Source organism: Chroicocephalus ridibundus, chromosome 1, assembly GCF_963924245.1.
Source record: "Chroicocephalus ridibundus chromosome 1, bChrRid1.1, whole genome shotgun sequence".
Lineage (NCBI taxonomy): Eukaryota > Metazoa > Chordata > Aves > Charadriiformes > Laridae > Chroicocephalus > Chroicocephalus ridibundus.
Genome location: NC_086284.1, coordinates 77,032,403 through 77,104,491, shown reverse-complemented (window position 1 = coordinate 77,104,491; position 72,089 = coordinate 77,032,403). Strand labels below are relative to the sequence as shown.

Sequence of the window (72,089 nt, the reverse complement as noted above, 5' to 3'; positions counted from 1 at the left end):
CAGAACGCTGGAGGAACCCTCACCTGATGTCATTTTAAAATGCTCTGCAAATACACTAAATAAGAGGGGGGTTTCTACACAAAATGAAAACTTATACAATCCCTTAAAAAAGCCAAACCTTAAACATGTGAAAGCTTATGAAAAATTAGATGATGTGAAAAACACTTTAAATCAAAGCAGCAGGTAAAGCTTGAAATAAAGTTATCTTCAGTTAAAATCTCTATGTACCACATTGACTGTAATGCTTCATTTCCTGTAGACTGTAAGTAAATCAAAGCCTACTTTGGGTTTCCATATCTGTCTAAGATCTCATCTCCAAGAATGTATTATTTTGGCATTTCCCACATTGGAATTACCTCTGGTCCAAATTTAGGTAATAGAGTATGATAACATATTAACAAGTAATAAGCATGAAATTTTTATCCATTTTAAAATGTATTACTGAGAAAGAAAACAAACACATAAAAAAGCCAGCATTTCAAAAGTAATCAGCAATGAAACCGAGAAAACAAAAGACTTAGGTCACAGGAGAAAAATGAAAGGAAAGAAAAGTATAGCTAATTGGTGGCACTTTTGCAGAGAAAGAATGTAAGAAAAACTGCATACCTATTCAGGAAAAGTAAAACAGATGTGTGAAGTGTCTGACTGAGCTATTGTTTTAACTTTGTAATCTAAAATAGCTGACTTGATTTCATTTTAACAAGGGATTAGTTTAGCAGACAGTTTGGATTAGCAGCAACATATATAAATAAACATGCTACTCTTAAAACTTAAATACTCATCTTACAAGATGCAGGACAACAAGAATCAGAAAAATGCTAGTCTTGAACTTTCAGATTATAGAGCCAAAGCACATGTCCATTCCACAGAGACAAGGAATTAGCAAGAGCCCTCACACTGAACAGTGTAATACAAGAAATATTTGTGATTATGATTTCACTGAGAAGCAACTCCAGCCCTGCTCTATGCCTGAATTGCAGAGGATTACAAAATATTTTACACCTATGCTATTTTAAGCAAAAGAAGGATAAGCTCATACTTTGCTATTGATATGAGAAGGAACCTGACACAAGTCAGAAATCATGGGTTGGGTATTTTGTAAAAAAAAAGATGCATGTTGCTTTGGCCATAGTAGTGGGGGGGAAAACTCTCTCTGTAACTAAAGAAAACCCTGTTCTAATGTGCTTTTCACACAGCAGCAGAGATGAGGATTAACAGATCAGAGGAAGGGAGGTGTCTGGGCTGGTAACCAGAAAGAGGATGAGTCTGGGAGAGAACCAGTCTTCCTCCCCTGTCGGCAGACAGCTGTCTTTCAGTGAGCAGTCTCAGAGCCTGCGCTAACTTTTAAGTCATAAACATTCGCAGACATTTGGGGTTTTATACAGGATCTTGTATAGACCCTTCCAGCACTGCCAGGACGGATGTGATTCTAATGTCATGGTGTTTTCTGTAGTAGTCATTTTGCTACCATCTGTTAGAGGCCAACGCTAATATGGGTCCTCCATTTTTTTAGGCCCCTTAAGTCAGTAAAGCCTTAAGACGGCTACTGATTTCAGTGCACTTTGGCTCTTGCCATCAGGGTGAAGACCTGCACTTGGATACACAGAATTACAGAGACTATTCACCTACAGGAGAAGGGCAGGGTGCTCCATAAGTAGCAACTACCTCAGTTGTTCCAGGAGTTTTCAGTTCAGTCCCTAAATTTCTGCATGCACTGTCTATAAGGATAGCCATTCTGGAACGGTCTTCCTTGGAAAAGAGTACAGCAAGGAGGAAGGGGATGTGCTGTTCTCCACTTCCATGACAAATAGGCTGAACCCATCAGGCTTTAGTTACAGCAAGAGAAGTTTAAGCTAGACATTAAAATCTGTTCTAATGCCACAGACACAGAAATGTTGTGAAGACTTCGTAAGTGGAGGTCTGTAAAATGAGTTAGGCAGACATCTGTGCGGAATGGCTTAGGAAGGCAGAACCTGGGCTATATCTGAGGTTCCTTCTGTTTTTCATGGGGGAACATTCATCTGATTGAGTACTGACAAACATATTGGCTACTCACCGTCAGGTATATGGCAGGCAGAGCCTAACGTGTGTTAAATCCAGAGAATTTACAAGAAGAGTTCCAATTCAAACCAAGAATCTTTAGCAAGAAGCTGCATCTGTCTGGCAATGCAGCTACAAAGGAGAGTTTCTGAGAGAAAGATCTTACAGGTGCAGGAAAGCAGGCTACCGAAGAAATCAGAGAATGTCAGACCAGAGACACATGTATCTCTTAGCAAGATAACTTGCAGGTAGATGCAGAAGGGAGCAAAGAAGAAAGCAAGAATGATAATACAACAGAAGCAGCAACAGATGTCATTTGGGGGGCTGTCTCCTGTAAAGACGGAAAAAACTAATGACACCAGAAAGGAATAAGCAGGGGAAAAAACAACCTAAAACCAAACCAAAACAAAAAAACACAAAACAACAAAAAAAAACCCAAGCGAAAAAAACAACCCAAAACCATAAAGACTCTAGTGATAGGTAGGAATGTATAAATTTAATTTTTCAAAGACCAGTTGGGATTAACTCATCTGACACACTTTTTTTTTCTAGATCTATCACCAGTCATGACAGTTGTGTCCTTCCCCAACACAGACCATAGTTTCATGGAGCCCCAGAATCTTCTCAGGGGGCTGGTGCAGAGAGAATATGAAGTAGGGTAACAAGGTCTGGCTTCAGCATTTTGGAAAAAGAAAATAGGGGAAATACGTTGAGGCAGGCCTTTGGCCTTAGTAGTAACGCCCATCTCATCTTATGTTGAATAAAAGTCAGTGTGTGAATCCTCTTGCCTCAAGGAGAACCGACCTGGCAGAGAGAAGAGAGTACAGAGAAATGTATCAAGAACATAGTTATTTCATGGCGAATATAAGCTCAGGCCACAGCTGTGCCCTCCAGAAGACATTCACAGGAGGTTTAGAAGTGAATTAATTTGGGAGCATCCTGCTTAGTACTGGAACTCCTAAACAAAGGGATGCTCCATGGCAGGATGGTGTATATCCCTGAAGAGGAGAGAGCAGATGGTGCTCTCTACAGAAGAGCCTCTCTCCTCTTTGGGAGCAAGAAGAACACAGAAAGCTTCATCACAGAAACATCTGCTTCTGACAAAAGAGGGCAAGGAAACTCACTGTCTACACACTAGTTCATCCTCCCAAAGAAGGAGTCTGCCGCCTACGGAGTGATTACAGGGAAGAGCTGCAAGTGGATTGAGTTTTGAAGCCAGGCAGTGTGTTGCCCACTAGCCCAGTAAATTGTTAGTAACAGGACACAGGCTTCACACTAATTCTGTAAGTTCTCAAGACTTCAGGCTTCATCTGGACTTGTCTTCACCCACCTGAAGCTTTGTTTTAGCTGCATCAACAATCATCTGATGACAATGTGGCTATTGCCCAATTTGTTCTTTATTTGCTAAACCTCTGTTTAGATTTTCATAGTTGTTTGAGGTGACTATATTTTTAGTTAAATATAGTGGGGTAGTTATTATTGGTAGAAAAATATCTATGAACCTAGGATAATGATGCAGTGGAAAAGAATGTAGGCATGAGATGGTAACAAAAGAGACATGGGAGAGGATACTAGAGACCCTTGAGCCATTAATTTATCAGTGGTCGATTACCAATGTTTAACTGCGGTTCTTAACCAGTGGCAGCTCAGGCAATCACATGGCCAAGAACCTTCTTACCTCAGAGCCACAATGGAGAGGTGCTGACCAGAACAACTGGCCCTCCTGCAGCTACTCAGCTCTCCTCCTACACCACAATCACCAGCAGAGTGAGAAAAGCACATTCATGATGTTGTGTAAGACTCAGGTATCTCAAGTAAGTGCCTTAAGTCAATGTGACCCGAAAGTATCATAAGAGCATTTTTTTAGAGCTCCCAGGCCATTCATTTGTCATGACTGAGGCTATCCTGGGGAAAAGGTAGTGGTTTGGTTTCAGTGTTTTCCAAAATTACTGTTTCGTTGGGAAATTGCCAGATGCCAGACCATCTCTTCGTGGTTGGGCTTTTTGAATATTTTCTTCCTGTAGTGACAGCTCACTGCTTTCACTTTTGGAACAAATCCTATAGCCCAAAAAAAGGGGGTCGGGGAAAGGTCTGTCTGTTTGCTACAAGAAGGAGAAGCAGAAGACCCACCAGTAAATTAGAGTTGTCTGTTTGCCTATCAGGTTCTTGCAGATGTGAAATTCACCCAACGCAAGAGGACTCAGGAGCACCACATAGCTGGAGAAGGCAGGGACTGAAAGTGACCCAGGCAAAGGCAAGTTTACGAAATCAAAATCTGAAGCAGATTCTGTGTGCTTAAGACCTTTGTTTCAGTTAAGAGCAAGAGGACTTTATCAGCACATCTAGGTCAAGCTTCCCTTGCACCCTAGGTCTACCCCAAAATCTCATCAACCTGGCACTTACTCAAGCACGGCTGCCCTTCCACTCACATACCACATGTGGTGGAAGGGCATCCTTCAGGGGACAGAAGGATACGCCCGTCCTTGAGCTGGGAATCTTCACAATCGCATTCACATGTATCTGACAGTACGATGAGAGTGGCGTTGAAGATCTGGCCTGTGACTCAGATTTGACCTTTTCTTCTGTGGCACAGCCTTAAGTAGCGCAACCTAAAAGTGGCAAATAAAAACACGGAGCAGGGAGCGAGGCAATAATCGCATGTGGCGCCTGCCTACCTGCAGCCCTGCCAGCACCTGGCAAGGCAGAAAGCAGAGGAAAAGCAAGTTTTGACTACTCCAGTACATTTTGCCTGAATAAAGACTGTGAGATGTGTCCTAACACTATTTTAATTAAAATGCAATATCAATTTGATTTGAACCACCACCTTTGATACCAAGCTCAGCAACTTTACGTAGTAGGCTTGAGTGGAGATAAAAAATTAATGTGTTAAATAATTTAGGCATCAGAGAGAGTCCCATGACCATAATATAAACATATTGATGTTGGCAAGAAAACATTTATTATTAATTTTACATAAGAGCTACAAAGTTCCAGGTGCATTTCACAATCCATGCCAAACTTTGTTGACATGCAGAGTTTCATGGTAATTAGAACTTATTTATTTGTATCAATTTACATTTATGTTAAGGAAAACAATAAATATATGGAAGAAGGAGGATTGTTCTATGTTTTCTATGTATATATGGCCTGAACAAGCACTCTTAATAAGTTTTTGGTGCTGCTGCAATAAATAAGTAGGTGTTTACAAGAATACAAAAGGTATTAACTAACTAACTTTTGGAATTGTCATGGCAATGCCTCAGATTTCCTATAAAATCCTGAATAAATACTACTAACTGACTATAATGTTATTTTATTCTTTGTTTGTCTTCCTTACCTAGAATGACGACCCTCATCTACAGAGTATGTATATGGGTATATAGATATATATACACACTGTAAGTGCACAGCCACATATGCGTGATATAGAATATACATATCTACATTCAGAAGGCTATATATGCATATAAGATAAACAAAAGTGTCGCAAACACCAAATCTGCACGAAGGAATTTGCATATTTTTGTTGCTGTTAATAATCACTTGGCGAAGGGTTGTTCTCGCAGTTTCTTCCCAGTATGCATCTATGAGCGGATTCTCATTTTCTGAATACTGCAACTTTGAATGAAGAAATCCCTTTTCCTACTCTCATTTAAATTCAAACACAGATATTACAGTAAGTCACTGTGTTTGCTCTCTTCGTGATCTGGGCCCAAATTTCCAAAGAAATATTTTCGTGCCAAAATTTTTAGACCCCTAAATTTGGAGAGAAAAACAGCGTCGTTATATTTGTTTTTTCTTATTCAGCATTTTCCTCTTCTGAAATAGCGGTAATGGAGGCAGAACAGACTGGCCAGCACTGAGCCCCAGCTCTGGCAGCTGCACAGCGCTGAGCAAAGCGGCTCGGAGGAGGGAGCAAGGCAGTTAGTTCTTAGGTGGCATCAAGCCTTTGGGACCGGCTCCAGCGAGAGGAGCAGGCTGAGACTGCAAGGAGCCACAGCTGGACCTCCTTGAGCTCGGGTACTGCCTTAATGGCGCTGCCTTGCCACCATCATCGAGGCTGCTGTAAACTCCAGCGGGGACCTGGGAGGGAAGAGCGAGAGGTTTGACTGGAGCCTCCAGCGTGGCACGGGAGAGCCGGCCGACCATGTTATGCAGCTTGTGTATAATAAAACATATCTCATGCCTTTTTAGATCATCAGCTGCAGTATTAAAACAGGCACCTTGCTGAGAAAATAAATACAAAAAACATGACTAGAGGAGGCAACTGAGAGCAAACTGAGAGCAAAATCAGAACTATTCCTTCTTTTTTCTCCTTTTTTTTAACTAATGTAATTAAAGACTTCCTCAGCATGGACACAAAGGGAGTATTTAATGTGAACTTTAAAAAAATAAAAAGATTTAAAGGTTTAATATACCTCCAGGAAAAAAAAAAAAAAGGCAGTTAAAAGATTTCCTTAAAAAAAAAATAAAGATCCACAAATGGCTGGTGAAACTCCATAAAGCAGCTGGAACTTGTTAATAGTCACACTCTCCTGTGACCTGAGATGCAGGAATCTAACCATGAATTTTTTACAGATATCCTTTAAAACAAGTGCTGGCTGATATCACTGTGGCCTGCTGGACTAAAACTTTCTGAAGATACTGTGGCACCTAGAGGAAATCAACTCTCCTAACATTTAGACTTCAGTAAAAAAAACTCTTTTTTTCCATTTCTTTTTCTTAAAAAGGAAAAAAAAGAGAAACACTTAATCAGTAGCAGTGACTCGGTATTAAAAACCAACACTATTCTTTTCCCTCTGCTCTGCACATATGGTTCCTCTGAGAGACCAGAGTTAATGAATAATAATAGTAATTTCTTCACTAGCCATTGCTAACTTTGATACCACGTGAAAAAGATTAAATGTGAGAGAGCAGTTTTCTGTGGAGGTGGGCCCAACAAACCTTCTGGATCTAAACAGCAAGAATTTTGCAGGGAGTAGATAAACAGAGTCTAAATGTCTCTGTCTTTATCACAGCCCCAACCAAACCCACAGCAGAAAACATGCTCAGAGTCATGCTCCCAGGCGCTGATATCAAAATCTAGACTCAGATTTTGGTCACATCTTACTGGGAAAAACTGAAAGTTCTATTAAACCAAGAGTTCCTCTAAACACTGTTAACACTCATAATTCAGATCTGTGCAGGAATAAAGGCCATGTTTTCCTGCAGGATTTTGCCCCCATGCATCAAGGATGAAGGCCCTACTGTGGACCATCTGGAGACCTGTCTAATCTTCCCTTACAGCTCCCCGCTTCCTTCCGCAGGAAGAAATGGTGCATGCCATTCCAAGCAAGCCCATCAGCATGCCAACGCAACACCAGCTGGCTTCAGCCAGGGTCCTAGTGGCTTTCTTGCCATGGCACAACGTATTTAGCAGGGCTTACTGTATAAGCTGGAGGACATCATCAGTTCCATGAAACCACCTGGCTCCTGGATGAGAGCACGTCCACCTTGAGGTGCAGGTGAGGTGGATGCAAAACTGTTTGCAGTGGTCAGTGCCCCAGCCCCCATGGTGATGCCAGCACAAGATTTGAAGACACTATGCCTAAACTGGAGAATCCTTGTTAGGAAAAGTCATGGGGTGGGATTTAATAAGTTGTCACTAAAGCAAATTCAGGGGTGGGCCCTTGTTTTCAAAAACCCCCAAAACATATTAAAATTCGAGGATCAGCAAAGGAAATATTTGCTGCCTGAGCCATTACCTACTTGCTGGAGGTAAGCTCAAATTCTCATCATCCGCCTTCAAAACACAGCAGGATCAATGTGCTGTGTGAGCCAGGACACTGGAATAACTGAGTCCTTTTGTCCACTTAATCGTGGTAGGGAAACCTATTTTGTTTTCCTGTGCCTCTGCTCCTTTATTAAAGAGATCTGGTAGGAGGGGTCGTGGCTTTAAGCGTTTCTCCTCCCACATTTTTTTCTGTCTTGTTCCGGGTTTGTACAAGGCCCAGCAAGTATTAGAGCCTGAGCACGGCTGTAATAATAGAGCCCTTGGGAAAGGTGGCACTTCCATGGCTGCAGGTGTCGAAATGCTCACCCTGAGATCTCCGTCTCATTAGCTCTGCTTGCCAGCCTCCTTATTATTGGAAAGGTTATTACAACACTGTGCCTATGTGAAAGAAGTCAGGCTCTGATTTGGACGTATATCAGCCTCCCAGAAGCACCACTGCATTTGGCACAGCCCAGCTGTCAGCCTTAGCAAAAAGGGCAAGAACTAGAAAGATACGAAGACCGACTCTACTGGGCCTTGCAAAAGGTCATTCAAGGTCAAATCAGGGTGGTAATATGGGGAAGCTCGCTCTGCTGGACCTCGTCCCGTGCCCATTCTGCAAGGAAAACTGCAGTCTTTAGGGCCGCCACTTTCCTTCACAACCACTAAATTCAGACAAACATTTTTTTAAAAAACAATCTCAGAAAAAGTTAAACTAACAAACTCTAAATAGGGAAAGGTGTTAAATTATGTGTGGCCTCATTCTTGTGCTCTCCCTGACAAACAAAAAGTGGCCAAAAGAGAATTACAAGCTATGAAGCTGTTAAACTTTCCTTGGTCTCTTTATTTCAGATTCCTTATGAAGGAGTTGATAGACTGGATATGTCGGCGTGCTGTATGATATAGGCCACAAGGAGAAGGGAGAAGAGTGATTCTCTTCTCTCTACACACACGCGGACACACAAACACATGTGTACACACATTGCCATCGAAATGAATGGGCCCATTCATAGGAAACAAGTTCTGTTGGTTTATTAGGCTTGGAACGAAGTCACACCATCTCAACCTGCCAGAGTTAAGTTGCACATACTAGAAAAATGTCTCACCTGCAGTACCTGTCAGCCTATTTCATATTAACGTAAGCACTACGATTTCTACTGTCCATGGACCAAATCCTGAAGGCTTTACACAGCCCTGAAAATGGGTGGAATGAGCTTTTCTGCCTCGTATCGCAGTCGCTGGGACTCACCACCTCCTTAGGAGTCAGGCGGTGTTTCCCGCAGGAATGACTGCCGGCGGGAGGAGGGACATTCCTTGAGGTTCCCCTTTCAGAGACTTCTCAGAATCCCTCTCTCTGGGTGGGTTGGCATCTCCTCTGCCAACGGGAGCAAATGGCCTATCTCCCACAGGGTCTTAGCCGATCAATCATAGGTGGAGGGCAAGTTGCCTCTAGGTTGTTTTCTGGCCCTCACTAGCCCTTCCCGCTGTGGTCTTCAGTGCTACTCGGCAACAGAGGTGCTGGGAATAATCCTCTGTCTGCATCCAGCTGTCTGTGCACTGCAACAAGAGCCTCACAGTGCCCTGCCAAGCTCCTCGGCCTTTGAAGGCACAGCCCCAAATACCACACGTTCCATTCCAAGGCAGAATGTAACGACAGCTATAATTAAAACTGTTATTAATGCAAACACATGAAGTCACAATAATAACTAAACTGTCCAACGGTGTCTGAGGTGGTGTCTTGCTTCCTCTGGAAGATCAGACCTCCTCCTGTCAGAAGGCAGGGAAGCTCCTTCTCCTGGCTAGTTCATAACCTGGAGACCTATTGTCTAAACACGCTGGGTTTGTTCCTGTCTCACACGCTCCTTTTCACCCGTCTACTGGACAGAAGCTCTTTGGCACTAGCACACAGCTGATTAAGCCAACACTGCACTCCAAACTGCTTACATTCAAGCGTACCTAATTCTGGCCTGTTTCTGTCAAGGCAGGCGTATTAGGCAAGAAAAGATCTTTGATGTCTATCATCAGCCTTTACCTGTATCTCCCAACAAAATTAATTCGGACGAGTCAGAATAATAGTAAGTACACAGACTTCATAGAGAGCTGTTTTGGACTTATTTTTCCTCCTAATCAATATAAATAATCTATGTGTACTTTGCTCCAGCGAGTTTTTTTTCCTCTGAACCATCAATACAACACTTTCCCACACCTTGATCTTTATTTCTGGCATATGCAGAAAAACTGAAGAGTCTCTTCAATACGACTGTTCATTTAAGGTCAAAATAACTCTCCTCTTTCCTTTAGAATTTTTTTCCTCAAAGAACCCCTATCGACCTCCATGACTACTTTTCACATACTTTTTGATAACAACTTAGGAAACATGATTCTTGAAGCAGGATTTCCTGCACTGGCAGTAGTTTTCGCCTTACGTTGATAATAGTGATGAGGAATATGCTGTTCTTGCCTCTGTCGTTTTAATCTTAGTTACTTTGTGTAGGGTCTCATCCAAGGTAGTCAATCTGAAATTCACAGTCCTTAGCTCACCTCAGAAGAAAAAGTTTATTTTTATTAGCGTAACATGCTAATGTTGGACTTCGCCACTTCTGTCAAATGCCTTAAAGAGTGTGTCTGCATCTCCAAATTTCTTCCAGGTTCAGATTCAATTTACAAATCATCCATTTGTAGTTGAAAAAAAGTAAGCTGTGAATTCTCTGGGGTGTTTGCAAGGCCATTTTCAGTAACAGCAATAAGTGGTTTGCAGTCAATTTCAGCTAATAAAATAGTAATAGCTAAGGCCTCCCACAACTAAGACACGAAGTCTTTTACAACCATGCCAAAGCCTCCTTCTCTATCTGAGCTTATTAACACTCATTTCCTGTTAGCATCTACTATGCATAAAACACTGGTATCTAGCTGTGACCACTCTCCTGCAAGAAGATTGCACCAAAATCCTTCTTAGAGGCACACGTGGACAATATAGTTTTGTGCATAATATCCTCTCAAATTAATTCCTTTTACTTCTTAGACTTTTGATTAAGGTCAGGCAATGTCATTGTATAGGAGCATTCTCTATTTATTTATTCAGGTGGCAGTATAAGGTACAATTGTCCTAATGTAATCCATCATTCCAAGAAATCTACTATTTCTTTGTCAACTGCAGTGGTCTCACTGTTACCTATGTGTCTTGCCAAATAACCTTCTCTCTCAGGTGTGTTATTTATACTACAGAAAATTTACATTTTACTGGCGTCACACGAACCCAGCAGCTCTGGTTCTGTTCCAGGATGCTCAGAGATTCCAGTCATTCTCTTCTGACATTTCAGTTTCCTTCACCATTTTTTCCAGATTAAAATATCATCTGCAGTGCCCCAATTCCTTCTGTACTATCAAATTTTTTTTGTATTTCCTGATCATACAAATAGAGTGTTGAGCACAACCTAAATGGAAGCCTGAAAAAACAGGGTTTTCTCAATAAGACATGGAAAATGCACACAACATGTGCCGTGTTTTTCCAAAGATGTTCCCCAGAACCCTGCTGATATATCCAGTGTATAAAAATATCTAGTATTAAACAACTTCCCTGAAAATGATCCCCTAACAACTACTGTGATTTTTTTCTTTTTTTGTATTTATTCAGTTCTTCTGGTCTATCCAAATGCAAAACATTCTGTCCCTCTTTTCTTCTCTAGAGATGAACAAAGAATGTACCCACAGTTTTCTCCTGCACATTTTGTGATTCTTGGGGTAATAAACTCACCCAGCTCCTCTTTCAGCCTCTTCCTTAAGAGGAATGGAATTTTAATAGGAAGAGAGACCAGAGGGAGGCTCACTCTCTCATCTGATGTGTGTTCTGCTCAGAGACAGCTTGTTCCCTAGCTGGTGTCTTCTAATGCTTCCTCAGGTATACTGTCCTCCTGTTCTGTCCCATGAGCACATCATCCTGATGAACAAATGCTCAACACATTATTTGTTCCTTAACGGATGTTCTTTTCCATAAAGTTACTACAGACTGTAAATGTCGACTTTATTTACCCTCATGTTAACTTTAGTTGCCATTAGCTTACCCCTATAAGCCTCCCCTGACTCTCCATTATCTGCTTCTTGTCAGGAGGATAACATTACTTCAATCAACACACCATCATGTGCACCAGTATCCAATTTAAAATGAATAAATGTCTTACTTGCTTTCAGGGTGATAGTCCATTCATCTTCTGATGAATTGCTCTTATGAAGAATCCCCAAGAGCAAATGGCGCTGTCATTGATCTGCTGTATGCTGCTTCTTACAAACTATTTCACTGTGATGTAATCTAGTGCATACCTTTTTCCAGTCTATGGCTTGCGCTATTTTCCACGCCATCTGCAGGCCCAGATGCTGCTCTTGTAGGACTCCAATTATAACTTCCTCAAGCATCTTTCTTTGCACTATTTTGGATTCTCCATTATGTCCTCCTTTTCCTTCTGAACTGGTGAACTGGTTAGTTTGACAAACTCTGACTGCTTTGTAAAGAGTTAATTCTTGATGTTCCAACGATTTGTTCCAGATCCCAGTCATCCTCTGTAATCAGGCTCTTGCTCCATTAAATTGCAAAATTTTCTCTTCAGCCACAGAGACTTTGACTGTTATGGATTTCACCTTCTTTTTTAATACATTCTCCTTTCTAGAAAAAACCCTTATATTTCATTATTTCAGAGTAAAACACTCCTGAACACTTTCACAGTTAATTTTGACTGCCTAAGTAACTAGAAACCAAAGAAACCTGTCAGGACTTCAGTACCACCTATTGTCAGACAGACCTTTTATCTTCTAACTGTCTTCCCTTTTGTAAGCAGATAAGGAGTACGGAATCGTTCACATCTTCCACTGTTATCTTCCACACACCCAGAGTTTTCTCTGCAGTGAATTTCTTTCGTTAGTTCATTCTTCCACTCGGGGTACTTTCCTCCTTCCTTTTTATTCCCAGCACCATCAGTTACCTCCTGCGCTTAATTTGTGTACAAGACACTGACTCGGTATCCCGCCCATTTCCCATCGCAGTGGATGGCTACACCAGCTCCATGGTCCTCAGCCAGACTGACCATCTGAGACCCTTAGCCTTTACAGGCAGGAGATCCAATCCCATGCCCTGTGGCTTGTCAGCACAGTGGTTCACAAGTGCCACTGACAAGGCTGACACCTTGTAGGAGTTTCTAAGGCACAGAGGTTGCTTTGCTGCCTCAGGGGATTATAGAGCCTGAAGCCATATTAACAGTTGAACTGATTTCTCTCTCAGATACTAAAGTTTCTCAAGTCACTGAATTTGTCTCCTGTCCAAAGCTCCTTTCCCAAATAGGGAAGCACTCCTTCTTGAAGGTCTGTTTTCCTACAGTGGAAGATGTTTCTCTTCTCCTTTCTAATCCCTCAGAAGAACTAGGAGTAGAGCAACTCCTCTCATCTTTTCCTAGGTGTGCAAGCCACGTAGCACAAGTTCAGTAAATCTAACAGTTCTTGGAAGGACTGGACCCATTACACGTGCAGGGTGCAGATGGTCTGCACACATCCAGTAAGTCTGCTGCTCTCAAGATGCACAGGACTTAGCACATCTGGTCCAAGATCAGCGGTACAGTAATAAATAAAAAAGGCAAATAAACTCACACCTTTGATATAAAAGAGAAGCAGGCAAATACCACAACAGATACATCGAAGTGGGAAAATATCATTTCCCTCTGCTTGTCCTTGACTACATCTTTATCATACGTCCCATGGAAATCCCAGGCTTGCTGCTTCTAAGACTATCGCACCCATGCTCAGTATGACAGATCTCTGAACATGATGAGGAAGGCTTAAACTACACTCTAGGCCCAAGCAGGTTGTCAAACATCTGAAAATCCATTATAAATAAAGGCAGTCTTCGAATTCCGTGTGGTTAGCATTGCCAAAAGACAGAAGGGCATCATCTGGAAAACCTAACAAAATGTAGCTTTAAGCAGAGCCAGGAGAAAGGGAAAAAAAAAAGGAAAATTACTCAAAGTCACCTCTTATCTTACTTTTTTTGCTGAAAGGCAGAGTTTGAATGTGTTGTACACCTCAGTGGTATGCCAAGTGACAATGAAAGAACTTCCATGTGAACATCATACATAGGCATATCTGCAAATTCGTAAAAGGTCTTGAGGTTACTGCAAGACCTGACCCAATGAGTAATGTTGCAAATTGTTGTCCCTTTGTCTCACAACCACATAAACAAAGCTGTCTCTATATAATGTCTGAGTTCCTGCCAAGAGGTAGGATGTACTCTCAGATTTTGCTAAGGCACTTATCAAGCCAAAGTCAGCTTTGTTAGCCAGACCATGACAATAACACCTTTATAGAAAGAACCAATGAATTAATAACATCTTAATCATTTTTTCTAGGTTCTCATGACACCTGGTTTTGACTAAAATCCTTACAATCCAGCAGCAACATGCTATAGAACAGTGCAAGAATTTATAGAAAAGTTTTCGTCTTCTGTGTTCACACTTCATATGCTTTTTAAATAACTGCTACTACAGTTTTGCTCTCCCCACTGTGTAAATTCAGTAGGATTTACACATAAGGGCTGGTCTATCATCTGTTTATGGAATATTAAATCCTTGCAGGGGAATAAACTATCTGACATGGCCAAACTTTCCTTCTCCAAATTCCATGTTCTCATAATCCCTGCAGAGCTGCAGATTCCAAGAGAAGTGCTGCTATTACGGACCAATGCGAGGCCAACCTTCACTCAGATTCAAGGCTCTGGAAGCACTTTTCTTAATCCAAAACAAGAAGTCAGATTAAATTTTTCCTCCCAACCCTGAGCAAATCCATCACTTTAAACCCTCACAGCTTAAAAATATTAATGTTTTTTCCCTTTTGAATTTGGCGAGATTCTCCTGAGTCAGTGAGAAAGCTGATTGTTTCAAGTTGGACCTGCATAGGTCATTGCGTCCTTAACAAAACCAAAGAGAGTCGTTTTACTGACATCATTCAACTTACATTGTGGTTACACTGGCTGAAGATACAGCCATATATTTAGCACCATTTCAAGTCATAAATACTTGCAATTTTTATTTTTTTTAACTTGAAAAGTTTACTGGCTGGTCACACGTGCACAATTGCAAAATGACTGAACAAATCTTCCAACTGTCAGTTTTCATTTCAAAACATATTTGTCATTAAACTGAGATGACACATGATCATTTTTACTGCCAATGGACCATTTTAAAGAAAATGTGACTGAGTGAAAATAGGATTACTACAAAGATTTTCTAACCTACTATAAGCAGTTCAATTACAAGGACAATTTGTGTTCCTTTCTTGATTATCAGGAAAGCTTCTGAAAAGTTTGGAGCTAAAGGCTAGAGACATCAAAAAGGAAGCTTAGAGTTTTGTCAGTTGTTTTCACTCTGAAAGATTTTCTCAGAGTTTGGCTTTAAAAGAATTTTTGAAAGAGTAGACGTCAAGCTACGTGGCATGGAAAGCTCTGTATATACTCCGGTAAGGGAAGGGAAAGAGGGGCCTATCAATCACATTGTTTCCATTATTATTACTAGCTTTAGAGGAGAATGACAGTTGTTTAGCAATTTTATAAATCACGACACTGTATCATCTGATCCTTCTCTTTCCATAATACAATATCATCAACAACACAGTGTTTGGGTCCATTCTTCTAAAAATACCTAAAGGTTTCAAATTATTGCTGACTGTCAAAGTTGGTAATTACAATATATAGACCACACTGACTAGGCAAAAGTCCTGTGATTAAACTCTTGTACAGAGATAACTGCCTGTGCAGCACAGGCCTTAGCTCACTGAACAACCCTCCCTCAGATGAGCCTGAATTCATGGGGCTGGTTACGATCAACACCAAGCACTTTCCCTATCCTTGCTGCTTTTCTTACAGGAAACAGGATACTGTGTCTCCCTATAGCTCTCACTCAAGAAAGGATTTAAAGGATTGAGGGTTCCTAAGAAATTTCTAATTAAATACAATAGATTAGGAGGTCTATGGCATTACAGCTTCATTTGGCCATCCATCAACATTTATTTCGTAACCCTAAGCACGTTACCTTGACCAGCAATGTGAAATGTGAATGAACTAGAACACTGACAAGGTTGAGCCCCAAGAGAGAGGGCAAAGGAGATAGAAAAAGAGAAGGGATGGTAGGAAAAAAAGCTTACTGAAAAGAAATCTGAAAGAAGAAATAGAATTACTCTTTCTAATGTTGGCAAATAAGATAAATGGACATCAGCATTGCAAGTTTTATTATCTTTAAGGTTTGGAAAGCAGAATTTCTATCAGGAAGGAAAAGCTGCCTCTTTCGCTCCCAGATCAGGACATGTTAAAATTCAAAATATATGACATACTAAGGAAAGATTATCAGCTTTCCAGTATGGAAACAATGCCTGAAAAATTAGTGTCTGTTCTGCCCTCAAGGTATTTTTTCTGAACATCACAATCAGAAATGATAGCTTCAGGAAGGGAAGTAAAGTCAGTCCTAATGAGGCTGAGGCCACAGGCCACCCTGTGTGCCAGAATGAGAGAGAAGCATATGGCAGACCTGAAGACCACAGGTGGATTTTTGCTTCCATTGACTAAATTGCCTCTTCTCGAGTCACGTCACATTCATACCCCAGTCAGTAGAGAGTAAAAATCCAGACCTAAAGCAGGATGCAAGGTAACAGGTTTTGGTAGCAAACATGTCGATGGCCTGCAGCTGGCAACCTGACCTGGAAAAAGAGATTACAGTAGCTGACAGTCTAAGACTCTACTCCAGTCCACAAGTGCTTCGGAAAGCTCCATCTGAAACCCAGGTTTATGAAAGGGATGCCCATCTCAATAGCCTTGCTAGACAATTCATTCAGCCTTGCTCACTCCCGATCCTTTATAAGCGAACAGGGAATGTCCCTGAAGCAACAAGATGCTTATAAGCCATAGGCATTTTTCTGATCATGGTAGTCTGCCCTCACTCACTTTCTTTCCTGGACCCCTCTGAAGCATGTAAGGTTTTCCCTGCGGCATATATAGGGGTTTAGCACAGCCTTAGCCAGCCCAACAATTCTGGGGAGCATCAGCCTATTACCCTTGTGTAGTAAAGCAAATATTAGCAAGCGGTGCCAGCTCCAGTGCTCCTGTGCCGTGGATCCCATTATGATGGGAGACAGGATGCAGCCTGCAGTCTCATCTGCCACTAGTAGAAGCTACTTGGCTCATCTGACCAGGAGAGAAAAGCAATATTGGTTTATGACATATGGAAAAAACTAAAGGCAGGAAAAGTATGATTTAATGAAAAGTGATTTCTGGAGTGCCTACTACAGATGCACTCAGCTGCATCGCATAAATTTTAAGGAAAGACTCTAGATTTTTGTGCTTTATTTTGCTTCAGGGTTTTTTCTCAGCCTGCTGGATTTTCTCAGTGTGGGTTTCTGCTGCTTCAGAGATTCTAATTTATGCTTTAGTGTTTTTTTCTTTCTTATATGAGGTGAATTCCTATAAAGGCAAAAAATATTTTTCTAATGGACTTTTCTTTCTAGTACTAATATTTTGTTGTGTCTATCAGGAGTAAAACAGATGCTTCACTACTGGCCTCATCAACTCGAGGAGGTGGGATTTCCACTATCAGAAGGTTACATCTACCAGCGTGAAAGATTTAAGGCACCTCTGCTACAGAAACAAGTGCAGTCTGGCATTTATGCCATTTCCAGGAATCAAATCATATTTCAGCCACACATATGCTGATCTGTTGATCTTGAGGTATTATTTCCAAAAATCAATGTTTTGTGTATGACCTTCAGACACATGCTTTTCATTGTAGGAGGCCGATGTGAAGAGTGTGACAATTCAGCCAGTGTTTTATCAGCGCCCTACCATCACACCTGTCCACTGGTACAACATGGGAGGTTTCTGTAGCTGTGTCCCCAGCCATACCCACAGTGGGCATACTGTAAGAGTTGCCTCTCATAGTCACAGACTTTGAGAACCCCAAAAATTGCTTTATAGCTCCTATACATTTCCGTATTGCCTGGCAGCACGCTTAGTGGCCTGAAGCAGATCGAGGATTTCATGCGCTCTCTGGGGATGCTATTTTATCTCCCTCTTTTGGTTTCCCCACCTGTAAAATGTGTTATATTTTCTACTGAAGGGTATTGTTGCGATTAGTTTTAAACGTTTGTGAAGCATTTTGAAGTTAAAAGGTTTGGAGTAGTAGTTTCTGGCTCAAGTTTACCTTAAGGAAAAGTGAGAGTGTGGAGAAAGTACGTTGTAGCTCCAAGCAGCAACTAAAAATCACTCCAATAGTTGTGAGGAGAGGTAGGTGATACAGTGAGAAAACAGGTCCCCTGAATATAGATTCAAATAACAGCTGGAAATATATTTTCATGACATTTGGAATCACTTTAGTGCATCAAATGCAAATATCACTACTTTTTAAAAAGAGAATTTTTCCAAAAACACAGACTAATATAAATGTCCAAACAAGAAAAAATTGTTATCCATATTCACAAGATAAGCTTTTTGTGGTATTTATTCAAGTTTCTATGCCTTTGATAAACATCAATTACAAAATTAAAAGGAATACCACTAAATTTGTTTGACTAATCCCGTATTATATGTCATAGCCAACATGACCGAATTCCAGGAATTAGTCATGGCACAGTGGCTCTGGAGTGGGGATTTTGTTCAAGATTCAGATACCTAAACTTAGGTGTTAACAATGTAGATGTCTACAAAATATTATTCAGGCCATCAGGAAAACCTGGAGGAAAACAGGTGGAAAGAAAGACCGAAGAGGCTTGTGGTACGAGAAGGAGAAGAGGTGATGATTTTTGCTCCTCAGATAACTTTTTCTGGCTTTACAAACACCAAGGAGCAAGAATGCACTGAAGTACAATTCCATCCCCAATGAAACTGTAATCCTCATGACCAGCGTAAGCCACTCTTAGAGGCAAGAGTGACAAATGCCATATTTTTCAGATGGCTCTCCAAGAATGTCAAAGGATATGAAAAATCACATGCAGACAGACAGCTCCAGACTGAGTACGTGTCTGAGGAGGCCCTAGAATGAGAGATATTCAAGGAAGTGATACAAGATAAAAAGCAGTTGTTAGATTTGCCTGAGATGGCATAATACGAATAATTACAACAACAAAGAAAGATCAGCCTTTTGTTTCAGCCTTATCTATTTGGGGGGAGGGGATGTTAGCACAAACATTAGACCTAGGATACCTCTCAGCCTATCACACATTTTAGTAGGATGTCAGAAATCTCCAAGAGCAACAGCATTGCACGGGAGCTGCTGATAGCTCCTCAAATGCATAGATTATTCTATTTTTGATGATATGCATATGTCAATCTCAGAGCAAAATTGAGCCCTTAGGGCAAAATTCTCCTCTCAGATCCACACATCAATGGGAGTTCCCCTCATGCAGGAAGAACAGACTATTGGAGTTGAGAGCTGCTGTGTAGGTCAGGATGGAAAATTTGGTCTGTAGTGTTTATTTTTGAAATAGTGAATTTAAAATATAAATGTAATTTTTGTCATAACAAAACATTTGAACAAAATCTAAACCTGCCCTACCAGCATCACAGAAAAACATACCACGTTCACAAGCATAAACAAATATTTAGCTCAGGGGTTTTGGAGTGAAAGAGGTAAAATTATGTCTTCAGAAAAACTGAATATATTAAATTCTTCCCCTACAATGGTGAATCTCTTCAGAATGAAAACACTCTTTATTATAACAGACTCGCTGGGGACAAGGTGCTTGAAGAATCAGTTTTGTGCAATCCTTCATAAGGTGAGAAATCACATTCCTATTGCCTTCAGGCCTTTACAGACTGTCTGGGCGCATATGTAAAGAAGAAAAGCCTCATTCCGCCACGCTCACCATGAAGCATGTCCAGCATATAAAATGGAATTCCATTTTCCAGAGGGGATGATGAAGAGGAAGGATCACTAATCTAGAGTAGCTACTCAGGAGCTCTAGCGCACCCTTCCCAGATCTTCACAGGCTAATTTTGTATGCTAATTTTGGGTTAAATGTCATAAAATCTAGATGTACAAAAAAAACCAGCCAGTCAAGGATTTAGCTTTGGAATTGCTGCCAAAGTGTGTGTCTGAGCCAGATCTGTGCTCACTTTACACATGCTTTTCTTTGCATGCTTCTTTAATGATAAAATTAACCCCTTCACAGCGAAATGGTACAGAACCTATAACAGAATCTATACCTCCTTTTCATTCCTAATTCACTCTAATTGCTGATTTGAAATTAGCAGCTATTAAAATAGTGTTTAAAAGATTAAATTGGTGTGTATAACCTATACCAATCCTCTGGATGAGTGTGAATTTCACCTGAAAATTCCAGGCTGCTGCTGTTAGGTTTTAACACTGGTGGTCTGATTTAGTGTTCAAAGACTTTCTCTCTTGCTTCTGCTATTTAGTCTCTTTCAACATCATCTTGCTTGAAAACTTCTATACTCATTAGTCACTATAGAGATCATTAGCACGCAGCCTGGGCTCTCTGTAACTACTATAAACAAAGACATAAAGTGCTTTCTCATGCTTCTTACTGCAGTTTCGGAAGCAGTTGATATTGCAAGAGGGTAAAGAGACTTGAAGCTTCAGATGGATATGGTACAAGTAAAGCAGGAGCCAGGGACAACACCTAAGGCTTTGGAAAGATGGCACTATTTTGAATTATTAACAAGAAACAATCTAAATTAGAAACTCCACTAATGTGCCTGTAGGAACCACATACCCCTAACACAAATGTTTATGAATTAGGTAAGCATTTAAGTACTAGTTAAATAATATTCAGCTATAACCCGTTCTGCCTGTGGACATGTAGTTAGAAATCTTTGTTATCCTGCTAGAGACACCATGGATATAAAATGGTAACAAGGACAGCTATAAAAAGTTTGCATCCTATTTCCACTTCAGAAATGTCAAACTTTGTTTTTGTTAGTGGCTCTCTGGGAAATATTTCTCAGGCAGTTTTTTAACCATAACCTGAGAAGAGTATTTAATTGCAGAAATAATCACTGTTGAGTACCGAGATTAACTTAATAGTCATTAGTTGGCAGTACTTCTTAACTTGACTTGTAAAATTGGTGCAATGAATTATTGAAAAGCCATTATTGAAATAACCTCTTCTTTTCTAACATGGCTGCTTACTTTTCCCAGATGAAATACAGCATGCATCTGTTGCCATAGCTACAGTTAGTTTCTGAAATAAACATTACTTCTTTCTCATTCCTATGTCCACATACAAAAAGCTAAACTATGCCATCTTTTCCAATCGCACGTATTGTAGGTACAACCGTCCATTTAAATAATAATTAAAGATATTAAAGATAAAAACCTATTAAGATAAAGATAAAAAGATTATTAGACCAGACATTTAAGTGACATGAAAGATGGCAGTTCTCAAAGTTTATAAACACACAGCATGTATATATACAACATTTAGAGGAGTGACCTTTCTGGGACTCTTGACAATGTATAAAACACGAGGAGGTTAACTAATTAGATGTGGAGATGGGGAAAAGTTTAAAAAAAACCCCAGGTTCCTCAAAGTGTGCTCTTGGGTTCTAGCCCTGTGATCTCTGGAGCCTTGGAAAAGAATCATCTATCCCACGGACAGGTAGAATTTGGGATAATTTTATTTAATGAATTGGGCAGTCCTTTTTAACTTTGTCCTCCTGCAGCCCAGAGACTTTGTGTAATTTTCAAATGTCTCATATATGATTTCCAAAAATAACACTCAGTTCAAGGAACTTAGGAGGCTGTCCATGGGGGTCAATTTTCTCATGTCCATGCTAAGGTAGCCTCACACAGCAGCCCTGAAGGAAACACACTATTGCAAAGAAAACATATCATACTTCTGGCAGTAGGGAGGAAACTACATTTCTAGAGGCTGCTTCTCTGTCAACTATTAGACATGCAAAACAAGTGAGTAAAGGCCAAAATAAAATGACACTCCAGAAAAGAAACGACAAATGCACATACAAGTGAGCATCCAGGTCCACTTCCATCTCAGGTCAGGGAGACAGACAAAGATACAGGCAGATGCTTATAACTCAGACATGAAACAAGGGCCAGGAGTGTAGAGGGTATAAATCAGCAGTGGTCCAGCACCTTCAGCAGAACCACACTGAAGTACGTAAGCAGTACTCAGCCCTCATGGTGTTGTAAAAGATGTGTGGATATTTTAATGTTTACTTTTTTTTTTTTAAAGAACCATCCTCAAAGCTTACTCAGCACAGAGCAAAAGTAGGCAGTATCAATCCCCATGAGCCTAAATAGGCAGATGCGCCTTGCAGCATACCTTAAGGGACAAAGGATTGGAACTGTTTTGGACCACTTCCAGGAAGCAGATCCCAAAGGGAATACCTTGACAGCAACCTCCTTTATACACTGGAAGGTCTTCAGAGCAATCATCCTTTACTGACCAATAGAAACATCAAGACAGACGTGGTCTTTTATGTGGGTAAGCCCTGAGCCACACAAGGCTTTAAATACTGAAACAAGCCCATCCAATATCACCAAAAACCAAACAAACAGTGTTTAGCACAGAATGGTGGCTACCAGCAAGATACTCCAACATCTAGGTCAGCATAAGACATAGCTCTATTTGCAATACATTATGATATCCTGTGACAGTTTACAGATCCTAGCTAGCATTACTCTTCCTTCATGTAAGCACAAAGATGCTTAGATCAAGAAGATATAACTTGCTGGGTGCTATAAACTTCACAGATTACAACCCAAGTGAAAGGCTGAGACTAAACTAGCTACTAGCTTGTAACTTGGCTCTATTGTAGTGCATGATAACAGTATGGTTGTTACTTTTTAAAAATTCAGTACTGGTCTGGCATTGAGGGACCTCTACCACCATTTTTCAGAACACTCCGTCAAAATTTATGCAATCTGGTTTTAGCCTATTTATAGAAAGATCAGTATAGATTACAGTTACCAAGGAAGACTGTATGGAGCAAGCATTCAGATAAAAGGAGTAAAGAAACACCAAGCAACTAGGATAGATAGCAGATAAATTAAAGCAAATAAAACAATCAAAAAATATCATTTGCCAAGAAGAGCTATGCTTTTCTGCAACAGCATTAGAGAGTCCAAGGTAAATTGAATGAGGCCCAAGAAGAGACATTTACAGTAATGGGTCTGAGAACCTGATTTTCTCAGTTCTTGAGATGCACAGAGTTTTGATAAAGAACTGGAATTTGAAGATTTAAAGGACATAGGTGATTTGAACCCACCAGCTCCTCCTTCTCCCTTTTTCTACCCTATGGCTGTTCATCAAAATGACTCCAGACCTCACAGTATCGTCTAGTGTATCATTTATTCAGGAAGAGAATTCATGGTAAAAAAAAATAAAAATCTTTCTTCTCCTTCTCCATGAATAAAATTCTGAACCCTCCTCAAAGAAAAGGTATTAGACACTATTCCAGAACTAGACATGCTACATTTCCAAATGGAGCATTTCCAAATGCTCCGTACCCAATTCTTGAGCAACATGAATGAAGGGACAAACAATTCCAAGGCCCTGATGTATGAATTGTGTTCGTCTCTGATAAACAGAAGGGTTTCCACGAGCACAACATCCTCGTTCAAGCCCTGGCTCCCAGTCCATGGCAACCCCTGCCTGGACTTTCCAAAGCCACAGGAATCTATTTATACCAGCAAACATACCTCTGCCAACCACTGGCCAACAAAATCTATGTGCCCCTGTAATAGTGCAAGTATCAAAAAAAAAAAAAAAAAAGTACATGAGGCCCAGAAATAAACATTCGCAGAAAATCAGACTCTATTCTAATCCTACCACACTGAGAAGTGGCGCAACATTTCATCAACACTTCAGCTTTCCTTTTGTAGCAAAGTTAGTAACTACAGGAGAAGCAGCAACAATTCCTCTATATTAATAATGGCTGGCACCTCATGCAAACTTTTTGTCATGATCAATAGTCCTACGGCTCAGATTCACAGAAAAGTCAGTTCATCCACATATATCCATATACATATCCTTGGCAAACATGGTATAAACTAAATTAAATTAGCCCTTGAAGAAAGACCTCATTTGTCAACCAGTGATAAAACATTCATTCATCTCACCCCCTAATGCCAGGTTAGAGCTTCTGCATCTCCTAATGAAATCACTTCAAATTTGGCCAGCTTCTGCATTTCCCAGCTGTTCCTCTTGCTTCGAGCTAGCTTAGCTTCTGCTTGCAGCCTAGAGCTTTCTACATTCTGAACAGTTACATACCCAGCAGTACTAGCACCAGATCACAAGTGATGATGGAGAACACTTCACAATGTAAGGGTGCACTGGTACGTATCTGGATGGGATGAAAACAAAAGGGGACTGGGGCGGTTTTGCCCAAGACAAAATACCATTTTGCCTAAAGTGAATGCATTCACTGTTGTCCATAGTTAATATCGGTGAGCCCTTTGTATCCTTTACTATTAAGCAGAGACTCACACGGCACTGAAAACCTATGTGAGCTGAGAACGTACCTCTTAGTGATCTCATATCAGAAGCCCTAAACTGTATTCCCTCAACCATCCCTCATATCAGAGGGCTCCAATGCCCATAAAATGGAGTGCCCTGTATGTTTTGTGTCAGTAAATTCTACACCCCTTCAGATGTCTCATTTTCTCAAGTCTTATGTAAGTTTAAGACACCATAATCATCATTCTCTTCCTATTAGCATAGGCTCTTTTGTGGATCAAGTTATCTCCAGACTTCAGCAGAGAGTCCAGTGTCCCAGTCCTAATGGTTCTACAGTGTATGCAACCTGGCTTTTTATTTTTAATTCAAAAAAGGATAACTATAGACAATTGCATATGTAAATGCTGAAGGAAAAGATTCTTAAAGCTGAAAAAAATAAGCGTTCATTAAATCGTTAAACACCCAAAAGTCAGGAAGTGCCATTAATGGCATTTACTGTGCAATCCAATTCTACTCCCATGTGTATACACATTACGATACATTCTTTAATTATACGGTAAGTCTTCTTTTTTTTTCCATAGGACCCCAGCTTTATTCAGTGCAGAGTGTTCAGTGAATACAGCAGCTGCTCGATATTTCTCTTTATGCTCATGCTTTATTTACTGCACATCCTCTGAACATTGCATTGAATACAGAGTTACTTGTTGCCTCATGGGTTTTGTGCTGATGCTCTCAAATCTAGTACATCAGTGTACTATAAAGATTAATGAATTTATGGTCACAATCCCCCTATGTACACACTAGGAGAGTGTCATTTCTATGTACATATTAGGAGGGTGTCATTAAACCCATTTTATAGACTGAAGCAGAAAGACACCGTGACCTGCCTAATGTAAGGCAGTAAGTCAATGGTATATTGCATGAATCTACACAGCTACGTAACGCTGCCGGCTTTCCTCAAAGTCCCAAACCTACATAGCTTGTGTTAATTAAAGTTGTGGCAGTCAACAATGCGCATTTCTGTACATCAGACTCCTAGTCTTGTGACTTTAAGTGCCAGAAAACAGAGAGCACACATTCAGTGATGTCCTGCAAATGTCTGTCTTCAGTGTATCAGCTTGAAAGTTAACAACGAAGCCAAACTTACGCTTCTTGCACTGTTTTCCCTCATTGCCTCCATACAGACACCTACTGGCATCTCACACAAGTGAGGAGTACTCCTAGAAAACACCTTCATTCTCTTCACAGTCCCAATTCATTGCTTGAGTAGAATTTACCTCATGCAGCAACTGAGACAGAGGTCCTGTGGTAAGAATTACACGATAACTTAAGATGGAACCATACGAGATTGCTTTGTTAAAGACCCTAAGGCTATGCATGTGGCAATTTAAATTCAAGTCAAGTTTTGAGGGATTTGTTAATTAATGTTTATGTGTATACGTACATCTATACCCCTCCTCTCAAGAGGCTTTTTTGCAACGAGGAAGAGAGGAAAATTGGAAACTTGATGAAATTTGCTGTGGAATTTTGCTGTGAAAAGCTGATATATTTAGAAAATATTCAAATATTATTGTTTTGAGCCCTACCTAGGGAAAATGATAAGAAGATTCTTTTTCCCAAGAATCTGTAGAAAAACAATTTTCACTTAAGTTGACTACACTATCAGAAAACACAGTAGGGAAACCAGTTAGAACAGAAATCATAGCAGAAAGGTCATTTGCCTGCTATGCCATCAGAGTACATCAGCCACAGTCAACTCATTCCCAAGAGATCCACGGCTAGCATGTTCTGTAAAGTATTTCTCCAGGACCAAGTTCTCTACTTTTTCAGGTACCCCATCTATTCAAACAAAGGAAACCAGAAAAACCCGGATTGTAGAGTCCTGTGTGAATCTATTAGCTACTGAGTCATCGTGTAAAAGGAAATCTCCTCTGAAGAGGAAAACAAAGTGGTGAAACCGGAGTGGTGCAGCGGAGGACACGATGGAAGCATGTGGAAGATACCTACCACGGAATTGGACATGTCTGTCTAAAGAGAAATGTCTACAGAGAAGATGGCTACATCTGTGCTCATCTAGCTTCTTCAGCATGCCCTTAATATACTCATCAGAGGTCTACTTGCTAAAATTGCCTGCTTGCTTCTACTGACAAGTTCTGATGTATATGTTTGAATTGTAAACATCTGAAGTTAAGCAAGATGAAACAGAGGCCTAGTTTCTGTAACTCAGTCAGGCTAAATAGGGAGCAAGCCTCCAAGCCACAGAGATCTGTCAGGTGCCAGGCACACACAAAAGTAGAACATCAGGCTCATGGAGAAATTCAGTGTGTGGAACCAGAGGACCTGCAGCCCTCAGGCTTCAGTAGAGTTTGAAAAGCAGCCAACAGTCCTGTGTTAAGGTTTTGAAACTAAGTGCTTAAATTCCTCTGAAGTCTAACTTTAGAGTGAGGCATTAAGACACTTTTTTGGATTCAGCTTTCTGACCCTGTATTTTTATAGCCTCTTGATAGCAATTATAAACCAGCAATTATATGTATGAGTAGGATCATTATTGTTAATCATATTGGTAATGAAGCCTGAGTATTTGATTTGGGGAAATGAAACTACACACATTTCCTTTTGTTCTGTTGTCCAATCTCCAGTCATTTACATGTGGTCCTTGAATGTAGATCTGTCTTTCTGTGGTTACTCCTGCAGACTTGAGTGTATAGATTTCTCTCTAACTTTAACTGGAGTTTGGGATATGCAAGCAATATAGGACTGAACCACAAATCTTGGTAAAATTTCCACAGTTCACCAGCAGAGACTCAGTCCTGTTTCCTGTGTAGTTCCTCATAATTTTCTTTTCAGGTGTTTGTAGCTCAAAAAATAATAGTCTAGGAGAGAAGCTACTCAACAGAGAAGGGAAAATTTTACTGACAATTCATAAGGAATTTGTTACTGTGTTTATTCTTATCCAATTCAATTCAGATCCTACAGAGAGAACTAGAGACAGTAGCCAAAAATGCTGATGGCAATAGGGTCAAAGTGTAATTTTTTTGAATTAGAAATAAATTTTCATGCGAAGAAGAAGAAAAATATACGCAAAGACAAGAGAGAGGAAACCTCCCTCAGAACTGTCAATGATTTCAGAAAGCAATAGAACAAGTAGCCATTAGAAAAACATGCTCATTAACAAAAATGAAAAGGTGAAAAAATGTCTTCCTAACAACCAAATTGTCAAAAGAATTTATCTCTCTTTTCAACATCTGAACTGAATATGAATAGGCAAAAAATAAGAGTGTTAAAACATATTTATTTATAGATTGCTATTAGACGGTCTTCTGGTGAAGCTAATCTTTCAGCACACGCTGTTATCACTTTATATTTTTTCTGATTGCTCTCTCAGTACACACTACTGACAACCATTCACTGCCCACGTATCTTTAAGAGGCAGAAAAGAAGGATTAATTTTCTTGTAATAGCCCGTCTCTTACATAGTTAATGACAGGAAAAACAGGATGTCAGTTTGTGGTGTTGGCTTAGAGAGAAACAGTAATCGTGATGTGAGAATATTGTACCAACTGCTTTGCAGCTATGTTCCAGGTCAGAGCTCCAATAGACGCAAATACTTGCAGAAAATGCAAGGTTAGAAAAGCTATGTACAGGTTCTGACTTCAACTCCGCCAGCTGCAGACAAGAAAGAATAAAGACGTGCCGGGAGGACTTGGGGAAGGGCTGGGATACATATCTACCCCTCTTGATGAAGTTTAAACGCAACATATGTGTCAGACAAACTGGCTTTCAAACAAGACGAGTCTATCCTAACTCTTGCGACTAGTTTGGATGTTTAGAACCGAATCCACAGAGTGTCACCTAACAGAAAGATTTCCATTAACCCGGTTTTCTTTGGCATTGTTGATGAAACAACACAGTGCACAGGAACAAGAGGATTCCTTGGGTACCCTTTTCAACATCGGAATGCCAGATTACAAGTAGAAAGAATAAAACCATAGGACAAAATTACATCTAATATACCAACAAGCAGGGACAAGGAAAAATCTCCTTAATCACCTGAAAAATAAGCCTGATCTAGTGACTCTCCTATTGATTTGAACAGACAAGAGAGCCATCAAATACAATCCTGAGAAGGGTCCACTATGAAGACTGCTTTATTCCTCCTGACACAAAGGAAAAATTGTCAATCCTTTAAAGAAAAATTAGGATACCAAACAAAAAATTCATACTGGTAGATGGGATGCAAAAGTAGCTTCTGATTAGTCATCACAAAGCTATAACTTGCTTTGTAAAGCTTACACAGAAGTCAGTGAGAGATCTGTAAGTAGAATGACTACATAATAAGATAAATTGCGGCCATTCCTTGCAAGAAGAAAGTGAGTAAGGTGCTTAAAAAGCATTAAATACAGAAGAAAAGGCTCTGTTTTAATAGGGGGAAATGCCTCATTATTAATAATCCTTTTGGTAGGAGTTATTTTGGGTATCCATTAACACATGATTACAAATATTTATAAGTTTATTCATATCTCACTTTTACAAGATGTACATTCATATCATGTGATTCAACATAATACACTCTGAAACTGGAACTCAACATGTCTGGTGAATTCATGTAGGAGCATGCTGGCATAACCGAAACCTTAAAAAAAAAAAAAAAAGTTGTTTGCTTGTTTGTTTTTCTCTTCCACAATAACAAAGGGGTACAAACTTTTAAGACGAGTAGGTTTTGGAGATTTTTCTTTTTTTTTTCACTTTAGCAATCCCTGAAATGTCTGTAAACTCAGACACACTATGTGTACATAACCAAAACAATGCAATGGTACTGCAAATCATACTGGCTGCTCATAGTTTTGCAAAAGCAACAGGTTTAAAAAATATAAAAATAAATGCGAAGCATTGTCAAATTTACACTCAACATAATTAAAATAATACACATTTAGAAATTTTCAAACAAAAAAATAAATAAAACATCCACATACATTAATACAAAGAAACAGAGATATTTGCCTGTCTGATGTAATTAATACATACCATAAGCCTAGATTCATGAAAGTATTGCCTTTCAATAAATATCTTCAGCTTCAAAATCTGATATTTTCTACATTCTTCAACTGATTTTAGTTAAATATCAATTTTCAACATAAGGTGTATGAACTGTATCAAGTTTCAATCATTTATTGGAAATCAGCAAGTTTCTAGGCTGATTTACCGAAATTAGGCACCAACTTTTAGCATCAAATCTGTCTAACAGACAAACAAAATTTGAGGGATATCTGGTATCATACCCCTTTTGAAGAATGCCTCAAACACCGAAGCCTATGGCCTTCCACTGACCTGGCTAGAAAGGCCAACTAACAAAAATAACCAATATAATATTAGCCGCTGGGTTACATTGATGGGACCCATGTTGCACCTTTTAAGGATGTGGCCTAGAGATGCAATTTTACAAAAAGCATGAATCGTAAAGCAGAAGGCTCTATTCTTCTCTTAGGGAGAGGAGATCACACTCCGTAGCACACAGTATTTCTTATTTGTTTGTTTCCAAGCAATATCAGGCCTTCTCCAGCTCTACCACATCTTACTGCCACCAGTAGACATTTTCAAATGGCCAAAAGACAAGCTCTTGCCGTGTTAGCTACAGCTGTTTGGAAACCTGTTAGCCACAGGAATTCTGTCACATCAGGGAAAGAAAACAACATAATGGCGTCAGTAGGCTGCTTACAGATGAGGAGTGGGGCACTTCGACCATCCTTTTTGGCGAGGAACACAACAAATTTCCAATCCTATTGGTTGTGCGCACTTTATAGAGTTGAGTACAATTAGCAACCACAAGGACACCACCTGTATCGTTAGATATTAGATATTACAAAAATAAACACATTTCTAAGAAAGATGTGTAATCTATTTTTCCTATACTTTGAAAATTTTCCTCAAACTGAAGGGGGAAAAAGCCTGCCACCTCCAAAGTAATAATGTCTCCGAAAACTAAAATTATCTGTTTAAAAAAAAGAAACAATTTATTTTGCCTAGCACATTTAAAAGAGCAGTAAGCATGCGTATTTTTTGTCACAAAAAAAAAAAAATATTCGTAACCTGGGGTTGCCTTAGGGATCTGGATTTCTGTAGGACTCCATGTCTATTGTCTTTGAGTCAACAGTCCCAACGTGCCAATGTTATGTCAATTCAAAATTGTGTCTTATTATTATTTTATAGGCAAACATAGGACTAAAAGATATAGCAGATAAAGCATGCAAAGAATTGACATCAGCACACTTGGTCTGTGTGAAAAATTTATAGTAGGGGAAGTTGGAAATCAAGGTTTTCTAGCAATTTGTGCACGCTGCTGGGAACTCGGATTTTTGGTTCTCTCCTTAGCACCGCCGCAACTCGGCCCCACTGAGTCATAAACCAAACTCCCACTGACGTGCGGGGTCAGAGGAACGGGCAGTAACTTCGTGTTCTGTGGAAATAACTCACAGACACATTCTGCCACTCTGAATCACGTTCAATGCTCCCTGTAAGACTTTCGCTGAAGTCAGGTACAGAGTTTAAATTTCTTGGAGCAGGGCCTCTGCTACTTACAGTTTGGAAAGGTGTCTAGCACCACAAAGGTCGTGTCAGATTATGATTTGGGGGATGCTGCTACATTACAAAAACAAAAGTAATAATTCTCAGTGCTGACAGTGGGTGATGGAACGTGGCCCTTGATTTATATGCCTTAATTTCTACAAAAATGGGGATAATAATTCTTACCTACTTCATAATGGGTGAGGATTAAATAATAAACATTTATACAGTGCTTTGCAAATAAACATTATATAAGTGCTAAGTATTATGATATTAACCAAAATGTCACTACATATATATGACCCTACTAAGCAAAAAAAATTCCAGTATAGTTTTTTTCGTACATTTCCAAGTCAATAAAAATGAACCATGGAGTCAGTTTGCTATTTTGATACAAATGGATGAAGTACTTAAGCTTATTTGACAGTTCCAAAAAAAGCAGAGACTATTTTTTCCATTATAAAGGGCCCCATGTAATGCATAAAGCCTTTTTTTATAGAATTGTTTATAAACAGCATTATTCATTTGGCATTCGTTCAAGTTATTTTTCAAATACTGGACCAAACTTTTGAGGGAGATTCTTTAGCAATTCACATACACTCAATGAAGGCCTCCTCCAAGGGAATTCTGCCCAGCAGCCACTGTTCTGATGATCTTGGAAATCTCACACTTCTTAAATGAAAGATTACACAAAGATCAGGCTGAATGAAGGTGGACAGTAAATGAGGCTTGGCATGCCTGAGAATCTAAAACAATTACAATACTTTTAAACTTTAATAAGCACTTCAGGACCTTGACTATCTTATTGTCAACATCCTCAAGAAAAATAATTAAAACAAACAAAAAAAAAAAAACAAAAAAAACCCCCCAAAACTACACATTAACAGAGATGGAGTAGACGCTTTGGTCCAGATTTTCAACTTGTATGGATCACCGGAGCTCCACGTGGTGAATGGAGCCAAAGTGACTTACACTCAGTGAAAAGTACAGTCCAGTAGATGGGTCAGGTAGGACTCCTCACTTCTTCCCAGCGATGTAAGGATGACAAGAAGAGGAGGCCACCTGCATGCATCATCCAAAACAAGGCAAAGCTTTTATACCACCACCGATGCAATTGGCCCATTCGAGAATTAAGCAAAGCAGAACCGGTTTCGGCTACAGCCTTTGAGCAGTGCACCTTTTCACTTCCTTTTGTGCTAAATGAAACGCAAGAGCAGCATGAAGCACCTTAGATTCACAGCAACACCCTGCCCCTTTCCCCAGGCTCCGCCTGGCACCTCCTTCAAAACAGGCTAAACTGATAAATCTTGCCAACTTCTTCCCTTCTGCCGTAGAGGGCAAGACTGTCCTTGAGACATCCTTTGAAAGCAATCAGAAGAAACTGTAAGAATTTTTCATTCTGGAAAGATGTATGCTACACTGCCAGCCTTTTTTCATGTTAGCCGGAAACCTTATTCATGTTACCACTATTTTTTGAACACAAGACAGGAGCTATGTGTAGCAAAACTTCTGAGAGAAATCTACAAGCATTTTTGCTGTGTTGGTACCTAGTAAAACAGGAAAGGTGGAAAAGTTATTCCTTCCAATATGAGGCGGATGCATACTGTACATGCTTCCCATAACACTGTAAGTTCAGTAGTACTTCACAGCCTCACTTAGAAGATGACTGAGAAAATTCAGATCCCAAACCTACAGCTTCAGCTGAGCTCGTTCTATGGAATTGTTCGAGGCTGAAAATCACTCCTGTGCAGAAGTCCAGCACAGGACTGAAAAAATCACATAAGCCTCTCTTAAACTCTCAAAAGACGACTCGAAAGGGTAATAATTAGATCACAGGTACAGATAACAAGCGGTCCCCGCTCAATCGAAAGCTCTGTGCCTTCGGTCTTCAGCACTATGTATTGAATTCTCCTTCAATGGCTGTGGGTATCCAGTACAACAGGTTACTTGTTATAGCCTAAAGCATCTCTGTAGTAATGTTTATTATTTTTTGGATCTGCATGTTAGAAGTGCTGGAACCACTCCAAACATTTCTTATTTTAGCCAGAAATTCATACATCATCATGAATAACGTTTTACTTTCTAGGTAATGTTTTGTTTCAATGAGAAATTGTTAATTGCCTGAGATTTTTGTCCATATTTCTCAGCAAGAAGTAACACCACCTTAATATTTTGGCCTTGCTTTAAAAAAGGTACTGGGCTTTCACAGAGAGGTAGAAAAGGCAGGTAACATTTATCAGCTCTAGCAAATCCAAAATATAGCTACTTCTCACGTAATAAATAGAAGGGAAATGGCACAACTTTGACATTCCAGAACTTTTGCTTGCTAGAAAATATCAAAACTTGAAGGAGAAACAAACAAACAAAAAAAAAAAGATGACAAGTGTCCAAAATTTATCTACAGCATGAATTTTTGTCCTATGGTAATATTTGGATTTGATAAATATCAGCAAAAGCTAAAACTAGTAATGGATTGCTAAATGAGACATAAAAAGCAGGCGTAATAACGGTACTATTGAGAGGATATCCTTCCATCAACACAGGCCTTGGTAACAAAGGCAACAAATAGCTATCTTGTTAGATGTAGACAAGACCAGTATTTGTACTTTCCGCTCCCCTCCCCACTAAAAAATTTATTAAAAAAAAAAAAAAAATAATTAAAAATGAATAGCATAAAAAGTAAAAAGGGGGGGGGGGTGTCAGTAAACCCAGACACTTTGGTAATATAATTTAAAGGATTTCCCTACTCCCCATCCTTTCTGGATTTATACTAGGTATTTTGCTTAAGCATTAGCTTAAGACTTGGTGTCTAAATCACAGACAAAAATTAAAATGGCCAAATATTGAACTTGTCCACCTCTACAAAACACTTCTGTGGATTGATTTTGTTTTTTTCTTTACTTGAAATGATTGTGAAAGTGTCATACAGACTTTTCAGCTTACTTCCCAGAAATATGGCACATTAACTCGACTAGAAATCATGGCATCTACCTTTTCCCATAAGTGACACATATAACTTTATCCATTCATAGAAGACTCGGACTGTCATTTTGGCAAGAAGCTGCAATGCACCAGTCTGAGCATAAAGGACTTAAGTTATGGTTCTTGCAGAATCGGTTATTAACAGAATAAGTACGGCTATTTTTTTTAATCTATAATATTTACAGTATTGCACTTTACTGCACTTAATTGCATTTCACTAAAATTAATGCTGCATCAGTATTATGCCTTAAAACCATATGTCCATCTTTGTTGTACAAGTCATTCTTTCTACATCCTGTAAAACAGCGAGATTTTGATTCAAAGATCCAGACATTTGGAAAAAAAGAAAAAATTAGAAAAATTGACCTGTTTCTATGGCACAATGCATCTCAATGAGTTCAGGTGATTCTGGCAAAACAGGTGCATTTCTTATTGTTCCCATCTTTCAAGTTATCACTAATGATTAGTAAATTCTAGTCTCTCTCTTTTTCTCCTTTCAAATGACATAGCCATTTGAGACGCACATTTTTTTGTTATTGCTGCTTTTCTTTTTTTTTTTAGGAAAGAAAAGGAAAAAAAAAAAAAACCAAAACTGCCTTGCCTCAGATCTGAAATTCCACATTTAAATTCAAACCAGTTCTGCAGCAGCAGCTCCTCAGTGATGGAAGAGATTCATGGCAGTGAAATAATACTGTTGGCAACAAAGAAATGTCATCTTTAATGGAGACCAGCCCCAAGGATTTATTATTTATTATTATTACTATTTGTTTTGTTTAGTTTCGTTCTAATATATTTCTGATCTTCAAAACGTGTTTAGTTAGACACATGCACAAGGTAGCAAAACTGACAGCAGCAGATGACGTTATGCTGGAGCGATCACTTTTGCCAGGGTCAAAAATCCAAAGCGTCCCCAAATGTTCACAGATTAACATAATTTAGAGATCGTTTCCTTCCTTTTTTTTTTTTTTTCTCTCTCTCTCTCTCTTTCTTTTTGTGTTGGGTTGGTTGGATGGTGGGTTTGTGTTTGGTTTTTTTTTTAAAAACAAAACAAAAAAATTCTCCTTTCTCTCTCCTCCCACCTACTTTATCCTCCGCAGAAGTCTCTGATTCGTGGGGTGCGTGTTCGGGGTGCGGGTGCCCACGCGTGGGGGGGCCGGGCGCCCTCGCCCCGCGGCGGGCGAGTCCCCGCCGCGCCACGCAGCGCCAACGGCCGCCCAACGGCCTCCCCTCTTCGCCCGGCGAGTCTCTGGCGGCGGGGGCTGGGGGGGGGAGTGGGGTGTGGAGGGCGGGAGGGCGAGGAAAGCGGCGGGTAGCGGCTGCCGCCGAGCGCTCGCAAGCCTTGGGTGAGGGGAAAGAAGTAAAAATAAAAAAAAAAAAAAATAAAAATAACTTTAAAAAAAAAGGGGGGGGAGAAGGCGGCAGGGAAAAAGGGGAGAAGGCCGCCGAGGAGGAGGAGGAGAAGGAGGAAGAGCGAGGGGGGGGAGGCAGTGCGGCGGTCCGTGCGGGGCACGCACACACACACACGCCCGCCGCGGGCACCCGGAGCGGGGTGGGATGGGGTGGGTTGTGGCGGGGAGCGGGGGGAAAGGGGGCGGGGGGGGCTTGTGTGAAGCCTGTCAGAGCCCCAGGGCCTCGGCGTGCTTGCGGGCCTTCAGCCGCAGGTCGGCGATGCTGGAGTTCTTGCTGTTGCTCTTGGCGGCGGCGGCCACCACGGCGGCGGCGGAGGCGGACTCGGCCAGGGAGGCGATGGGCAGCCCGAAGGGGGGCGGCGGGAACATCAGGTAGGGCGCGTGGGCCGCCAGGTGCGGGTGCAGGTGCGGGTGCGCGTGGGCCACGCCCTCCAGCTGCAGCTGCGCCTGGACCTGGGGCGGCAGGGACGCGGCGTCACACACACACCCCCGACACACAGTCCCACCCCCCCCCACCCCGGACGCGGAACCGGCCCCCCCACACGCACCCACGGACGCTCCCCCCGCCGCCTCGACCCTTCCCGGGAGCAAAGAGCAACTTGTGACCGCAGTTTCTTCCCCCTCCCCCAAGACCTCTCACACAGCGCAGCAAATCTCCGCTCCGCACTCACCCTCCCGAGGCACAGGGACACGCTTAACCCTCCTCATATTTGGGGGTTTTTTTAATAAAATAAATAAATAAATAAAAATATGCGGCCCAACGCACGGGCGCCAACAAGTGCTAAATAGCTAATTTTTTTCATGGGTTTTTTTTTTTTTTTTAGGGATGTTTATTTATACCTTGCTAAAAACTCTTTGGCCGCCGAGTCCCTTATATACCGGGTCGGTGTTTGCTTTGGAGCTTTCTCGACCTACACAAACACGTTGGGGTTGACTGAGAGATTTCAGCTCCGGGTAGGTTCGGGGAGAGGGGTGTGGAGGGGGGGAGTTTATTTATGTATTTAATTATTTTTGGTCCAAATATGTCTTTTAAAAATCAATACAATCAATCTGTCAGCTCCACGTGTCTCCAAGACGGAGAACGTGGTGGAGGGTCCCTTTGGGCTGGGAAAAAATCGATTCCCCGATTAATTGACCAAAAAAAAAAAAAAAAAGGGTGGGGGGAAGTTACAAGCGGCGGCGAGGGGTGGCTGGAAGCGGGGCGGAATTTCATTCCCCCTCGTCCCGGTTTTCCCCGGGGGCCTGAGCCTCGCTGGGACAAGGACCCCAGCAGGCTACCTGCGCTCCGCTAGCCCCGGTCCCGGCGGGCCGGCACGGCGGCAGCGCCCCGGGGCGAAGCCTCCCCACCTCCGGGGCGGCCGCCTCCGTCGGAAAAAGGCCAGGCCTCGACATCCCGCCTGAGGAGGAGGGGGAGAACGACGGGGCAAGAGCCCACGTAGGTTTTTTTTCCTCCCCTCGTGGTTTCGCCCACGGGGTGGGAGACATGGCGGGGACCGAAGGGCGGATGGGGACCGGGCCCGCTCCATCCCCGCACTTGCCCGGGCGCCCCCCCCGGCCCGGGAAGGCGAGGCGCCCCCGGGAGGCCAGCCTGCCTTTGCCACGTCTGCCGGCGGCCACGGGGCCGTGTGCCAGCCCATCCATCGCAAGGCGGGGGGGGGGCGGAAGGGGGGCTGCCCGTAGCACCGGCGGCGCCCCTCGGGGCCGCGGGACCCCCCCGCTCGGCCCCCCTCCCCGGGCCCGAGGGGCGCTGAGCTCCTTGCAGCCGGGCGGGGGCTCCTTCACGAAGTTTTACAGCCTGTTTTTAATACGTGCCAACTTCTATATAAATGGCACTTGTAAACGTGTCCGGCTTCCTCCCGAAGCAAACGAAAGGGGGTCGGAGCTTGACGGGGGAAAGGCAAATAAAACCGGAGCTAACTACCTGTTGGAAAGGCATCCTCAGGGCTCCCATATTCACATAGGGGGCCACTCTGCAGGCGTCTAAATGGCTGGCGGTTCCCAGGATCACACCTGCGGGGAGAGACAAGGCCGGGTGAGCAGCGAAAGAGCCGCGGGGCTCCGCGGCCGTGTGTCCCACACACGGACACACACTCCCCCCGACCGTCCCGCACCGCTTACCCACCTTTGTGCATCTGGTTTTCCTGCTTTCGGCACTTTGCTCTCCTGTTCTGGAACCAGACCTGTGAAAAGAAAACGCAAACAAAAACAACAAAAAAAAACCCAATAGCAACAACAAAAAAATGGAGGTAGACCAGGCAGCCGCTAAGAAAGCGGGTTATCTGAGGGGCGAGGGATGCAGGGTGGGGGTCTCCGCACAACTTTGCTGAGGTCTCTCCTGCGGAGCAGCCGAGGGGGAGAGCTCAGCCCCGGGCGGAAAGAGCCCCTCCATGTGCTGTGGAGGGGCTGTTTTTTGGAAGGGAGGGGGGTCCTGCTCTTTGGTGTGGTTTCTCAGCGGGAGCTGAACCAAGGAGAGCAGAGGTGCCCGGGGAGCCGGCCGCTTCGCACCGAGGTCCCCGTGTCCCCTGGGGTAGGCAGTGGCGGTCCTTGTGCCACCCGTCTGGAGGGAGGGGATGCTCCCAGAAACACTTAAACTAAGGCCACAGGCAGGCCATGGGGGACCCTCGCTCCCTTTCCAGTCAACACCTCAAACATGCCGGGGACAGCCAGCGTGGGCTAGGTCAGACTCCGGGGCCTGGCCCCGTCTGCTCCCTCCCGACCTCAGAGAAGATGCGAGGTCTTGAACTTGCACAAAGGGGCTGAATCATTCGCCGTTCCCCAAACGTTAAAAGAAAACAAAACCCGCTTGTGTAGACTTCTGGACAGACAAGAGCAACATCTTTCCAGGCTGAGATGTCAAGAAGTGCTTATAGCCCCTACCCGAGAAACGCCTGTAATCCAATAATCCTGCCCCAATCCCAGCCGTTCTGATTCAAACAAGCGCAGAACTTGGAGTTGCCGCTGCGCCTCCCCTGCCTCTTTTCCAGGGGCATTTCAGCCCTTCATCACTTCTCCTCTTCCGAGGTGCTTGGCTTAGCAGCTCTCCCCACGGGATCGTCAGGGGCACGGCCCAAAATATTTTGCGGACCCTTCTCCTTACACCAAAACCTACCGAATACGGACAAACATTGACTTTCACCTCTGATAAAATCTTGGAGCTAAGTAAACACCTACAACCTTTGATGTTCTTGCACTTGCCAAGAGATCATACGGTTAATTAATACTAACTGCACTTCCTACATCAAATTTTCCCTTCAAGCTTTCTTCAATTGCCTTAATGATGGTCATTTACAACGGAGTAATTAGTGCAAAGAAAGGCTTCCAAAGGCATTAATTACCTCGGGTACCTCAGTGATTTTCTTGAGTAGGAATTGGCCTTCTCCGATTTGGAGCACCATTTTTCCTGCCCAGGGTGGCCGGGGCGAGGGGGACGAGGAGCTGGCGGCGGGGTACTACGGGTACGGACCGACTGCCAGACCGACGGACCGACCGCTCCTGTCTCCGTCCCCCGCCCGTTTGTCGCTAGCGCAACCCTCCCCTCTCTAACCGGGCATGGCTGCCCTGGAACGCACAGCCACGGCACAAACCTGTATTTTTTTTTTTTCTCCCTACGATCAATACGCAAACATTAACAACATGCAACGCTTCTCCTTTTAACCGGGCCGTTAGGGATTATGTATATATATATTATTATTTTTTTAAATACGAACATGCAAAATATCATCGTGCTGTAGCGACAATAATGCTTTTTTTTTTTTTTTCTTTTTTACGTTTGTAAATCCTTGCAGGAAATCTCCTTGTTGTGTGTCTTCCCCACGTTCTCCCCCACCCCCCAAAGGAGTATAAATTGTCAGGAGGAATTTAAGCAGCGTTTAAACAACTTCTCTTGCAAATCAGAACATCTTTCAAACAGAAATTATATTTAAATCTGGAAAACGAAGTGCACTTTCCCTTTAGCTATGAAAAAATAAGGTTATGAGGAATAAAAGTGATGAATTAGCCACTGCGTTAAGCGATAATAAATCAGGCTTGGTGTGATTCACGATCAATTCCAATTAGTCATGAATATGCTAAGTAAAGCACAGTACACTGTTTTAGACAGTTATTTCTTCATTAAGGATCACTCAGTGATTTCTTTCACAAATGCTCTAATCTGATTTCCTTTTGATTTCCATTAGAGACAGTGAATAATGACATTTAATTTAGCCCTGCACCATAAACCCAAAGATATTTGTTGTAATTGAATTACTGCCTGCTCCTCACTATGGTCTCATAACTTTCAATTATAACCCTGACAGCTGGGTGATATGAGTTTCCAGTACAACACTAAAAATAAAAGGTTAATAAGGACTAGCTACCATAGGAGCTTCAATTTATTTACAGCAAATTTCCACACTAAATTGAAACTATATCCTTTAACAGCAAGGGACAAGCGGTTCAGATAGGAACTAGAGAACAATTCCGAAAGTATTAAAAAAAACCCACCTTTCCCTTTTCCCCCTTTCTCCGTCTTTTTTCCCACTTCAGTTTCGTGATGGATACCAAGCTCTCTGCTTATTTCCTAATTAATTATCCATTTCTCCTCTTTTCCCTCTTGATATTACTTTTATTTCTAACCTTGTGTTCATTCAAACCTCTTTTGTAAGATTATTGCATTTATTAATTTTTTTATCTCTCTCATAATCTCTGCCTGAATCAGTATCTTTTTTTTTTTTTTTTTTTTTTTGGTGTGCAGTTTTAAGATCCGTGAGCACTTGAAGCACCAATTTTCCTGTAACTATGAACATCCTGTTAAGGTGCTGCTCAGTAATAAAGTACTTGAAAGAAAGAGTGCAGAATTCAATTACAAGTAATTTATTTTTATAGAAACAGTACATCAAGGCCTTGGAAAGATATTACAGAGCCCAAGTAAGAAGATCTGGGAAGATGACATAAGAGTTGATGTCCCCTTCAGCAAAAGTTTAATCTTTTCATTAATTTATATGGTGTGGTTAGATCAATCTTCCAGGAGAAAGTAGGCCAGCAGCACTGTGAACCCCTGCAATATCCCCTGCAACCGCCCTTTCTAAGGCGTGCGCCCGGCGCATCCCTCGCCCTGCTCGGTTTATACCGAGAGCGGCAGGAGCTGAGGAGAGAAAAGAGCCTTTATAAAGACAACAAAACAAGAAAAAAAAAAAAACCAAACAAAAAAACAACCTAGCTACTCTATTTGTTTCGGGGAATGCCTCCGGGAGGCAGTTGTTTAAAGCCAGATAGTCGCTTACTCAGGCAAAGTGTTGCTGAGCGGGTCCGGGGGGAGCGGGATCCGCCGTGGGTCGCGCTTAAGGAGGGGGACAAGGCGAGTCCTGTCCCCACGCCATCTCGGGGGGGTGTTTTTTGTCTTCCCGCTGTGCCCTGGGGTTAAGGGGAGGCACGGAGGCGACCGGCTATGCCCACATAGTCAAATCCGCATCTCTGTGTACTCACGCGTGCACACGTATAGACGGCTATAATACATATGCATGCTCGTCTCTTATCTCCAGGGTGTGAAGGCGTTGGTTTGGTGACTTTTTCTTCTTGGGGCTTGGGTCTGTTAGGCGAAGCAGGGAGTTATAACCCAAGAAGAGATCTCCTTCAGGTTTCTCCCGCTCTAGGCCTGCTCAGAGAGCCACAGGTTGATTTTACTAATTATTTCCAGGGTTCCTTTTTCATACGACATCTGTTTTGGGGAGGCATTCCCTAGCTGGCTTAAGGGGGAGTATTTTTCCCTTCAACAAACCGAAAATCGAATTTTAAAATAATCGATGTGGAGCCACCCAAACAGACGGCTCCGATGGCCCCAGAACTACAGCAACCGGACCTATTCTCAAGGTTTTGAAGGCTAATTGGTATTTAGCTGTATCTGAAGCGGGCTGGGAGGGACAAGGGGGGGAGACTCCACCAGATGGGGTACCATGCATTCATACGCTTGCTGCGCGAATCACAGCGGGCACCTTTCCCCCGGCTCTGGCTAATCCCGTCCCTCAGCACCCAAACCCTCTACTCTTATTCACGGCGATTGTTTTCTGGGCTTTTTATTTAATTTTTTTTTTCCATAAAGGCCCCATTAAAGAAAGAGGGGGAGGAAAATGAGGATTAAGGGAGAGTTAATGGCACGTTTGCAAGGAAAAAACACAATAATTAAAAAAAAATTAGCGAGCTGCTCAGTTATTAACGACTTGTCAACGCTATCGCCACCACCCCCACCACCCCCCTCCTGCCCAAAAAAAACCAAAAAAACAGAAAAAAACGCCTTCCTAGGAAATGCAAGGCACGGGCAGATATTCCCAGAGCAGAATTACTGTTTGGCAGGACAGGTACAGCGGAGTTGCAAACAGCTTCCCCATCACACGTGTCGCCTCTGCCTTCACCTCCCCGCTTTGGATGAAACGGGGCACTGTGCTAGGATCCGCTGGCAGTTAGGAAGTGAGGTGAGGACGTTTCCAGGAACAGAGCCTTTCTCTTACCTGAACCCTAGCTTCAGACAGTCCCAGCCTCTGGCTTAGTTCCTCCCTCATGAAGGCATCCGGATAGTGAGTCTCATCAAAAAGTCTTTCCAGCTCATTCAGCTGCTCTAGTGTGAAATTGGTTCTGCTTCTCCTTTGTTTGAGCTTGGTCTGTCCATCTTCATCTTCTGACTTCACATCTTCCCTCTTCTCTTTGCACTCGTAGATCCCTGCCGGGAGGGGGAAGGGGAAAACGACACTGAGCCTCCCCTCGCACCTCTCCGAAGTTTCTCTCCGCAGAGAGAGGTCTCCCCTCTCCCCTCTCTTCTTCCCCAAACTCTGCGCAACCTGTGGGGGGCAATCGGCGGGCGGGAGAGGGGTCCCTGGACTGGCCCCGACGGGCCGGAGGGGGCGAGCGGGGCCGGGGGGCACCGTGTCGGGCTGAGCCGCGTTGCCAGCTCCGCGCCGGGCAGGGGACAGCTCGCCGGCCGGAGGGAGGGATGGAGGGAGCCGCGCTGCCTTGCCTGGCTAATGCCCCATCAGAAAAAAAAAACCTATATAGATAAATATAATTTTATTTTCTTTCCAGGGTGAGGAGGAAGCCGTGCCGCCAGTTGGCATGGGCAGTTCGGGGAAGGGGCTGGTGGGAAAACCGCTGGCCCCCCGATACCTCCAGGCGGTGGGAATAGGCGGGTGAAGGGGGTTTCTCCCTTGCCGTTTTCTCTCAAAGTAAAGAGGGTTATGAAAGAAGCTCCCCACTGCTGTCATGGTGAAGCCACGGTGGAAATATTTGCCTCGTAAAAGAAACTTTCCATGGGCCTGAGACCTAAACCGTCCGTCTCTCTCCCCCTTATCACCCCTCCTTCCCCCAAAATACCTGCCGGCGGGTCGAAACCCCCCTGGCATCGGGCCTGCACGGCCCTGCGCGGGGGAGCGGACTCCGGGACCATGGGTGGCCTCCCAGCCCCTCCAAAACAGCAGACACCACCACCCCCCCCGCCCCCCAAACCAGTCCTCATGAAGCCCAAGAGGGCTCGGGGCGAGCTTGCGATCGGAGGCAGCCGCTGCTGTGGGCGCTTGTCCCGGGCAGAGGGGAGGAGGGCTGGGGAGGCAGCGGGGGAAAACAGCTGTCCTTTTTTGTTTTGGGGTGGCGGTGGGGATTTCTTCTGCTTTGGCAAATTATCTTTCTTTCCTTTTTTTTTTTTTGTTTCCTTTCCCCCTCCCTTTTCCTTAATGCCGGGCGGCCTAACGGACCGACCCTCTTTTAAATGCGGCTTAACGAAAAGAGGAGAGGTGCTGGAGCAGGGGCCACCTCTGGAAGCTGAGCCGGTTCCCCGCGACCCCCCCGCCTGCCCGGGCCGCGCATCCCGGAGTCCCGGGACGAGCCCGCTCCGGCTGCCTCCTTTGTGCTGCTTCACCTTCTGGGGGGTGGGAAGCCACATCTGCAGATTAAATCCGTTTTCCCTTACCAAATGCACACGTGTTATATATACATATATATGTATGTATACACACATGCAAATGTGCGCGTGCACGTATATATATTAACCTATATACTTGGGGGCATCCCAAAATGCAAATGACTAACTGCAAATCGTAAGTTAACTGAACGTAATAAAGCGTCCTGAACTGCATCTGTGCTTAAGTAAGGCGGGGACCCAAAGCGAAGCGCTCGTTTTCACTTCCAAAATGAAAACTGTCCCTGGCCGTAACCGCTCCTCCGGGCTCCCCGTCTCCGTCTCCGGGCTGGATATTGGCTGCATAAAACTTTGGGAAGGGTCTGACCTCCGGAGGCGGAGGCGGCGGGGGGGGAGGGGGGGGAGCTGTTCGCTCGTTGGTTTCAATGGCGTTTTGTTCGCATTTCTCCAGTAAGGGGAACCCCTAGGAAAAGACGAGGGTGCTAACCCAGGAAATGCCTAGGGAAAATTAGGCGCATTCAAAAGCTCTGTTTTCTTTCGGAGATACGAGGCTACAGCATGTCCGTGATAGGTATAAAATATTAACTAGCATATCGGTGGGACTGAAATCACACGCCGGAATCAGTTGAAATTAGACTGAAACCTGGCATGAATTTAAACTGTCACAAGCATCTCAGCTCTTTCCAACTCCTCCCTTCCATCCCCACCCCCAGCTCTTCTCCATAGATTAGATTAGCTAAACGTACAAGCCAAAATTTCGATACACAGGGAAAAGGGAGAGTAGTAGAGATATTTTTTTTTCGTTCGTTCGCATTATAATTTTTTTTATTTAGGTTTTATTTAATTTTTTTTCCTGGAGCATGCCCGGCTTTCATTTTTTAAAACCATCTCCTGCGCGAATGATTCCTCTAAACTGAACCCTCTCGTTTTGCAATCTCTCGACCAGAGAAGGAAAATCAGCAGTGCCGAGTGGTACTGGCTTGTGCAGAAATACGGGTACCCGAATATGTGGTTACACCCCGTCCTTCAGTTTGGGGAGGGGGTGGAAGAGAGGAGGATATTAAATAAGCGTTTGGGCTGTAAATTAAATTGCCTTTCGCCCAATGTTATATTAAACAAGATCAAACAGTAGGAAACAGCTGAAAGACTGGTTGTTGTTCCCCAACCTATTAACCGTTTTTTATTACCCCAAGCTAGCCAGTAGCTCCCCAAGCAGGTCCACCTGTCTAACTTGCCTAGAGACACTTTCTCAACTTCCTAATCCCCCCGCCCTTTTTATTCTCTCCTTCCCCTGCGAGGCCGTGCGGGATTTTTAGCTTGCTTGGTTTAAAAATTATTTTTTAATTTGAATTTCTTTCACGCTATGAGAAGGAATGGCGTTTTACCCCTCTGCCGGGGGTCCCCGCAGCCCGGGGGGAGGCGGTACTGCCCCGGCCCAGGTGAGAAGGGCAGGCAGGGGACCGAGGGACCGGGCGACAGGGCCGGCCGGTGCCTCTCTCCGCAGGGATGCTCCGTCTCACCCGGGCCCGGGCAGCTCCCCCGCAGCCAGGCTCCTCTCCTCCTCCTCCTCCTCCTCGCCGGCCGCAGCCTCTGGCTAGGACAGGCTGACCAACACAAGACAAAATGTCCAGGGAGAGCCCTCTCCACATCCAGCTTTCTCCCAGCAGAAGCAGCAGCATCCTGGCGGCCCGGAAGCAGGAAGAACAGGTCTCCTGAGGCGTTAAAACTCCCCGGACAAGGTTTCCTCGTACAAAAATACACAGATAGACAAAAATGTCTGACGTCCTGCGCTGCCCCCTTCCCCCGGGCGAGTGAACGCCTAACGCACCGGATCGATCTGGGATGTGAACGGGGAGTGAGAGGGGAGTGGGGGGGGCGGGGGGGAGAGGACCGAAGTTGCGACTTATTTTGCACGGCTATGTTCACGATAGGCATGCAGGCATGTGTGTTTCTAAAGCGTTATGTTCCCGCCGCTGCGGGAGGAAGGCGGCCGGAGGAGGGAGGCAGGATGCGGGAGGCGAACCCGCTCGCCCCGCCGGGGCCGGGGCCGGGGCGGCGGTGTCCGGCTTGTCCCCCGCTGCGGAGCGCCGGGGGGCGGCCGGAGAGGGGGCCGGGGTTGGCGGCGAGGGGCGCGGGGCGGAGGGCGGCCAGCCCCGCTCTTACCTTCCGCCGTCCTGCCCGTGCTGAACTCCTTCAGTTTGTCCTTGTCGCTCTCTACGTGGTCTTTGAAAAGATGCACCGGGCAATGGTTGCTGCTCTCGGTCATGTCCTGCAGGTTAGAGTCAGAGTTTCCAAGCTCCCTAGAGCGAGCCAACCCACTCTCCAAAACTTCCCTGTACGTGATCGTCTCCTTCTTGTTGCTGCTGCCACTGCCGCTGCTGCTCTCTTTGCTTTTCTGGTCAAAAGATTTGGATACAAAAGCCGTAAGTTCTTCCATGGCTGCCCGGTGATCTTATCCACAGAGATCCACTTGTTTTCAGTCGGAGATGTGGCCGTCCTCCGCACGCTGTTTTTGCACGTAGAAGATGGGCTGTATAGGGTTAGATCACTCCTGCTGTTATTTATGCCTTTCAATTTGAGATCACACTATTTATACATGGCTACCTCAGCCCAACCCCCAGCTCTCCCTGTCTCCAGCAATTACTGACTGCTCCATAGTCGCAGGCGGACTCCTAGCAGCTATCTCCCCCACCTCAGTCCAGCAATTGGCTTTCTTTTCATTTCATCACTCTTTGGCATCTTTGCACCTTGATTTAGGGAGGCAAAAGCGAAAAAGAGGGGGAGAGAGAGGGAGGGAGAGGAATAAAAGGGAGGGGGGGGGGGGAAGAGGAAAACATGAAAATAGGTGTCTGCATTCTGTAAATGGGTTGCAGAAATGAAAGTCGAGGAAGACTTAATTGATTGTAAGGACATCCTGTGCGTGGCAACACTGTGAGTAAAAACGGACCCACAGCTAATCAAATAACTGTGCTCCTGCAATTAAATGTATCGCTGTCAAGAGGAAAAGAAAATGAGTGTTCAATAAAAAAAGGTAATGAATAAAAAGCCGGAGATGTGCATTTGTTGTACTCATTGGAAATTCTACCTGATTTGCTATTTAGCTAATTTCGCTTAATTAAATGGTCAAAATAATCGGCGAACCAAAAATGCTGTTTTGAAAGTGTTGCCTGTTCTGGCGGGTGGGTGGGTGCGCGGAGGGGGACGTGTGCTGCAGTTAAACAAGTTGCGAGGTGTCTCGGAGATCCGTGTCGGTGTGTTCGGAGGATTTGGAGGGGATTGCTTGGATAGGGGTGGTGTTGGTGGTTATTCATAGGTAGGGGGGCTCTCCAGATGCGTGTAAACATTGCAGGGTCTGTTTTCTTGTTTACTGTTATTATGCCGTGTGAAGATACTGTTGGGGAAAATTAAAATCTAAAATGTTTCTTTGGATGTAGAGCTACCCCGCTGCGTGCAGTAGAGGGGTAATTTGTTAACCCGAGAGTCTTTACACGACAAATAGAACATTAAATCGTCTGTCTCTTTTTTTTTTTTTTTTTTTTTTATTATTTCCCCAACGAAACATATCCTGCCGGATTTAAGATAGGACTGGCAATAATTTCCCCACCTTGTTCTTGGTAGGCTGCTGTTATTTTTGTTGTAGTCGCGGAATAATTATTATTCTGGGCGCTTGAATAGCTGCCTGAAATTCATCTCCAGATAACAGCGCCGGCATTTCTAGCGCCTCTCCGCACCATTTGATCCGCAAGCGGAGCCGATTTTCCAGCTATTTATTTCTATCTCGTCTCCTCGGGCTCCTTCGCGAAGGGTTATTTGGTATTTGGAGGAATTTTGTCTTCTGGTCGTTTGGCTTTTTACGTCCTTCTCATTCCCTTGCCTCGAGTTTGAGATAATCAGAGCCCATCATCACGCCACCCTCTGCTCTGAACCGCAACCAAAGGAGGCTCCTCGCTGGAGCAAGGGGCCATTGTTTCTTTTCCGGGGGAGCATGGGACTGCTCTGAAAATTAGCAGGACATTAAAACTCTAAAAATACGTTTAATTAATCCAAAGGTGCCCCCAGCACCAGAGTTAACACCTCCACAGGAGGAGGGGAAAAAATAATAATCGAGGAAGCAATTAATAAAGGGCTTTTAAAAAAAAATCAATCTCCCCCTGTGCGAGTTTAAAATGATTATCTAGGGGACAAGGATTGATCATTTGATCTCGGCACTGCGGATATCCCTGACATTTATTATATTGTTGTGTCTCGGTGGCATCCTTCCTCCAGAGTTCATTTAACAAGTGAGGGAGCCGAGGAAGCCTTACAACTTAACAAACAGGTCTTGTCATCGCAAACGCCAATCAAATCCGAGGCTCTAATGTATATCACACGGCACCACATAAATAATAAAGGCAAAGGATAGACGTGGAAGTAACGCATGGCTAAGAAAAAGATTCCGGCACGACACGCTGCTTGTGCCTCCCTCACGCAGCCTGTCTGTGTAAGGGCTCACGGTGGACTGCTACACAGGCTGGTGCCGCGGTGCCAGGGTGTCACGGAGCCACGCACACGCGGGGACACGGGCTCCAGCGGGGCTGTGCCGGGGCTGAGCCGCCGCCGGGGAAACTTTCCCCAGCCCTCGGCTCGACCGGCATCCATCCATCCATCCATCCATCCATCCATCCATCCATCCATCCATCCACCCCCCCCCCCCCACGCCCGCCGCCCCCGCCGTGCCCAGCCTCCCTCGCAGCAAACAGCAAAGAAGGATAAATATTTACTAACTCCGCTTCCCCAGCCCCGGTGCGGCACGGTGCGCTATGGCTTCCCCGAGCTGCCGGAGTTTGCACCCCCTCCCCTGGATCCCCCCCACCCCCTCTGTTCCCCCCCCGCAACCCGCGCCCCCGTCCCGCTCCCCTCCCCGCGGCTCCCTCCCCTCTCCCAGCCCCACGCGGGGCCGCGCTTCTCCCAGAGACCCCCCCCGGGCCCCTCCTGCCACCGACCGGGGCTCCTGCCCCCGAGGACAGGGACAAATCCAAGCCCCCTTAAAACTGCGGGGGAAAAAGCCCTGTTGCCTCGCCCCCAGCCCCATCCCGCCCTCTCTCCCCGCTTCCCGGCAGCGCGGGGGCGCCCGGTGGGAAAGCCGTTTCCCCCCCCCCGCCCTGTTCCCGCACCCGCGGGGCGCAGCTCTGCCCGGGGCGAGCCACCGGGCGCGCAAATCGGGCGGCAATCCGCGGCCCACCGCCACTCGCCACCCCCGACGGCAGCGGGGAGGCCGGCGGGTGGCAGCCCTTGAGACGGGGGGGAACTTGCCTCAGACTCGCTCCGCAAGCGAAAAGCGAAACAAAGCACCGGAAAGGGAAAGGGACAAAAAGAGGGAAATAATTTATAAAAAAAAAAAAAAAAAAAAAAAAGAAGCGGTGCAAGTCTCAACCCTCCCCGGGAATCCCCACGCCGCGGATCCCCGCGGGGGGTGCGGGCAGCCCCGTGGGCGCGCACGGCCTCACTGCGCCCTCCGCGCAGCGCGGAGCTTTGCGGGGAATGGGGGCCTGCCCCGACCAGACCCGTCCCGTCCCGTCCCAGTGGGGCGGCGGGAGCGGGGGGAGGCGGGGAGCCCCTCCGAGCCCCCCCGCAGGCCGCGGCCGTGCGGGCACCTCGGGCAACGTGGTGCGGGTGTGGGCAAAGAGGTGTGTTGCGGGGCGGGGGGGACACTTTTGACCCCGCTACAAACTTTGTCAGCGGGTTCAGAGGGGAATTACGCTTATTGCTGCTCCCGGTAACGGGCTGGAGGGATGGAGGGATGGAGGGATGGAGGGAAGGAGCTGCCGTCCAAACCCCATTCCCTTGCAGGCACGGAGCTCCTGCGACCCTGTCGCAAAACTAAGAAGTCACCAGCGCCCCTCAGAGCTGCCCCCGGCTCCTCTCGGCACCCCGGGTAGCCCTTTCCCGCGGAACAAGCCACCCCGCTCTCCCTGACACCCCCCCACCACTCCCCCCCAATCCTTTGCAGGACCGGGCATAATCGACATGCTGAGGGCTCCCCTGGCAGCACGGCCTCCCGGGTCACCTGCGTGGCACTCTGACCCCAAATCTTTCTCCTCCTCCTCCCTCCCCACCGTCCCGGCTGCAGCCGGGAGTCGGTGTCCGGCCCCGGGTGCTCAAACCCGGGCGGGAACGAGCGGGGCGGGAGTGCGAGGGGACATTTGGGAACAGGGAATCTCTCCCTGTCGGGGAACAGCCCCGGACCAGCTACCGCAGAAGAGCGTTTATTTAGCGTGGTGTCAATACGTGGGCGATTTTTTTTTTTTATTCCGCTTTCCAAGGGACCTCTTGGCCATTTGGGTTTTTCTTTTTTCTCCGAGTTGAGTGAGAGGAATAATTATGAATGAGTTTAAGCGTTGCATTAGCTTTAAGCATTTCCAAGGCAAAGTATTGGATTTCATATTTATAAGAGGAATTTACATTTGTACGTTGACTCATGGTATGACGTAGGGCGAAACCGATTTCCTCCCTCCCCACGCTTCTGCTTATTTTGGTCGAAATGGGGCAAATAAGCAAACGGAAAAATCGTCGTTTTAATCCACGCTTTACTAAGCGCTGACCCGAAGAGCAAGATTTTGTTGAGTAGATAACTGAGTCCTCTCTCTCCATTTCCATCTCTCCCTCCCTCCCTCCTTCCCTCCCTCTTTCCCTCCCTCTCTCTCTCTCGTGATTAATTCAGAGACTGTAATCATGGACATTGTACATCAAACCTTTCTGCTCACGCTACAGACTCCTGCAGATTTTTATTGGTTTACATGAAAGCGAGTAAACATATTTCAGAGGATGCCCTTTCAATCTGGCTCCATTTCCACAGCACATAATTCCAAGGACAATTTGTTTTAATAATAAGAATGGATGCAGTGTTAATGGTTTTCAATTTGTGTTAAAAAAAAAAAAACATTAAATATTTATAAGTATCGATCGAGTGTTTCAGGATTTTACAGACGTCTTAACACATTTCATAGATGGGATTTTTTTTTTAATTTAGAAACCTGCGTCGTATTCTCTTTTATGCTGTTTATTGATTTAAGCAACATCCGTGTCTCAAATGAGAGACTAATAGATTTTCATTAAAATAGTCTCTCTTAATCCTGATTGTGAATGGATATGATTGATCCATCCAGCACACTACACATCTATAATATTAATAAAGGACATTATCATGGCAGGACTTGCTTTTCCGTCAGCAGGGCACTTTTTTTCCCCCCTCCTCGCAACCTTAAAGATTTATTTGGGGGCCGTAAAATGGCCCACAGGAGGGAAACGCATTGGGAAGAATACATTTTTATATTAGATTTTTTTTTTTTTTTGGTAGCTTCAGTGGAAAGATTTTTTTTTTTTTTTTTTTAAATCTACAAGCCGCTGGGGCAACATATGGTGAAAATTAAACTGTTTCCCCGCAAATCTAATCTTAAAACATTTATGTTGAGTTTTATTTTTAGAAAAACAGTTTTAAAGGAGAGGAAAACAATCTTGGATGAAAAGTAAAATAAAGAACATTTGAAAGGCTATAGTTTAAACTAACAATAGCCTGCTTCCCCGGCTGAGGCTGCTGGACGGGTATCGTACCTGATGAATATGTTACGAAGCGGTCGGGACAGGAGCGGCTACAGTAATTAATGGAGTGTGACAGAAATGCTAAGGGCTTAATTGTCTTTATTCCGACTTCTAGCAACGTAACCAAAGGGATACATTAACTCAATACAAAAACACACAAACGCTCGCCTCACTCCTACGCGGAGGCACATGCAAACACACACACACACACGCGCACACACACACACCCCCCGTCCCTTCTCCATCGCAATTATTTTTTAAAAAAGCTGCGTCTTTCCAGCAACATTAATTACTCATATATTAATTACAGGCAGCCTAGACGCGTTCAAAATCCTCATCTACTTTTACTTCTGTAAAATTAAACATTCACGTGGTGAATTACCATAAGCAATTGCTTTTGTGTGTAATTAATTACAGTTTAGCGGGCGAGCATAACGGGCGAGGAGCTCCCTTGATTTCAGTCGCCCTGGATAACTCGAGCGGAATTGGAAGAGTCTATCAAAAAAAGCGCAGAAAAAGAAGGGAAAAAAGTTCCGAGCTGTAAAGTTTGTACTGGTTTTAGCAACACAAAATACACACAGAGAGAATTGTTTGCCTCCTTCAGTAATGTGCGAGGGACGCTGCAATTTTGAACTCTGTAATAATGATTAATAAGTCAAAAGGGCATATTTTTCTTTTATGGTATGCAGCGCTCAAGGGAATATTCTGTGTATGTCTTTAAAACGAAGTAGGAATATTTACACACATGCACAGAGTTAGCAACAGCACCAAAGAAAGAAAGAAAGAAAAAAAAAAAGCAACCACGAATATTTCAGTGGACTATTACATTTTTTCAATTATTTCCCAATGAGTATTTCAATGAACTGTTACATTTTCCCAATTCACAGGGAAGATTTATGGGATTATTAAGATTTCTAGTGGAAATATTATACAGTGGAAGTTTATCGTCTCTCAGGGATTGTACACCATTTGATATCAATTTCCAGATGTTATGATCTTTTTCAGAAAATAATTGAGTATATTAACTTCTTTCCTACAGAAGACTATTTAGGGGGTTGTTTATTTATTTATTTATTTATTCTGTCAAGGGCACAGCTATCTCTCCCCCCCCACACACACACACTTTTCTCTTACCGTAATGAAATTGTTGAAACATTAGGGTAAACTTAAACCAGATAATAGTTTAATACTCAAGGGAAGGAATAATTAATTTGCGAGTTTATTACAAGCAGAAGCCCGTGGATTTACCTATGTATTTTTGTATAAGAACAAGGTACAGCCTGCCTATTTGGCTGCCCACGGCCGCGGGCAGAGCGGGAGGCGCGGTGGCCCTGGGTGGGTGCCGGAGCCCCCGCGGGGACCTGCGGGCGCCCCGCTGCCCCACGCTCCGCCGCAGCGGGCGTCAGCTCCGCCGCCACCCCACGGTTGAAAGCAAGTTGGAAACGACACGCGTGTTTTCCAAAAGGTCTTTCCCAGGTGGTCGCTCCCGGCGGTAGGTCCCTAAATCCCCGCCGACCCGGGGAGCGCGCACACGCGTGGACGCGCACACACGCAGACGGATCCGTGCACGCAGGCACGCGTGGACGGGCACAGCCCAGCCCTGCGAGCCCCCGCTCCGCGATGTGGCGGGGCCCAGCGGCAGCGGCGGGATGCCTCCCCCATCCCACCCCGCCTCGTCTCCGCCGGCCCCCCGCTCCCCCCGTGTCAGACGGGGCGGGATGCCGCCCGGCCCGGCCCGGCCCGGCCCGTCGAGGGGAGCGGGGCAGGGGGCAGCGGCGTCGTTAATGGCAGATTTGCAGCTGCGCCCAGAAGAAGCGCAGGGAGGACGCCCACCCTCGTCCCCGCTCCCCACTCGTGGAGGCTGCGGGTGGGCGAGGTGTGCCCGCCGGTCCCCGCTGCTGAGCTCCCACGGCGGGGGGGAAACCGGTGCGTGCCGCAGCGGCGGCTCCCCCGAGGAACGGTCGAGCCGCGTCGCCCCCCCCGGCCCCTGCTGAGATGTCGCCGCGGCCTTCGACGGGCATAGACACTCCCCCCGCCTTGGCCGCCGTCGGAAGGGTTGGGAGCGGCCAGAGCGAGATTTCACCCCAAAAAGCGATTAAGGGCTGCGGCGGGCTTCAGTGCCCCTGCATGGTGAAGTGGGGAGCGAGGGGGGGGGCTAACATTTCACAGGTTACCTCGCCTCGTGTTTATCGGGGTAGTTACGGGGGGGGGGGGAAGAAAAAAAAAGAGGTGGGGGAGAAGGAGAGAGAAAGAAAATCAACTTTAAGAGACTCTGGGTTTAAGTAACAGCCTTTGATATTTTGACAGTAAAATGGAAAACACTTAACAGGAGTCAAGTTTTGATGTCTGAGGCTGGCAGCGCCCCCTAAAATTATATTGTCTTGCCTGCTGCTTCAAATTGGACCCAGGACCTTATAACGTCTCTCCAGGTCTTTATCTGCAGCCTTTCTGATTGCAAAACCATAATTGTATCGTTTTACACCAGTCAACTAAGCAAGTGCCAGTGGAATAAAATCCACAAAGTGCACACACATACCAGCTCTCCGGCAAAAGCAGCCTGTTCTTTGCAAGTTGTAAAGGCCTGCAAATTAAATACCAATTACTGGAAGCCATAAAATGTTTTTTATTGCACGAAATCTACTTAAAACAGAAAAGAATAGTCGTTTTATTTTCGGGAGGGGGAGGAGGGAGGGGGGGCAGCTCACGAAGACATATATTGGCAGAGAAAGATTCTATACAGCGCCTGCACGGGGCCACAATGGAGACATTCTACCGCCGGCAGCAGGCAGGGCTCCCCCCACCGTGTTGTACAGAGGGGGGGTTATGCAGAGGTGCTTATGATAGGGATTATTGTAGGTGAGACTCGGAGAGGTGGGAAGCCCGGGAACAGTAGCTCAAGGTAGAAGCGAGTGAGTGGCGCAACCGAGTTATACGACAGCAGCCCGATGTGCTTTTAAGCCCTTTGCCAAATGAGGCTCTAAGGGGTCGGTGGCGAGAATAACATGGAGTGTGGGCTAGGGGGGTGTCTGCGAGGTAGCGCAAGTAGCAGCCTGGCCTCTCCGCCTTCCCCTGGCCTCTCTTCCTTCCCCTCTTTGGGGAAGAAGGGGTTACTGGCTTTCTACCTTGGGAGCATCATCGTGAAGAGGCTCCTAATTCCCTACTGTGCTCTCCAGCCCCTTTGGCGGGGGTAGCCCCCCTGGGAGACAGCCTGGGGGGGTGCAGCCAGACGTGTTCCCTGGGGTACCAGCCCCGCAGTAAGGCTGCCGTCCCCCCACGAACCTCCCCAGCTTTCTATGGAGCGAAACAACATCAGCAAACCTTGCGGCGGGAGGGATGTTTACCCAGAGGAGACACCGTCAGCTTTGCCTGAGCTCGGCTGCCCTTCACCGCAACGCAGCCCCCCACCTAGCACAGAAAAGGAAGAGTGGAAACAGTCAGAAAGCCATGCTCTGGCAGAGGAAATCCAGTGGGATAAGTGATATGACAAACTTCATTTAATACGCTCGAGCCCTTGAATTGTGCGTCGAAACCTCTCTCAGATACATGCATCCCACTCCTAATTTCCCTGGTGTTTCATTACTCCCGGAACATCCCGTCCTTGTGGTTTTCCCTTATATTGTGCCCGCGCTTCACCCTCAACGATGGGAACTGCCTGTGGATGGGACAGGACACAGCCCTGGGGAGCACCTACCAAGCACAGTGTGTCACGACACTTATGCTGACGGGGACTTGCGTTGTGCCTCTGTAAATAGGATTTGAAAAAGCGAGGTTTATTTTTTCCAATGACAGAGGCAATTTGAGGATTGCAAGCTTGTTTCTTAACATGACCCCATTCTAAGTGAACTAAATTCTCTGACTCACCAGAGCGTATTATACAGAGCCAGGCTGAGGCAACAAAGAGATCTTCCGAGCTAATTACCCGCAAGCGCGCAGGCTTTCTGTAGATGAATTGGATTTAGAAATGCTTGAAGACTAGACTTGACTAGACTTAGAAACACAGGGAAAACTGAAACTCTGCCATGTGTTCTACTGCCATTTCAAAGGTTTCCCGCTCTTGCCATGTGAAATCTCCAACTTTTGAAGCGGCCGATTTAAGCCGCCCCGCTGCTGCTTGTGCTGCGAGGAGAGCAAGGGCGCAGGCGGGGGCTCGGGGCTGCAGGTTACACACAGCCCCTTTGCCTGGCCCGGGGGAGCCGTCACCCCCAGAGCCTGTGCTGGCCTCCAAGGAGCCCTCTGGGACACCTGAGAAGTTGTGGGGCCACCCTCCAGCACCAGTGGGGCTGCTGCACCAGTGGGAAGGGTGATACCGGTGGGGTTGCTGGCACCAGAAGCAGCGAAGTGGAATATTTTCCTTCCTTTCCCCAAACTGGAGGGGCTTTGGGGCTTATTTTCGCAGCTGATACTCCTTTTTTTTTCTCGGTTGGGCTTTCCCCTCACCTCTGCCTCGCCAGTGGTTTTCCCCGGGGTTCGCTCACGAGGGCTCAGCTGCTCGGCAGCAAGGAGGCAGCCTTCAGAAATGGTTGGGTCTCCTGATATCAGCCCCAAGGAAACGGAGGCCCAGGGCTGACATCTGCAGGTCCCTCTGCTGCACTGGGTCCTCATTTAATGCCGAGCAAAGAAAAGCTGTGGGAAGGAAAAGGTTTAATGGCGTAGTAATGCTGCTCCTTTTGGGGCAGGGGGTGGGAGTCACTGTCAAAGAGAAAAGTGTTTATTCATTTGTTTTTCCTTAAAGAGGGGAATTCTGTCCTCGGCGCTGCTAAATAAGCAGGATTTAGGCGGCTGCATGCCCAAATCATGCCGGGCGCTCCCGTTTACGCCCCTCGCTGCGCGTCCACGTGCGCAAATATTCACCCATTGACGAGGCTGTGGGGGTTTCTGGTTTTGTTTAAAAATTGGCCGCCTGCAGCCTCCCCTTAGCTCCTCTGGGTACGCGTGAGCAGCTGTGGAGAGCTGCAAGGCTAGCCAACAGACCTTGTAGCCCCCACAGATGTCAATTAGTTTCTCTCGGGCTTCCTTTGGATACACTGGGGTCTTGAGACCTCCATGTGCTGACTTATTTGTAAAGCATGAGTTATTCACTAACTCCGTGTTATTAATTAGAAGATTATCAGCTCTCGGTGGTTCGCCTGCCTGCTGCAGGGAGGTTCCAAGGAAACCTTCGCATGGACCAGGCTCAAGGAGAGCGTCAATTGATTACTATGGTGGGACACTCCTGCTTTCTGCATTAAAGAGCAACTGGAGGGATATGAAAGGCCTCGGAGACCCTGAGTGCCTTTCCAGGCTTGGGTAACCCAGAAAGCAGCTTGCTGCAGCTGCGTCGCCGTGGGTTGGTGAGGGCTGGCCAGCTGCTCGTGGAGGCAAGCCCAGGGATGGGGGCCAAAGGTCTCGGGAAAACGTGCAAAGAGCCCGTCGTGGGCTGTAGTGGGGGGAAAAAAAACCCCAACCCTGCATAAATCCTTTTGGCAACTAGAAAAAGACAAGGAGCTGGGTGCTAAAAGCGCAAGGAGGAAGGGAACAGTTAAGTACATCGCCTCGAGACACCGCAGCTTTTTAAACTAGTTAAACTGACTGCGCTCCTCTGGGAGTCCCTTTTAGTGGAGGCAAAATTGAGTGCATCTTTAATTTGCCTAATTTTCTTCATCCTATATATTTTTGGATCCTCCCTGCGCTAATGAATCCTTGCTGTGTTCATGGGGAGTGAAACTTGTTAGTATTAGCAGAGGTCACCACCGCCTTTCTCCGAGCCATCACTGTCCTTCCCGCGACTCCATCAAGCATTCGGGAGGGTCGCGTCGGGGAAGGGGAAGGGTCAGCTCAACCCGCCTGGAGTTTCACCGCTTGCCTTTGAAAGGAGACACACTTTGATGTAAGGTGTGGCATCAAGCCTAATATATAGGTTTTTATATATATATATATATATAAAAAAGCTTTTGTACAGAAAAAAAAAGAAATCAGGCGGCCAGCTCTGCTGTAACATGAAAGTCGGTGCAGATAAAAACCACCAGTGAAAGCCAGAAGGAGAAGGGCTTGGGTGCAAAAGAGGGTTTGGTGATTATGCTGCCAAAGTCCAGGGAATATCTGGGGTTTGTGACTTGACAGAGACCTCTGGCTTTGCCATGGATTTCCCATGTCCTGTTGAGTCACTTTTAAATCTTTCTCTGCCTCAGTTTCCCACCTGCAATATGGGAATTACAAGACAATATTTTGCCTTCTCTTCATTTGTCTGCCTTATCTATGCATTCTATAAAATTTAGGGCATTGCTTCTATTTTTGTTGTGTCTACTGCTTGGCAGTTTCATGTTCCTTGGGACCCTTAGGCATTTTCCATAACACAGATAGTAAGTTTAACAGGTTCTCTATTTTTTTATTTTTTTCTTTTCTGCCTTTGGCCCCAAAGCTCATCCCATCTTGTTCTCATGAGCCAAATGCAGGAAAGTGTCTTCACAGCGTTTCTGTGGGGTCTCTGCCCCTCACTAAACAAGGTCTTACCAGATTACAAAGAAATAATAATTAATAATCACTGCTGTCTTCCAGACTGACCCATTTCATCTGCTCTGCTTGCCAGACTCATCCAGACCACCAGTGATCCAAAAATAACCGCACTTCTTAAGACTGAAACACTGAAGAGCAGAGAAGATGCACAAATCCTTTACTGAGAAGAGCAGAGCCCAGGCTTTAAAAGTGTCCATTTACCTGTCTCCGTTCCCTCTCTAATTTGAGACAACGTGTCCAGACTTAAAACCCTGGCATGTGTTGTCAATTCCTGTTGTCTTCAACTCTTGTAAGTTGTTAAGTACCGTGCTCTTCAAAAAGCCGTGTCCCACATATCTCCTAAATCACCAAAAGGTGAGGCACCTCAAATTAGAGAGCGCGTTCGAGAGGGTAGGTTTAAGTAATTACAAATTGGAGTTGTTTTGTTTGGGTTTTTTTTTTCCATTTCAGCAAAGGAGGGGTATGATCAGATTCAATCTGACAGACCTAGCTGGAACAGTTTAAGAAGTTACCCTCACCAGCTGCTCATCGCTGTTCCTCAGCCAGAGGTTTCCTCCTTCTCCCACCCGCAGACAGAGCGGGGTGACCGTAGCCCTCGGCCACTGAAACGCAGGGGCCAGCGCCTTAGCTCAGACTTCCTCTCACTTTGTGTCCTACACAACACCATGCGCAGGGAGTGAGTGTCGAGGACTACTATATTCATAGTTTGGACAGTCAAATGCGTACGTAAACCTTTGGGACTGACTAAATCCTACTTTTTATGAATACAGGAGTAAAATGCACTGGAGGGTTCTGAATATTTTTCCTTATTTAATTTTTGACGTAATAGCTCATTTGATTGTTTTTCCAGAAGCAGACAGATGCAATTAATTTTAAAAATAACTTACTAGTAACAACCGCTAAACATGGTTGTGTTTTTTTTCCTTTACTTTCTAAGATTTTTCAAACTAGTTTTTTTTTCCCTCTGTGTTGTTTTATTTTCCCGTGGCAAATATTCAGGCTCTGTGGACACAGACTTCAGGCTGCTTGAGGGAGGAGATATAAAAATGCTACTGTCCTTCAGAGAATTATAATGTGAACAAGAGAAAAGAAAACTCCCTTTGTGGTCTATTTGTGCATTACCAGGCAATCTTCCTATGCCTCAAGATCCTTCATATTCGGATACATCATCCTTATATAATAGATAGGTTAAATGAAAAGTCAAATTTAAATTGTGCATACTTCAAATTTCTATTACTTCTAAAGTGATTTTAAAATAAAACAGGCCCTTTGGGAGAAAAATAGTATGACCATATTTGGTAATCCTAAATTGTGGTTTAAGAAAGATTTTTGGCAGGGGTGGTTGAACAGATATTTCTTAACGTTGCTTTGCTTTTGTTTTTCTATTAGACAATCAATCAGTAACAAGGCTCAACTGTAACCAGTTTTTTCTGTCTCTGAGTTAGATGTGTGATGCCAACCAGGTGACTTCACGTGGTTCTCCTGCTTGCCAAGTTGAACAGAAGATGTCAGCCTTAGGTCTGCTGCTGGAAGATGTTTTCAACGTAACGAATGACAAAGTAATGACTTTCCAAAATGATTATCAAAAATTCTGAAAGTTGCTTGCTAAGCAAAACTATTTATAGAATCCTAGCAATGCTTTCTCAGTTTATTAAAATCACACTTACACAAATAATAAGTAGTATAGACTCCTTAATCTACACCTACCCTGATCATTAAACACAGTGTATTGTACATGGGAAAAAAATCAACATTCAGTAGGAATTACACGACTTACACGGCTGTAAATGCATATGGGTCAGTTGCAGAGCTGACCCCATTTAGAGCTCGACTAGGTGACCTACTGAGATCCTTTTCTACCTGAATTATCCTATGATCCTAAAAATCACAGCTCACAACTAATGAAGCTTCTGATGCACATGTAGGCCATGAATCTCTGATATAAAATTTGAAGGCCTCGAGTCCCCACCGCCCCCAAACCAGAGCAGCAGACTACCCTCCATCCCTGAGTGAGGTGCTCATGGTGGAACTGCCTGACATTTGCCAGCAGGAAATGAATTTAGATGCATCACCACACTTGAAATACTTAGTAATTGCCTGCCTTCTTCAATAGATGTTTTCAAAGGCCTGACCTTGGGAACTAATTTTCAGGTGGGTTCACATGCCAGTCTCCCCATTTATGTTTAGGAGCCCAAGCTCAGAGGCCAGACAGACATCCATGCTGCTGTGTGTACCATAGGGATTTTTAATTTGTGAGGTTAGTCTCACTGCCTCGCTGCCTCACCCAGGGGTAGGAACAGGTCCCTCAAAGGGTCTGTTCAAAGCATCTAATTTAGGGTATTTTTCTTAATCTCACCCTAACAGAGAATACCCTCACGCAGAAAGCCTATAGCTATCAGCCTCCTAATGTCAATACTTAAATTAGATATCTACTATAGCCCACATAAACGGCTCCTCTCCACCCCATCCAGTCATAATCCCTCTCCCCTTCTCCTCCCTGCTCACAAAGAAGAGGATGCTGCAGCCAGCCCATACCGAGCACAGACGTGTGTTCACACCGGCCTTTCAGCTCAGACCAGGGCTGTGCTCATCACATAAATTTGATGACTATTGGGCACCGCTGGAAGCTGTGCACCAGGAGCTGACTTGGTGCACACCAACCAGTCAGGGGAGATCATTCCCCAGGACCTGACTAAATACAGACTAAAGTAAACCGCCCAAAATGCAGATGACGTGGGTTCCCAGCGCCGTTTTGCTCTAGAGATCAGCTCCTGCTGGGGTGGGCTACTTGCTAATGTAGACATGGCCAGGATACACTCCCCTGTTGTGCTAATACAGCTACCTCTGTCGTGTCCCTGGTAGCAGATAGATGAGATCTATCTCATGATAGATCAGCCACATGAGATGGCTCCCCAGAGTTTCTGCATAAAGTACTGAATACTGCATCTGTTATCTCTCAGAAAACTATAGGAATATCTTTCTTTGCTCAGACACTGTGCTCTCTACAACTGTACATGCCTCTTGGTGAATCCAATGACCAATGATGTCTTGTGCTAAAGGCAACAGAATACACCCATTTGTAGTACATAGTATAGTACTTAACTGGTTTTACACTATACGAAGGCTCTGGGAAGACTTCAGTACTCAAAGGGGGCTTATAAGAAAGATGGGGACAAACTTTTTAGCAGGGCCCGTTGCCATAGGACAAGGGGTAATGGTTTTAAACTAAAAGAGGGTAAATTTGGACTAGAGAGAAGGAAGACATTTTTTACAATGCGGGTGGTGAAACACTGGAACAGGTTGCCCAGAGAGGTGGTTGATGCCCCATCCCCGGAAACATTCAAGGCCAGGCTGGATGGGGCTCTGAGCAACTGGATCTAGTTGAAGATGTCCCTTCTCTTTGCAGGGAGGGTGGACTAGATGACCTTTAAAGGTCCCTTCCAACCCAAACTATACTATGATTCTATGAAGCGCACAGATGATGCTAGTCAGGAGCAAAGTTCCCTTACCCCAAAGCAAGGTGCAGTGTAACTTTGAACTCCTCAAAAGTGAGAAACTAAAGTTTGTGGAGTCATACCAAGGTGCGATGTAACTTTGAACTCCTCAAAAGTGAGAATCTGAAGCTTGTGGAGAGATACCAGATGTGGGAACAGCTGACAGATAAGATTTCAATAACAATAAATTAATTATACATACTCTTCACCAATGTAACATCCACACAAAAGAGGCAGTTGCACTAATAATTGCTTTCTTTTTTAGTATCAAGGTGGTGTGACTGTGGAGAAGAGTAAATAAAAGATGTTGCAAGCAGATCTTCTAGGCCAAACGCACTGAGAACTCTTCCGCTGATGCCAAATACTTGTTATATTCAGGTCTCCTTTTGTGCAGAGAGAAGAAGAGACCATGAAGGACACGCAGCCTGACTGGAAACATGTGAAAATAAGCCAATTGATTTGCCAGCCTTGTTACTGGTAGAGCTGCAAACCCCCACCCAAAAGCCTTCAGTAGTTGGAGCAGGTGCAGAGGAAAGAGCAGATGGACTGGAGTAGATTCACAGAGTGACAGATAACTGCTCCCAGCACAATCGAGCAGAGATTTCTTTGAGAGTGATGCAAAGCTCTGGAGCTCCACTAAAAAGATCAAAGAAGGAATAGATCTCCAGAGAACTGTAGAAATTCCTCATGGGGACCACCAAGGTCTCCTACAGTTATCTATCATCCTGAAAGTGTATAAATCTGTAATAGAAATACTAAAATCAGTCTGAACGGAGAATGAATGGAGATGACTGAGTGTGGGAGCACAAGATGAAAGAACAGGCAGAAGGGATATATGTTTTTGGCACCTAGACTAGCGGGTCATCAAAGTCATGCTAGATATGTGTGCAGCTTCTCAGTTCTGGAGAACAAGGGAGAACAGAGAAAAAGGTGGGAGAAGAACAGGAGTGGAGCCTGAAAGCACCCGGAAAAAAAGGCAAAGGAGAGAGAATAAACCTTAATAATGCCAGAGGAGAGATACAAAGGCAGAAGAGAGGAAAGGGTGTAATAGTTGACGACTAAAAGTGGGTACATAAAAAAACCAGAACATGACCACCAGTCTAAAACCCTGAGAGATGTAAAGAGGGGTCCCCAGGCCGCATCTCTTGTTCTGCCTGTCAGGGAACTGAGAGTCTGGAAACGCTGGCTGGGCTGTGTGGAACCAAGGCTTGGGGCTTGGGAGCCTGCAGAAGTGAGAACGTGAGCCAGTCAGACGAGTTCTGCTGAAAAATCAAAAAAATAAAACCACCTTCCCTTCCTGTAAGGTCTGCTACATTGGTGCTGCAAGGCTGCAACAGTATACTACCTTAATTAATGGAGAAGGGAACAAATAGACTAAAATTTGGCATCGGGATTTTAAAGGGAAGTTTATTCACGTTCTTGCATCCTAGAGAAAGTAGTGCCTAAAGTACGGAAGCAAACAACTATGGTGAAAGCCAAACCCAAATCAGGCATTCCTTCAGCCCTAACAGCATTATACTGCAAAATTAAAAGGCTGATTAATGGAGATGACATTACGATAGGCAGCCTTTACAAGCCTTGCATAATTCAGAGGGTGAGTCGAGATACAGGTGTTGGTAGCTTAAAGGCACACTGACATGGAGCGTGCCAAAGTGGTAGTGGAAAGGAGCTTTTATAAATGATGGAATCAAACCGTTTCAACAGACCTGCTCTTCACCAGAGTGGAAAATGCAGAACTGTAACTAGCTAGTGAAATACTGCTGTTAAATGTAATGGGAATCAGAAGAGACTTAGCTCAATAGCCGAGGAGGCTTCAGGCCATCGGTGTGGGTTCAGGCAACCAGAGTCTCCAGGACCAGGAGTGAGCACTCGGTGCTCAGGGACACGCAGATACCGGTGCTCGGATTTGGAAGCTTTTCCTGCAAAAATGGCCTGCGTCAGGGACGAAGGCGGCTATGGAGCAGAGGTGTTTCTGGTTCCCACTGCTCCGCTCAGCTCCAGAGGGCCTTCTTTTTAATGCAGCTTTCCTTGCTTATTCATTTTCTTCACGTTTAACCTTAACAGAGATTTGTTTTGACTATTGGGAGAAGGGAAGTAAGCTCGAGCAGGTGCACGGGGCTTAACTGCAGCTTCGATACACTCAGTTATATGTGGATAACTTTAAAAAAAAATGAAAAAAGGAAGACATTGCAAAAAATGCAGGGTAGGAAATGTTTTAGTGTTAGGCCATAGGTCCTCAATGACTATCTTTTGCACGAGTTACTGGAAGCAGTCTGCAGATGAGAGTATTGGACTATTGAGCCTGACAGTGAAACAAGTGAAACCCAACAATGGAATAAGTGCATTTATTTTTAATGTATTTTCTGCACTGGTATCTCATCAGTAAGTAAGTCTTAATTTAAAAAAAAACATAAAAAGGTATTTTAAATGTCAATAAAGCTTGCCTGTAATGTGGTTCTGAAATGTTTCATTGGTCTGAGGTATTCTCAGATAGCTGATATAAATAAACTGGTTGAAAAGTGTCTGGTAGTAATTCAAAAGCACAAATAAGGTAATAAAGATTGTTGTGTTTTGGTTTTTTTTTTTATTTGTCTATTCATTTAAGTCTCTTCTCTCCTTCTGACAAAACACATCTTCTGCAGGGTCCCCACCTTTTTCCACACGTTTCCTCTTATTTGGTCCAATGTCACCCACTCCCCCTTTTTCACGTTGCAGCATTTCCTCATGCTGAAAGCGTTTTTACAAAGCTTTCAGGGTTCCACGCATTTCCAGCTGCTCATCCGGGGGAAATAAAAGCCCTAGCTATTCGAACAATAGCAAAAGCCATGGGGTTAAATTTATGTAAGAGGTGTGACAAATAAACAAGGAGAACTCCTCTTTTGAGTACCCAGGAAAAAAAGATGTAGTGAAATTCTGCAGGAATAAATGGAATTACTCCACATACAGACTCCTTTAGCAGGTCACAACCTGATCCCAAAATGGTTAGGGTAACCCCTAGTTATTCTGGGCACATGCCAGCCTGGTGGCATGGTATAAACTGTAATAATTTTAACTGTAATAAATTGTAGTAATGGTGAGTTGAGGAAGTCTGTAGCCATTTTTATAGCGTGGACTTTTCCTCCTAACACATGGCTGATTGATAACACCCAGTGGCGGCAGCAGGGACTGGGTGCATGGACCATGCACGCAGTTTCCCCACAATATTAACCCAGGACATTGTCCTCAGTCCCCACATGTTCCCCAAACACTGCGTTTGAGCACACAGTGCATTCCTTGCTCATTGCTCTCTGCCACCCGTCACCCAAATTCAGTGTATCCGCCCAGGCGGGTTGACCCAAGTACACCTCACGTGGGATGTACGCTTATCAACTATCTGCAATATGTAAACTATAAACTGTAAAAGTCTCCCATTAAAAAAATTAAATAAAAAAATCCAAGGAACACTGTGCCACCGAATGGAACAAGACAGAGGAAATTATTACATAAAATATCAGACTTGCCTGTTTATTTTGCCTGAACTGAGTGAAGTGTAAAGAGTAAACTGAGAATGCGGCTGATGAAAAGTGAAGTTGATTTTAAATTAAAGGCATAAATGAATCCCATTTTAAAATGTAACATTGAAAGCGTTGGGCAAGGAGAAGTAGAACTGCATTCACGTCACTTAAATTTACTTATCTAGAAGTTAGGTGTCCGGTTAAAGCTAGTGGTGTGAGCTTCCTCTCCTATACTGCATAGGGAGGCAATCGTCCCCGTGGGGGAATTTGTCCTGTTTCATTTATCTCACCCATCCCAGCCCACGTTGCATGCCCCATAGGGATAGCCCACTTTCACTTTCTGAAGGTCCATCTTTGCCTACTCCAGAAGAATCCCAAGCAGCTCTCTCAGAGTCACACTTAACTCTAAAGTAGGATACTATGAATCTTACCCTCCAATGCAATACCATCGTCCCAAAAGTTATTGCCTGCCATCTTCAAAATTTATCAGGAGTAGCTATAACACAACTTTATTCTGGTGACCACGTGCGTGGCTGTGGCCCATGCTCTGCCCACGATAACATCCCACAGTTTGAAAACAAACGCTTTCCATTTTTATAGTACATGTAAATGTACCTATTGCTTTCTAATGAGCTGAATAAAACCCACTCACGTACCTATCAGTCTCTATACCCCTAACTGCTTCGACATACACAGATTGCTCTCTGTACATAGACATATAAAAAAATTATTGTGTTAGTGTATCTTCACATTTAAGTGTCTCAATGTGAATAATACAAAGGCAGCTTGCACAGCATGGGTTAGTAGCTTATAATTTAGGATATCAAAAAAGGTGGGTAATTTATCTTGTATTTTTAAATAACAGCTGTTTCATGATCCACGTGGCTTTATCTACCAACTACCTTGTACTGTCAGGTATCACTGAAAGAATATCAGCTTTACTTATGCCTTCTTTTTCTAGGGCGATGGTTTACAATAAGGAAAATATTAAGGTGCATGGCTCATTTAATCAGCGATTTGCAAGTGTTTTACTTATGTCAACAAAGAACAAATTGTTTTTAGCGCCTGGTATCTACAATGCAGTATGCAGCATAAATTATTCAAATCAAAGCAACATAAATCTTTGTACGGCGAAAGTGAAGCCACAGAATTCATCGCTGTGTGTTACAGCTTTGGATAGGACAATGACCTCTAATCAAAACTCCTCAATACCATCCTTACACTTAAGATGCCAACTTGCCACTAAGGACCTGATTATCTATAAATTTATGGGAACCTGCAATAACTGGTCTTTGCCTCCTGATAATGTTTTCTGACACACATCAGGAGATTCAGCTGATCTGTGTTAGAGATTACTGTACAGAATCTGCAGTTTATACAGGCAATGAGTAGACAGAAGGTCCATTTGAGACCTTTAGCTATAGAGAAGCACATAAGGAAAACTGTTTCCATAGAAACATGCCCCACAGCTGTAGTTAGTATAGGAAAAATAGTTTTATGATTATTTCAATGAAGTTCTACCTTTTGTTTTCAATGCAAGATGTATACAATAGGTTGTTTCATAGCGTGATCTCAGTGTAGCTAAGGTCTTACATGTGAAATTCACCCCAAAGTGAAGGACCCCATGTTTCTCTTATGTGTTCCTAAGAGTTTTATTAGATTGTGTGCACAGTGTCCACCGCAGAATGATTTACATAAAACAGTATTCCTTTTCAGTATTTATTCTCTGTACAATAAATGTTTACATTTACACTAACTCACAAAATTGCACATAAATTTCTCAGAAATTCTAGATAAAAAAGCAAAGGACCAGATAAGCTTCCAACAAATCCAGGGGAGGCATGTCCGGTGATTCCAGGAGGAGATGAGTCAGGCCAAAGGAGAGCTATAGGAAAACAGAGGGTGGGCATGAGTAATTTGCTAACAGTTTGGCAACATCTTCCTTCCGTTCAGGTCATTTCCGATTTAGGTGGAAAATGTCTAACCAGTTCCCTGGAAATGACAAGGTTGGTGCAACTCCAAACTAGCTAATCCAAGCCATTTTTAGGAGACCTTTTAGTCCTGCTTCTTCGCGTGGCTGCAAAGGCACAAGGCAGAATCCATCTTGTGGTGGTAAGAAGACAGACCCACACGCCCACTTGAGATTTTTCTCCCTCTCATTTCAAAAGTGTTAACAAGGCTGCAAATTTCCCCTTCCCGCCTGGCACGTGCATGGACTTTATTAGCTGCTTCCATGTACCTATGCAATGTACAGAGTAATATGACGCTTGGATTTTTTCCTAATGAGTTTGAAATTAGTATAGCTGAGTTGCACCATGTCACACTAAGGGCTGGGAGATCCACGACTAGGAGCTGGATGTTGTGCCTGAGCAAGTGAATAAGCCCAATAAACAAGGTTTCAACACTGAATGTGTTGAAATCTGTTGCCATGTCGGCTGCGGCACAGGTTTGGTGTGTTTATGATGATAAGAGTGGTTATTTTGTTTCCTCTGTCATTTCCAAACAGGATTGAAATCACATCCTCCTGGACAAATTTTGCTTGTGGACTTCTTACCCATGCAAACCCAATGCAAGCTGGACGGATATCTGTCTCAGTGTCACTGAAAGGTGCATTTTCCAGAAACCACGTTCTGTAGAGTGAAGAAAGACAGAGACAAATAAAAGATATCTAGACAGTAGCATGTGATAGCTTACAGGGAGGGAGGAAAGGTTCTTAACTTAGGTATGATCCCACATACCGCTTAGCAGAGCTGTGCTTCAAGGGCTCCTCCCTCCTGCCAGTGGTCCCTCTATGATGCTAATCTTTAAAGTTAGGTGCTGTCGTGGTTTAACCCCAGCTGGCAACTAGGACCATGCAACCCCTCACTCACTTCTCTCCTTCCCCCAAGAAGGGTAGAGAGAAGAGGGAGAAAAGGAAGGGAAAGGAAAAAAAAAACTCGTGAGTTGAGCTAAAGACAGTTTAATACAGCAATAATGGAAAATAATGATACACAATAATAATACATAATGTATAATAATGATGGTAAAAGAATATACAAAATAAAGTAATACAACACAAGCTGCCCTCACCACCCAATGATTGCTTGCCCAGCCTGTCCTGAGCAGTGATCGTGGATCCCTGTCCCCCAGCCAACCCCCATTTATATACTGACCATGATGTCTAGGGTACGGAATATTCCTTTGGCCAGCTTGTTCTGTCTGCCTTTCCCTCCAGCTTCTATGGGAAGCTAAAAAAAGTCCTTGTCTAATATAAACATCACCTGGCAACAACTAAAACAATATGCATTATTGACATTCCTTTCATACCAAATCTGAAACACAGCAACCGCCAGAAAGAAAATTAACTTTGTCCCAGGTAAAACCAGGACACGTGCTTAAGTTGGTGCTGAAAACTAGATGTTGGTACCCTCGAATGACTTAGCCTTGCTTCATAAGTGATGTCCTGCAATCCACCAACTTCATAAAAGCCAGGCAACCAATGCAGAAACTGATTTTGATAGAACCTGTAGCATTGCTGCCATTTTATGCAAGTAACTTCAAGCCCTATCTGCTTGAATGGTAAGAAGAGGCAAGCCGTGGCTTCACATTTTGCTAGTCTACAAAATCCCATAGTAGCATTATAGAAAAAGAAAAGAAAAATTGGGTAACATTTTGTGCGCTATTTTAACAATAACATACTAAAACCATACCAGTATGAATTGGTTTGGCTACAGAGGATTTGAAAAAGTACTTCAATAAAAAAATAACTTAATAATCCACAGTTCAGTAAGATGTAACCAAATAATTCACATATACCAGACAAATAAACACTCCCACATGCCTCCAAAGCACCTCCAAGGAAAAGTTTCTTTCCACAACAGAGATCACCAGCTTAGTAATTTTCTTTTCAGGTTTGCAATATGACCCATCTTGGCTTCCCAACAACTATAGCAAGGCTTCAAGAAGATTTTCCTCAGAGCATTTAATTTGTTAATGGGATTTGCATGCACCCTTCCAAAGAAGTATCAAAAAAGTTGGCCTCATTGTTCGTGATGGCCAGACAAGGGGAAGAATAATTGTGTCATACAAAATCTATCCATGTTCTCCCCACAGAGACATAATTACATGTTCAAAACTTAGAGAGGTGGAAGAGCCAGCTCAGATTCCACCTAAATCTGAAGGATTAATCTCTATGTCAATTCTAATGGTACAAAAGATCTGAGTGTAATTTCCTCTTCTGCCTTGTGGTATACCAGATTGCAGAAGATTGCATGTATTATGTTAAGGTTCTCCAGAGAAAATTTCCCCAGGCTTCCCTACAAGGACTTTTGACCACAGTACAGCATTTAGGGGGAAGGGCACTGGAAGAAACAGCGTACTTATGGAGCATAGGAAGCAAGTTTCAGCGCGGGCAGAGAAGGTAAAAGGGGGAGCAAATTCGTGACAGTATCTGAAGATGACAGAGAAAATCTTGGCCTGTTGAATGGAAAAGGCAAAACTCCCACTGACTTGGTGGAGCCCAGAGTTTACTCCAGGAGGGAAAATTGTGCCGTGAGGGAGAACCGTCAATAAAAAGCAGGAGTCTGAGGTACATCAGCAAGCTGAATTGACACATTCTAGTACAAACTTGAGTGCCATGAGCCAATACTGGTAGGTGCACAGAAGAAGGGAGCTGCAATGGAAAGGGTCAATGCAAACAGCTCTTGCTGCTGGCAGAACCACCAAATACAAAATTTTGATGAGAGGTGAAAGCTTGATAAGAGCTGAAACAGCTTTGGCTTGAGGGACTCGGGGTGCAGGCAAGGCATAAGCTTGTCCTTACTGTAAGCCGACAGGACTGAAGGAGCTGCGAGGTAACTAGCACTGCGAAGGGACCCAACGTGCCCGGGAGCCCCAGCCATTGACCTGGGCATGGCTGAAGCTTGTGTTCAATGCGGAGGAGCCAGATCTGCGGCCACAGCTGCTCCAGCCCCAATAGCTGCTCCGTCACAATGAAGATATCTTTAGCTGCTTGTTTTGGCGGGGGGCGGTTCATGGAGGGGGGCTTTGCCTTCTTTGTCTTAAGGAAAAGCATGAAGGGACTTTCCTTCCCCGCCCCCCCCACCCCCACCCCCCCATATTCTACAAAAGAAAAAGAAAAGCAGGAGGAGCTCTGTAAATTGAGTCAAAACGCAACGAGTATTTCTGAAGCTTCTGAAATCAGTTCAAGCGCTTAGGCAAAGCTAACACAGCTAGAGGCTCCTTAGAAAGCCACAGCAAAAGGGGACTTTACCCCCATCAAGCCCATGTGACAGTCCCCCACCACGGGGAGAGATGGGAAACGGCCAATGAGTTCCGTGGTTCTTTCACCAAGCCTTCTCCCCGCTTTCTATTTTGACTGTCTTGCAGGGGTCCATTTTAACGTGCTGGTTTTATTGTTTTCGGTTTGTTTTTTATTTGCAGTGCTACCCAGTGCCTGACTGGAGAAGAGAGACAGAAAGAGACCCGAGAAAGGCGAATCCATTTTGCATCAATAACAAAACATTGCACTTCTAAGGGAAGGAAAACAACTGCTTTTTAAAAACAAGGCTGGGCTTGTTTGTCCCTTGGTTTGTACAGAACGGTTATCAAGCCAAAGGAGTCCTGGTGATCGTGCTTTGCCAGCACAGACAGAACAAAGGATTATTAAAAATAATATAAACTGACAACATATGTTACCAGTATTAAAATTGATGCACATTCCTGCATGGCGTAGGGGAAGCCAGGAGCTGGGTTTTATCTTCAACAAAGTCAGAAAATAAAAGCAAACCGTTTCAGTCTTACTACCTCTAACTGGGAGGTATTTCTTTCTGTCTGCTTGGGGAGGAGAGGTTGGGGGGGAGCAAGGTTTCATTTGGACAAACCTCAGTCAATCCTGTCCCCCCTCTAAAAGCAAATCCAGCTTGACAGGGGTACTTCTGCAAATATTTTTCCCACCAAAAGGTTATGAACCAAAGCTGGGAGCAACCAGACGACTGTCAAAAAGTAGCAGGATCGGACCCACCATCTTCAGAAACAGAAACGCATTTAAAAAGGCATATTAGTATCAGGTATTAAAACTTTTCCACGGTGGTGGCATGCAGACGTTGCAGCCAGAAATTAGGGTCCTTTCGTCCCAGCCATGAGACAAATGATTGCACAAAAAAGCCACCCCTGCTTCAGAAATCTCTGCTGCCTACCCTCCCACTCCTGTACCACCACGAGCAGCCTGAAGCTGTTCTCTGAGGTCTTCCCTCGTGTCGCGCCTTGACCCGCGCTCACCTGGTCTTTTGCAGGGTCTGGGAACCTTCAAATGAGCCCGGGTTTGCAGTTTCGCTCCGCGCCTAACCTTACGGTTCCTGCAAAGCGAAGAAACTTGTTTGTAACGCTCGCACATTACGCCGGGATGGCGCGCTGTCAACACATGCAGCGTTATGGACTGGAAAATCCAAATACAGTTTGCAAAGCCATTGGAGGTTTTCCACAGAGTACTTGCAAGGGCCTCTCCTAATTGAATTTGCCAAAATTCACATGAACTCAGATTTAATCCAATCAGTTCTACATCACATGTCTTTCAACGTTGACAAAATATTTTTTTCTAATTGTGACTCTCTTATGGAACCAAATGAATCAGAAAGGGACTTAAATGAAAACCAGTCCAGATTGTTCTACACTTTAACCTTACATCTGCGCTTAATTAGGATGCTCAATTTCCCTAAACTCAAGTCATAAAATGGAAGTAATCTGTGGCCTGTTTGTCAGTCATTATAGGGCAGCAGACCTGCAAATCAAGGCAGGCTCAAAAGCCCGGGATCCTGTTCAGCATGGCCATTGAAGGAAACACGGGCGATGTTATTGAGCAGCGGGCTGGAAGGGAGTCGGGAGAAAAGTTCGCTGGGAAAAAGACGTGTGCGAATGACCTGCGTGCCGAGCCTTGAACGAAGGGAGCAAATGAATGTGGAAAACATGTGGGATTATTTAAGGCTCCTCCATTCCGTCCGCGTGAGGCTCTTACGAAAGGCCTGATAATAACTGGTGCTGGACAACATCTTCAGCCATGGAAAAGGCAGCAGCTCCATCTTCACATCAAAACTGCCCTCTTAGGAGTGCCAGCGCCTTCAGCTGGTGTAACCTTTTAGGGTGTAATTTTGAGACGTTGCAAGGTCCTGGGTGGCCACGCCACTCCCCCAGCCCTGCTCCCCGGTCCTGGCCCTGCACACCAAGTGGGTCACCCATCCTTCCTGCCCTCCCGGTGCAGCCGTGTGAGGGGCTGTGTTGTAGAGCTGAGCAAGAAAAACTCCCCACAACCCCAGCTGCACCTTTCCAAGGGTTTTTCTAAGGACCTGGATCATTTCCTTGGCTCAATTTCGTAGCCTGGCCCCAGCTGAAACCCCAGCAAGGGAGGGCTGGCATGTCCCAGAAAGGCTTCGGCACCGGCAGCGCTGCTGTGAGGAGCGACATCCTCAAACACCTTGTCTCCTTGCAGCCGGCAAAAGCAGCTGCAATTAACCCACATCCTTAAAAGTGCGAGAAGGGCTTGTCATCTAGAGTTGCTAAAGATGCGCTATCCGGGGCCATGGCAAATCACTGGAGGAACAATAAAACCCTACCCCACACACCAAGGTCTGTCATCATTCATTTCAAACATGCACTTCAGAGTGTTGCTGTTATGTTGTTTTTTGACATCTTGAGATCTGCATGAGAAATCCCTGTGGACGTGCTGTAAATCCATATCTACAGCAGTAAGTTTTCATTGCATCAGTGTTATTAAATATATATATACACTTATATATATATTATTTGGCGATGCTGAATGAACAATTGGCCTTTAACTCCTCCTAGACTATTAGGTCGTACTATAGGTCAGTGAAAAAGTAATTTTCCCTAGATTTGTAATAAGGTCTGGGATTTGACCTATGACCCCAATGTCACAAGGTATTCATTATCTCCACACAGATGATATACAGGCAAAGAAAC

The 72,089-nt window shown here is 44.4% G+C and overlaps 1 protein-coding gene across 1 annotated transcript; it reads right to left on the bottom strand.

Moving 5' to 3' along the window:
• Positions 1-35,406: 35,406 nt before the first annotated feature.
• SHOX (SHOX homeobox) lies at positions 35,407-45,674 on the bottom strand. The gene is made up of 5 exons (XM_063350056.1): positions 45,242-45,674; positions 41,682-41,890; positions 37,322-37,379; positions 37,121-37,209; positions 35,407-35,652 (listed from the first exon to the last, which is right to left on the bottom strand). Exons 1-5 carry the CDS (start codon positions 45,513-45,515, stop codon positions 35,407-35,409), a joined length of 876 nt encoding a protein of 291 aa, XP_063206126.1. The 5' UTR covers positions 45,516-45,674.
• Between the last annotated feature and the right edge of the window lie 26,415 nt (positions 45,675-72,089).

What these genes read in the sequence shown, in the direction of transcription:
- SHOX (XM_063350056.1), bottom strand. Translation starts at nt 45,515, where the DNA reads ATGGAAGAACTTACGGCTTTTGTATCCAAATCTTTTGACCAGAAAAGC. An exon ending in CACGGGCAGGACGGCGGAAG is followed by an intron (nt 41,891 to 45,241) that starts GTAAGAGCGGGG and finishes CCCTCCCGGCAG; the next exon opens with GGATCTACGAGTGCAAAGAG. An exon ending in TGAGGATGCCTTTCCAACAG is followed by an intron (nt 35,653 to 37,120) that starts GTAGTTAGCTCC and finishes CTGCCGCCCCAG; the next exon opens with GTCCAGGCGCAGCTGCAGCT.